The sequence below is a fragment of the Neovison vison genome, chromosome 11 (genome assembly GCF_020171115.1).
Source record: "Neovison vison isolate M4711 chromosome 11, ASM_NN_V1, whole genome shotgun sequence".
Taxonomy (NCBI): domain Eukaryota; kingdom Metazoa; phylum Chordata; class Mammalia; order Carnivora; family Mustelidae; genus Neogale; species Neogale vison.
In genome coordinates, this window is record NC_058101.1 from 68,307,414 (window position 1) to 68,368,361 (window position 60,948).

The following is a 60,948-nucleotide window of genomic DNA, read 5'->3' on the forward strand; positions in this document are numbered from 1 at the left end:
TTGACAACAGTACCAAGACCATTCAGTGGATGAAAGACAGTCTTTTGAACAAACAATGCCAATGCTGGGAAAACTGGATATCCACATGCAAAAGAATGAAGCTTAAGCCTCACTCCATACCACATACAAAAATTAACTCAAAATCAATCAAACACCATGTAAAAACTGAAACTATAAAACTCTTAGGAAGAAAATGTAAAGGTAAATTATCATGGCCTCAGGTTAGGCAGTGGTTTCTTAGTATGATACCCAAACAGCAACAAATAAAAAGAGACATATTGGACTTAATCAAAGTTAACAACATTTGTGCTTCAATGGACACTATTAAATAAGTGAAAAGACAACCCAGAGAATGGAAGAAAATATTTTCAAATCCTATACTGATAAGGACTTTGAATCTCAAATATATGAAGAACCCCTAAAATTCAATAGCAAAAGACTTTAACCTTATTTAAAAATGGGCAAATAGGGGTGCCTGGATGGCTCATTGGGTTAAGCCTCTGCTTTCAGCCCAGGTCATGGTCTCAGGGTCCTGGGATCAAGCCCCACATCAGGATCTCTGCTCAGCTGGGAGCCTGCTCCAACCCGCCCCCCTACCTGCCTCTCTGACTACTTGTGATCTCTCTCTGTGTCAAATAAATAAATAAAATCTTTTTAAAAAATGGGCAAATGATCCAAACAGATTTTCTCTAAGGAGGATATACCAATGGCCAGTAAACACAGGAAAAGATGCTCAACCTCGTTAGTCATCAGGGAAATAAAATCAAAGCCATAATGAAATACTGCACATCCACTAGGATGGCTAGATCAGAAAGCCAGATAACAGATCCCTACAAGGATCTGTGGAGCAGTTGAAACTCCTTTACAGTGGTGTGGGAATGTAAAATGATGTTGATAGGGACGCCTGGGTGGCTCAGTTGATTAAGGGGCTGCCTTCAGCTCAGGTCATGATCCCAGCATCCTGGGATCGAGTCCCAAATCGGGCTCCCTGCTCGGCGGGGAGCCTGCTTCTCCCTCTGCCTCTGCCTGCCACTCTGTCTGCCTGTGCTCACACTCTCTGACAAATAGATAAAATCTTTGAAAAAAAATGATGCTGATATTTTCATAAACAATTTGGCAGTTCCTCAAATGATTAAACATAGTTACTGCTTGGCCTAGTACTACTTCACTTCTTTTTTTTTTTTTTAAGATTTTATTTATTTATTTGACAGACAGAGATCACAAGTAGGCAGAGAAGCAGGCAGAGAGAGGAGGAAGCAGGCTCCCTGCTGAGCAGAGAATCCAATGCAGGGCTCGATCCCAGGACCCTGGGATCATGACCTGAGCAGAAGGCAGAGGCTTTAACCCACTGAGCCACCCAGGCACCCCATGTACTACTTCACTTCTAAATATATATCCAAGAGAAATGAAAGCATCTGTCTGCATAAAGCTTGCACACAGGTGGTCATCATGGCATTATTTATAATAGCAAAAGGTGGAAACAACTTAAATGTCTGCCAACTGATGAATGGATAAGCAGAGTGTGGTGTAACCACATAGTGGAATATTACTGGGCAATGAAAAGGAATGAAGTCTTGAGATATGCCACTACATGGAGTCCCAGAAAGAAAAGAAAAAGTTCAGAAAAAAATACTTGAAGAAATCATGGCCCCAAACTTCCAAAATCTGATAAAAGACAAATTTACAGACTTTAGAAGCTCTGTGAACTCTGAAGAAGATAAACTCTAAAAAACCCATGCACAGAAATATCATAATCGAACTATTGAAAACCAAAGACAATGAAAAAAACTTTTAAAACAGCCATTAAAAAAATGATAAATTAGAGGGCACCTGGGTGGCTCAGTGGTTTAAGCCATTGCCTTCAGCTCAGGTCATGATCTCAGGGTCCTAGGATCGAGTCCCGCATCGGGCTTTCTGCTCAGCAGGGAGCCTGCTTCCCTCTCTCTCTCTCTCTCCCTGCCTCTCTGCCTACTTGTGATCTCTCTCTGTCAAATAAATAAATAAAATCTTTTAAAAAAATGATAAATTACATATAAGGGAAATAATGACTGGAAAGACCATGTATTTCTCATCAGAGACCAGGGAAACAAGAAGGCAGTGGAACAACATCTTTTTTAATGCACTGTTTTCATTTTTAAGTAAGATCCATGCTGATGTGGGGCCCAGTGAGGGGCTTAAACTTGTGACCCTGAGATCAAGACTTGAGCTGAGATCAAGAGTTGGATGCTCAGGACGCCTGGGTGGCTCAGTTGGTTAAGCAGCTCATGATCCCAGCGTCCTGGGATCGAGTCCCACATTGGGCTCCTTGCTTGGCAGGGAGCCTGCTTCTCCCTCTCCCTTTGCCTGCCATTTTGTCTGCCTGTGTTTGCTCTCTCTCCCTCTCTCTAATAAATAAATAAAATCTTTAAAAAAAAAAAAAAAGAGTTGGATGCTCAACTGACTGAGCCACCTAGGTGCCCCAGGAACATTTTCTAAGTACTGACAGAATCAAAATGCCAACCCAAAATTCTATATCCATTGAAAATCCTTCAGAAATTAAGGCAAAATAAAGACACTCTCCAATGAAGGGAAGTGAAGAGAATTTGTTGCCAGCAGACCTGCTCTAAAATAAATTCCAAAAAGCGTTCTCCAGGCAAAATGAAAATGGCACCAGAAGAGAACTTGAAACTTCAGGGGCAAAGCAAAAGAAATCATAACTCTCTACATGAAACTCTGATTTTACTTCTTACTTCTTTAACATATATATGAAGGCTGAAACAAAAGTTACAGCATGGTCTGGGGAAAAATCCAGATTTTTCATGCAGATGTAATGAGGCAACCCCAACTATAAAAAGGAGGATACAGGTGGTTTGAGGACTAAATTTTCTGCATTCCACTGGAAGTGGCAAAAAATTCACTTGAAACAGACTGTGAAAAGCTCAGTGTCTGTATGATAATTCCCAGAGCAATTGCTTAAAACATAATTATACAAGGTGACATAGTAAAACAAAACAAAACAAAGCTAAACCACCCACTGAGTAAAGTGGAATACAAGAAAGAAAGAAAGAATTATAAAGAAAAGAGAAGAGAGAGGCATGAAAGAGAAAAGAGAAGAGGAGGTATGAGATGAACAGATGAACTGAGATTACCCAAATCCAAATCCAATCCTATGAGATGAACCCAAACCCAAACACATAAATAATTATATTAAATGTCAATGGTTTAAACCACCAATTAAAAGACAGAGATCATTACATAGGACTGAGAGAAATCCAATGTGCTGTCTACACAAATTCACCTTAAATAAAACTATATAAGTAAATTAAAAGTTAAAGGGTGCAAAAGGATAGACTATGGAAACAGTAATCAAAAGAGAGCTATGCTCATATAGTATATGTGTACTATATGGTACTATATGGGTACCTAATACTAATATCAGATGAAGAAAAATTGCCAGGAGTAAATGGAGAATCACATAATCATAAAAGGATCAATTCTTCAAGTAGACATAAAATCCTAAGTGTGCATTTACCAGACAACAGATCTTCATGATACATAAAGCAAAAACTGATAGGACTACAAGTTGAAATAACAAATTCACAATGATGGCGTGACCTCAACTGTTCTCCCTGTGTCAGCAGAACAAGCACCTAATCAGCAAGGAGGCAGAACTAACTGAGCACCACAGCCACCTGGTCCTAAAGGCCATTACCAAACACTCCAACCAACTACAGCAGAATATGCATCATTTTTAAGTGCACATGGAACATTCTCCAGAAAGATCAGATCCTGGCTTATAAAACCGACATAACAGATTTAAAAGAATTCAACATACACAAAGTATGTGCTCGACCACAATGGAATTAAAGTAGAAATCAACATAGAAATGTGTTTGAAAAACCCCAGAGGCGCAGAAGTTAATGCACTTGTAAACAATTCACAGATCAAGAAAATGTCTCAGGGGAAACCGAAAAACATTTGAACTAAACGGAAAGAAAGTTTTCAGTATCAAAATTATTTGTGGGATGGAGTTAAAGCAGAACTTAGAGGGAAATTTATAGTATTAAATGTTTACATGGGAAAAGAAGAATCCAAGCTTCCTCCTTAGTAAACTAAAAAAAGAAGAGCAGAAGAAAACCAAAGCAACCAGAGAAAAGGAAATAAAAAAGATGAAGCCCAAATCAATAAAAATAAAAACAGAAAAATTGTAGGTAAGATCAATGAAGGAAGGACTGGTTCTTTGGAAAAAACTATTATACCAATAAATCTCCAGCCAGATGACAAAGAAGAAAGAGGTCATCACTATGGAACCCACAGGCATGAAATGCAGAGTGGGGTCTGCTCCATGTATACAGATTCCGACTCCGCAATCTGGATGGATGGACCAGGTTCCTGAAATCCACAAACCATCCAAAGTCACCCAAGAACTAACAACCCACATACTTTCTATCTACTGAAGCAACTGAGTTCATAGTTCATAAGCTTAAGTTCATAAGCTTAAAGAACAAAACTCTGAACCCAGATGGTTTCACTGGCATATACTACAAAATAGTCAAAAAATAATAAAAGCTCTTCATAATCTCTTCAAGAGAATAGAGAAGATAATATATTCCCATTTTAAAAGGGCAGCATCCCCAAATTCCAACAGGAGACAAGGACAGGACAAGATAAGAAGCTACAGAATCATGAACATGTGTGCAAAATCTTCAGTAAAATATTAGTAAGTCGAATCCAGCAGCGTAGAGCAAGAATAAAAACATCCGGACCAATCTGGACCAATGGGGTTCATCCCCAGAATGTAGAGTGGTTCAGTACCCATCATCTGTCACCATAGTAACAGACAAAACCACAGGGCACCGCAGAGAAAACATTTGATAAAACAATGTGTTCATGATAAAAACTCACAGAAAACTAGGATCAGGAAGGACTTCCTTAAGTTGGAGATATTGTAAAAAAAAAAATTAATTTCAGTTTCGAGTTTTTGATTGCTTATATGTAGGAATTTGACCTTTTATAGGTGGTATCCTCTAACCTCCCTGACTGGTCCTGGGAATGTCAGTCAGCTGAGGGTCCATGGACCAGGGGTTTTCCAGGTGGATTCTCATGTTGTTTGCCCAAAGTGGGGACAGTTGGAGTTTTTCCTTTCCACTCTGTATGTCTTTTGCCTCCTTTTCTCCACTGAGACGTTTGGAGGTGGAGGGACACAGTGTGTGGAGATGTGCTTCCAACCATCGCAGCAAGATAAGCATGGCAGTAAGGACATGGGGTCGTGGGACGTGCTGTTACCCTGCTGAGCCCGAGCAGCAGGGCTCCTCTCTGCATTTCTGTGTACGTTCGACATATTTTATGATAAAGGTTTTTAAAAAATCTATTACAACAACCCAGCAGTTGAACAAATGGGAGAGGGACAAAGGCAGTTTCCCCCAAATTAAAAACCTGATCAATATTCACTGAGGAAAGATTGCATCCTTCTTAGCAAATTCCCGTGGAGAGGATCTGTCCACCCTGTGTGCGGAACGGCGGGCACCAAGGGATGTGTGGCTGCCTTCCCGTGAACCCAGGCGGGCACCAAGGGATGCGATGCACCTTCCCGTGAACCCAGGGACTCGCATCTGCTTCTTCCTAAAGGGGGGACGGAAATCTAAAATAGAACCCACATGGCAACATGTTTAGAGTAACCTGCAGCTAATGGAGTGATAATTTGCTCAGGTCTCTGGACGAGGTACGGATGACTATGGTGGGGCGGAGAAGCGGAGACCGAAGGCCATGGATCGTGCCAATGTGCAAATCTTTAAAAAGCAACAAACACAGTAAACGAGAAACAGGCAAGACAGTGCCCTGAGGTGTTGCCGTGAGGCGGGATTGCAGAGGTTTCCCCCACCTGGCATGTCTCCGCAAGGGCACGTTACCTTCATCATCAGAAAAGATACAGATTTTCTAAGAACATGGAGATAGCAGGATCCTTCCCACGGCCCCACAGCAGGCTGGACCAGGGAAGCACGGAGTCCCCACACCAGGCTCCTGCCCATTTCAGCCCCAGCTGCCCCCCTCCCTGCCCCAGGGCTGCCTAGGCTTCTCTGCTAACCGTGCCCTGGGCTGGCTGTCTCCAGGGAAGCGGGATCTTTGAATTTTCTGCAGACAGTGTGACCTTGGTCCCAAGCCTAGTACGGTAGGCAGCCCGGCAATGAGGAATTGGGGACAGGAACAGGGTCATCTGGGCAGAGCCCTGGGAGCCAACGGACAGGGAAGGGGGAGGCACCAACTTGCCAAGGGCGACAGCCTTGCAGAGGTGAGGAAGGTCACAGAGGGTCAAGGTCCGCAGGCTCCTTTGAAGTCTAAGCTCACTGGGCAGAGCAGACTTAGCTCTAAGGCACCGCCTGACCCTGCTTCCAGGACACTTCTGGGCACAAAACCCAATGCTTCCCAGCCACCCTCTCAGGGCCTGCCTCCTGAGAACCAGCTCATTCTGTGGTTTCTGTGGTTTCTGTGGCATATCCCAGTGAGGGAACGGGCTGCTCTGCCCAGGGCTGGCGGCCAAGAGCAAGGCTTTGTGCAGCCCATGAAGGACGAGGGGAAGCAGCAGATGGCCACACCTGCCGCAGCTCACTCCAGACCACGGTGCCTGTCCTGGTCTTACACACAGCATGTCCGGCCGTGCTCACCAAAGGTCACCTTAGGAGCAGCCAAGCGGCTCTGTCAGTCTTCGGTTCCATCAGCAAATGAATAAAGCAGGGCTTTTGGGGGAAGAGCTGGGCCAGGGCCTTTAGGGGGTGCTGCTGGAGCAGAGAAAGGCATATCAGTGAGAAGCTGGTGACAGAGGCAGGGCAGTGCAGAGGCCCTGGGGCTGGAGTGAGCTAGGCGGAGGGCACAGCAGCGCAGGTGTCCTGGCAGGGCTGTGCTAAGCCCAGTGAGAAGGGGGGAGGCAGGTGAGGGCCTCTCCGGCCATGGCCACAGGCCTGGGTTTTGTTGTCAGGTATCATCTAGAAAGCTTTGGAGAGGTCACGAGCTGAGTCCGGCACCCGTGCTCTGAGCATCTTGAACAAGGGACCCCTCTGCTCCAGGCACCCACTGTAGAGAAAGATGGGAAAGCAGCTGAGGGTCCACGGACCAGGGTACCCACCTCAAAGCAGGACAGGCAAAGCCCCCCTTGGTTGCTCAAAGCCAGGGTCTGAGACCCAATCTTCAGGAGCCCCACTGCCTGGGACCCCAAACACCCCTGGTTCAGAGCGAGCCAGCGGTGGGGGCAAGACCAGCAGGATAGGCAGCAACGGCCAGAGCCTGCAGCAGGGCCCTCCCAGCACCTGTCCCCAGATTAGATTTCTCCTTTCTCATTACCACCGTAATAGGTCCTTCAGACCTCATTCCAGCCCTAGATATTATCTGACCCGTATAATTAATTAATTATAGCCCAAATATTATAGATTATTAAAAATAGCATAACTAATAGTGTAATATCTCAAGCTGTCGACTTTAATAGTCAACATTGTCTTGGCCGCGCTTATCAGCCCGGGACACCCGGTGAGAATATTGATTCCGGGGTAATTTTAGCCGTCATCTGCCATCCTGACGGGGACTGTCAGGTCCTCACCCAAGCCGGGGCTCATTTGAAATCGTTAAACCGCCGCTCGGCTCACAGTGGATCTTAATGTTCCCTTTTTCTCCCCTTCAATATGTTTCAGCAACAGAGAGGAAAATAAATAGAGAAGAGGAAGGGGAAAGCCAGAGAGAAAGCGACGGAGGGAGGGAGGGAGTCCGCTCTCCAGGGGAGGGGAGGTGCGACTGATTTGTCTCTCTCCCCAGGGACCCTGGACTCGCGCCCCCGCTGCCCCCAGCCGGTCTTCCCCGGAGACTCCGCTCGCAGAGCTGTGCAGGGGGGAGATGTGGAGGGACGGGACACACGTGCGCGGCCCCGCCGGGAGCCTCAGCCCTGTCCGCTGCGCCCCAACGACCCCGGGGACCCCTCGCAGGCTGACCCACTGGGTCAGACCCGGCCGGCATCTGGCGCAGGCGGCCACGCGCACGGACACGCGCACCGCGTCACGTGGACACACACGCACCGGCAGGCACCTGCGGAGCCACACGTGTGCGTGAACACACCACCACATGCGCGCGAGGGACACGGACACACGCGTCCCAGCCAGCGTGCATTCATTCACCGAGGGCCCGGGCTGGGTGCACGCGAGCCCCAGCGGCTCAGAGTAGCGAGGGGTCCCGGGTACGCGACCTCCCGGGGGGGCCTGGGGAGAGGAGGGAAAGTGCGGCCGGGAGCCCCTCTTGCCGCCCTCCCCCTGCCACCGCAGCGCTGTAGCGGCAGCCGGCAGGCCGCGGGAACCCTCCACACTCACAGACCGCCCCCAACGGGAGGGGTCTCGGCGGGGTGGGAGGGGCGTCGGGGGGCGGGGCGAGTCTCCCCAGATCCTACAGATCCTGGTCCTGCCTGCGGGCCCTGCCTGGCAGGCGCTCACCCCGCACTCCTACCCGCCGCACAAGCCCAGTCCCGCGCGCACTCACACCCCACCCTCACCCCACCAGCCCCCCTCCCATGCCTCCTGTCCCCTCAGGCACGCGCTCAACCCCACCTCCACCCCCACATGCCCCTCTCCCACTCTCCTGGGCGGCTGGGACCCCAGCGGAGTTCCAGAATCGCTCCTCCAAGCCTTCCCTTGGAGTGTTACTCAAAATTCTAATTAGGATTCACGCGTGTGATAATAATTTAATAATCAGGGAGCCGTGCAAGAGGCATTAACCTCAATTAAGCTCATTACGAGGCCTGACACCCCCACAACTTGCCCTCCTGACCCTGAGTGAGTCCTGCCGATGTGACTGTGGCACGTGAATGCTGGGCAGGAACAGTTTCACTGAATGCATTTACTGAACACCTTCTCTGTACCTGGCCTGGACCCCCCTCGCACCCTGAGCGGGCTCCCCAGGCCCCCTCCCCTCTTCCTCCTTGTGTGCTGTCCATTCCCCCTCACAAGGGAAGTGCCATGTCCTCCATGCCTAACCTCCCCACCAGCCCTCATGATGGCCCTCCCTCCCTCAGGGCGCCTCAGGTGGAAACTGTCGGAGGTATGCCTTGGAGAGTAGCCAAATGCGTGGTGGATGAAGGAGTGAGCCCCCCATGGGACGAGGTGTGGGGGAAGAAACACGGTATCTGACACTGTGTGACTGTGGACATGTCCAGGAAAGAGCCCTGTGACTGTGGGATGGATGAACAGTGAATAGGTTGCTGTGGGACACAGAAGAGAGCCAGGTGACATGGGTTGTGAACGGACAATGGGTGGGGACTGCAGAGGCCACACCTTCTCACCTCTAGGATGCCACAGGCAGTAAGGTGCCCCACTTGTATCAGTCAGGTTTCTGCTACAGCGTGGCTGAGTAACAAACAATCCTGTAGCTCTCAGTCCACAGCTATGACCAGCCATTTCCTGCTTGTGAACTTTGATCAGCTGCCATTGGCTGCCCCTGACTGGGCTTATCCGGGATGGGGGCGGTTCAGGTGGGCTCTAGACCTTTATTCCTAGACCCAGCTGAATGTCTGGAGCATGTTCTGTTCACAGAGGAGAGCACAAGCTGCAAGAGGCCAAAACACAGATGGTCCTAAGGTGTGAGCTCAGAGTTGGCTCCTGGAAACTTCTGCCCAGTGCAGGTCATGTGTCCAAAGTATAGTTTCAGTGGGTGGGAGGTATACTTTCCCCATTGCAAGGCCTTGACCGAGTAAGAGGATGAAGGGAAAGAAAAAAACTGTGGTTAAATTATCCAATCTATGACATTTCTGATTTAATTAGAGTTTTTCCAGTTGGATGGGGTTGGGAGGGGCAGGGGAGTGAGGAACAAGAAGCATTACTGTAAATGTCCACATGTCCGCAGACACATCGTCACTTCCGAATCAAGCTGTGCACAGAGACACACAGCATGCAGGGGTAATTAAGTCCTCCCTTGGGCAGGAACCTCCCGGGTCCGTCTCCACCCCATCCCATTCTGTCACCCCTGCTGAGACCCAAGCAGAGTGAGAGGCACAGATTTGGGCCCCTGGGACTTACTGAGGGAGGAGAAATCCAGGAGGCAGTGCAGGAGAGGCAGGGGGAGGACAGAGCCAGGTTGCCTCCCTGATCTGCAAGGAGTTCTAGAGTAAAAATCCTGACAGCTGTCCATCCGTGAAGGAGAGCTGGGGTCCCCCCAGGTGTCTCTGGGAATGGGTCTCCTATCAACTAAAGACAGTTCTCCAGAGTAGTTCCTGGGTGTGAGCTTGAGCCCCTCCACTCTTAGCAGCAGCAGCTGGGGTATAGACAAGGATCTGGGAGGGGGTCTTGGAAAGGATCCAAGCAGGGATCTGAGTGGGGATCTGGGAAGGGTTCTGGGTGGGACACCATCTGACTCCACTACACCAAGGAGAAAATTGATCAGTACCAGACCCCCTGTTGGTGGGAGACAGAGCCAAGGTGGCCAAAGTCCCTATTTAGAGGGGCCAGAGATCTAGAGCAGGAAGTCAGACCATTACTGGGGTGACTGAGAGTGGGTGGGCAAAATGCTTGCCCTACCCCTCAGCACTTGGTCTTCCAATTTTCCCTGTCAGTGTAAACATGTTTTTTTTTTGCATTTTGCATTCTGCCCTTACTCTGATGAGCTAAGTGAGACACACACAACACCCAGGAGCCCACATTCTGAAGACGGAGCCACAAGTGAACAGATAAATGTCCCATGATGTGCTAAAACAGGGCAGAGTGAAGCTCAGGGTTTGGAGGGACACTGGCACCTCCCTTTTCACTGGGAAAATCAGATGTCTTCCAGGTGGCGCTGCCTCTAAAGTAAGAAGAAATGATGCATGTGGACGAGTGGCCAAGGGCACGGTTGAATGAGGAAACAGATGCAGGCACATGGCAGGTTGACCAATGGGCTCAGAAGCCCTGCGTACAGGGTGCAGGTTTAGGGACTATGTAGGACAGCCTACAGGATCCAGTCAGGAAGTCCTTGATGCCGGGCTGCAGAGCCCAGATTCAGCCCTGGACCATGGCAGCCTTCAGATGTTTCTGGAAGAGGAGTGTGATCTGATTTGTGCTTTCAAATGATGGAGGATGGACCAGAGGGCTAGGCTGTGGCAAGGGCAGCGAGAAGAGGAGGAGACTATCAGCAGAAACCTGACACCCTATGCCCCAGGCATTCCCAGATGCCCCACTCACAAGGAGTCTTTGAGCCATTCACTTCCAAACAGACGGCATTCCACTGGGTAAAAAAATCCATAGAAAGCCCAGACTACTATGGTGATTACTGATGGTGAGAATGACTGCCCTTGAAACCCTGGGAACTTTGGGGGGACAGGGACAGAAGGTGGCTATCCTGGACATGACTGAACCTCGACATCCTTGCTGTCCCATAAGATGGACCAGTGGCAGGCAAAGCAGCTGGAAAGACCAAGGGCAACAAGGGGCATCCTGAAGGAGAGAGCCTGCAGCAGCCAGGACCCCTCTGGACACCCCACCTGGACTGCCTTCCCTTTGGCACCTGGTTGTTGATAATCTGTCACTTTGCACATTAAGAATGTTGGCATCAGGGGTGCCTGAGTGGCTCAGTGGGTTAAGCCTCTGTCTTCGGCTCAGATCATGATCTTAGGGTCCTGAGTTCAAGCCCCGCATCGGGCTCTCTGCTCAGCAGGGAGCCTGCTTCCCCCTCTCCCTCTGCCTGCCTCTCTGCCTACTTGTGATTTCTGTCAAATAAATAAATAAATAGATCTTAAAAAAAAAAAAAAGAATGCTGGTCAGTAGGATCCAGCATTCACATACTGTTCTACCACATACTGGCTGGATGACCTTGAGCATGTGATCAATCCTCTTCACCCTCAGTTCACCCATCTGTGAGATGGTCATCCTCACCCCTGCCCTACGTTCTGGTCAGAAAACCTTTTGGAACTAGGATGTCCTCTGAGGCCAAGAGAGGAAGCTGGCCACCACCTCACAGTGCTGATGTGGGAGTTGGGTGTCCTACCCTCCACACACAGCCTGAGAGCCACTCCCAGTTTTGATGATCTGCAATTTTGTTTTTGCCTTAAGTTTAAAGGGTTTAAACCTCACCTTTGCACTCGACTGCCCCCTTGCCATGAACTGGCCCAGGGCTATGTGCTCTTCATCTTTGAACTCACACAGCTTACAAAGAGAACCATTCAAACCCAGGCAGTGAAAACCTTGTAAAAATCCCTGGCGCTTTGGTTAATTCTGGCTTAGCCATGGTGACTGAGCTGGGCGCAGCATATACGGTGCCAGGACGCCACACCATACACACCCTGCCGCCCTTTTCCTCCTCTGCGGTATCCCGGAGGTAGGGGAGAGAGCCAAGGGCAGGGCGCAGAAGTTAGCGGGTTGATGACCTGGGAGAGCAAAGACGCCTGGAAGTTGTTTGCGCTGTCCGCGGTGCTGACCGCGGGAGCAGGCTCAGTCTTGGGCGGAACAGGGCGGGGGCGCTGTCGGTGGTACTGACGAGCAACGGCGCTGTCCATGGATCCGAAGGTGCCTGTGAGGTTGCTGAGGTTGTGCAGTCGGCAAACGCAGCCCGCTGCCCATATTTCCTCTCTTCTCTGGTGTTCTGAGGGTGGGATACCCTTGCTTGAGAAGTCAGGAGACCTCAGGAGAGGCATATTTTAAAAGATGAGTAAAAAAGCCAAAAATCGGAAAGTTCCCCTCCTGTTTTCCAAACTCTGGATGAGCAAAAGGGTTCACAATGGAGTGGAGCCGGTGGAGAGGCAGAAGGAAGGAGAGTAGAAGCCTTCTGTTCTCCATCTCTGCCTCTACCTCCTGCATCCTTCCCAAAGGTGTGCAGGAGGATGGCCCAGGCAGAGAAAGCACCATGTCATCAGCAGGATCCAGTATGAACTCAAGGAGTCAGAACACTAACTTGTAGATGGGGGTAATAATCTCTTCCCTGCATATTTCATGGCGATGTTGGGGGGTGCTGGACTGTCTGGGATGGGGTGTACTTTGCATGAAGCCAACACTATACAAAGTGGGGGATATCCATCCATGTGCCCTGTAGACCCCAGAACATTGCTGCCCCTCCATTCTGTCCAATAAAGCTCTCCAGGTGCAAGAGAAGGGAGGCCCCTACCCCTATGTACAATGAAGGCTGTGATAGTGTTGTCATTCAACTCACAAGGGGAAGGTATAGGGACCTTAAAGATCACATAGAATCCGACCTCCATAATTGACAGAAGAAGACATGGAGGAGGGAGTTCATAAACACAAGATAAGTTAGTGGCAGTAGAGGAATGCCTCTCCTGCTCTTGTACACCCCAAACTTGCAAAAACTCTGATGTGGGGAGAGGAAATGGCCATGGATTGAAAGGGCTGGATGCTCCACTCTCCCCAACACCTCTCCCTCAAAAACCTCTCCTTCCTCTTCCTTCCCTTCCTCTTCTGCATACTCTCAGCCCTCACCCACTACTTTTCCCTGGGTCACTTCACCACCAGTCCCTCTCCCAGATTTCTTCACTTGTTCCATGTTGTTTCCTGCTTTGGTGCAGCCCCTCCCCCAGCCTCCCATCTGGTCCTCCTGATGTGCAGGGGGTGGAGGCTTAGTAATGAAGTGGTGTCTCCTGTCCACCATGTAGGCAGAGGCATCCCTATCTCAGGCACTGATTTCACCTGTCAGTGCCCACCTGGGGCCCCGCAAGTGAAGCTGGTGGCTTGGAGATAACCCGATATGGCAGATGGGCAAAGATTGCACAAATGAGGGTCTAATTGACAATCAATTGTGATTAGGAGCGAAAGGACGTCTTTATAGCCCTGGAAGCTCTGAGTTAAAGTTGGGGGTAGGGGAGGGTTGTTCCCGGGTATCTGAGAGAGTAGGATGGGGGCTGTGCAACGCCATGACTTACTTGGGTTGTTTTTTAGACATGGGGGAGGCATGGGGCAGGAGCATATGTCATGATCTCCCTGACCCTTGTCCTCATATAGTACCCCCTCTTTTCATGGGAACATGACCCAAGGTCCTCTATATAGCACTGGAGGCCTCCCCTCACACCCCATTGCCCTGCCCCTATTCCCCTGGGTCAAACTCTGCAGCTCATTACTCTGATGGCTGCAGATCCCATTAGACAGTTCATAGGGAAGAGAGGGGAGAGGAGAGCCAAGGAGGAGAATATTGGTGACTCCAAACTCCAGGACAATCACAGCACTTTTTGTCCAAGCAGCACTAAGCCCTGAACCAATCCCCACCTCTTAGCAGGGAGCACAGCCTGCTGTGCTGAGTGTGTGTATATATGGTTGTGTATTACAACATGTTATTTCATTATGCTTAGCATGTATCATATTTAATATACTGTATTCTGTTTACTATGCTTTAGTACTATTTACCATACATTACATTATATTGACATTATATAAAACGTCATTTTATGTGGGTTTGTGTTGAATGAAAGTTATACCAAGAGTCATCCCATTTCTCTTTCTCACCTGCAGGTGTCTGGTGTGTAAAACGGGGGCGAAAGCAGACCCACACCCTGCCCCTGCCCACCCAGCCAGTGTGGGGGTAGTGACTGCCATGTTTGTGCCTCCCCTGGTGACCAATGGTAGATAGGGAGAGACTGTGTGTGGCATGGAGTGTGAGCACGCACAGGAGGAGGTCGTGATGCTCTAGGTCACACTGAAACTCAACCACCCAGAGCCAAGTCAAAGGTCTGCACTGAAGATCTGCCCTAGCGCACCTCACCCTGTGCCTCAGAGGGCAGAGTGGCAGCTCAGGGACTCTGCAGGTAGGGGCCCTGTGTGCCATCCTCCTGGAAAGACTTAAAGAGAGGAATGAGACCAGCGAGAAGCTGGCAGGTGCAGGTGAGGCTGGCTGCAGGGCACTGCGAGCCTCTGTGGCTCCTGCGCCTCAGACCAGGTGGCTAGGTGCTCGTGAATGAATCTGGGATTGGATGTGGCGCATCCTCCTGAATGAGTGTATGTGTGTGTGTGTGTGTGTGTGTGTGTGAATGGGGTGTGCACATCTATATTCAAACTTAGCTGGGGGAGGGGTAGAGAGAGCCTAAGAGTACCGCCAGGAAGGTGGGGGAGGGAAGGAGATAATTACCTCCCTGTGATGAGAGATTATCCACCCTCCTTCCCCCAGAGGTGATTTATAATTTAAAGATAAAGAATAATCAAGTCCTGGCAAGGAAGGACACAGTGTTGTGGGTCTGATTAGAATCTCAGGATGGACCAGCATGCGGGGGAGGGGATGGGCTGGGAGAGGGGAGGCCTTGCCTCCCCGCCCCCCCCCCAGTCCCAGCCTCCCTGAGGCTCAGCATGTCCGAGCTTGGCCCAAATTACAGCCGATTGGTCCCCCATTATTTCTCCCAACTTTTAATTTCTGCTTCCAAAGGATCATTGCCCGCGGTAATTGCAAAGGACCCGTCCTTGTGTGCGGAGCAGGCTCCGGGGACCGCAGTGAGAGGTGGCGCGCACACCGCTCGTGCACACGCCCGCGCACACACTCGCTCCCATCGCAAACAGCCTCACACCCTGAAGACCCTCGCACGCGCGCTCCCACCGCCGGTTCCCACCTGGGTCCCACCAGCGGCCCAAGCGCTCACCGGCTCTGCTGTGGGAAGGGGGAAGGGCGCTGCCCAGGAGCAGCGGTGGTCTTACCCTCGGACGCCGGACGCTGGCCGGTCCTTCCGAGGGCCGCAGGGCCCTGTGGTGCGAACATCGCTTCTGTGGAGAAATATGTGCAAATAAAGACCCGGACCGAGGGCCTTCTTCTTTCTCCGGGCGTGGGGCTGGAAGAGTTTGCCGTAATGTGTCCCCTTACTTGCATATCGATTTTTATGTAGGCCGCCTGCTGTATGTAGGATTCTTCGGTCCCCATTTTGGGGGGCGGGGGTGGGAGGGCCGTCCAGCCTCCCTCATTTTCGATCCCACTTCTAATGAGCGACCCAGGGGCCGCCGGCCCCGCCCCTCGCGGGGACACTAGGCCGGGCCCTAGTTTGACGACGCGAAAGGGGCGGGAGCGGGAGGGGCTGGCGGGACAGCGACCCGGAGCCGCGAGAAGAGACCCCGGCAAGAGCGACCGGGAGAGGCGGGACCGACGTCCACTGAACCCGTGGGAGGGGGCTGAAGAAGCGAGGAAGACACCCCGAGTCTGTCCCCAGGACCCACCCCGCCCCAGCCGCTGAGGGACGCCGGAGCCTTGGGGACCGCCGGAGTGGCGGGACCGCGCGCCCTGAGCCCGCAGAGAGGCCGCCTGGGCGCCGCGTCCCGCGCCGGGATGTCCCAGCCAAGTCTTAGCGCTCGCCCGCCCGTGCGCCCCGGGGCCTCCGCAGCCCCTCCACCGATTGATCCCGCAATTATTTAAAAGCCACGGCTGTCTCCTCCCCTTCGCCCAGGAGGCAGGCGCACGGTTTCCGGACGAGCAGAGGCTCAGCGACGCGCCGCTGACCGCGACAGCCGCTCGCGGCCCGCACCCGGGCTCCGGGCGGCGCGTCTGTCGGTCGGGTCCGGGGCTCCGTCCGTGCGTCCCGCGCGGGGCCCGCCTCCTCCGCCCGGGACCGTTCGCAGCCAATTAGGCGCGCGCGCTAACGAGGGCGGCGGAACCCCGCGGCCGCCTGCGGGCGCACGTGTGTGCGGCGTGTGGGCGCGTGGGCGCCGCCGGCGGGGCCGCCATAAATGCGCGGGCCGGGCGCGGCGGGCGCCTGAGGCGGCGGCGGAGGCAGCGCCGGGCAGCAGTGGCGGAGTGCGGCGCACGGTGCCGAGAGCCAGGCGAGCCGCGGCCGCCGGCGCGAGACCGTGCGGCGGCGCCAGGGCCGCCGGGGATGGGAGCCCAGTAGCCGGCGGGGCCCGAGCGGCCGGAGCGGCAGGAGGCCGGCATGAGCGCGAGCGGCCCGGCGGCTCCCGGGGACGGCCCGGCGCTGCCGCCGCCGCCGCCCGGGCCGGGCCCGGGGCCCGCACCGCCCACACCTGCCGCTGCCACCGCCCGGGACGCCATGGACGGGCGCGCCGAGCTGCCCGCCTTCCCCCGGGCCGGACCCCCGCCGCTCGCCGCCAGCGACACAGTGCCCGCGGCGCCCGAAGGGCCCGGGGCGGTTCGCCCTGGCCCGCCGCCGCGCCCCACCTCCTTCTCGGTGCTGGACATTCTGGACCCCCACAAGTTTAACAGCAGAAGACGCCGCTGTGTGCTTCTGGGCCCGGTGGCGCCCTCCGCATGCACCCCGTGCGCCTCGGCCCCGTGCGCTCCGGCCCCATGCGCTCCGGTCCCCGCCGCCCCGGGACGCCCGCCGCGCGCGGAGGAGCTGGAGCGCCGCGCCCTCGCCGCCGCCGGAGGAGCTGGAGCCGCCACCGGAGCTGAGCCGCCGCGTGAGTAGGACGCGGCCCGCTCCGGTAGCGGGAGCCGGGGGACGGGCCGCATCTCTACGTTTACGCTCCGGGGCCCCTCGGTCAGCGGGCCCAGCCGGGCCAAACGTGTGCCAAGGCTCAGTGCAAAGTTCGCAGCGCGCGGGGCTCCGTCCGACCCGGACTCCGGGGCCGGGGCCGCCCCGCGCCTCCCGGGATGGCTCCGCCGGGCCGGTCCCAGGGTTGCGGGGCTGCAGGGCCGGCCTTGGAAGGTAGTTGGTGCCAGAGGAGGAGGGGACCTGCGAGGCGGAGGGCTCGTGACCTCCCCGCCCCCACCGCGGCCGCCCGAGGCCTCCCTCCCCATTTCCTCTTTCTCCTTCTCTCTCTCTCTTTTTTTTTTTTTTGGTCAAATCAGACTAATTGTGACAAAACGCTGGTTATCTCTGGAAAAACAATTAAATCCCTTCGATTACAGTTAAGGGGAAATGTGCTTAGCGGCGGAAAGCGGCCGGTAATGGGGCGGCCCGCGCCCCCGGCCCGGTCGATATCCCATTACGGCAGCATGCATATCTCTTTCAAGCACCTTGCAAACTCCCCCCGAACATCTAAATTATAGGGTCAAAATTCGGATAATTACTCGATTAAAACCTATTACACTTATTAGGGGCCGCTATTGATCGAGAATTGCATTCGACCCGCTCCTGATTGCTTTTGGTGCCCCCTCCTCCGGCCCTTCCTCCCTCCAACTTCCCAGCCCCTCCGCTGAGCAGGGACGGGAGTGCGGGTGGACAGGGCTGGGGTCGCTGTCTTGGGGCATAGGGCCCTCCGGGTACATGGGCTGGTGGGTTCCATGTGGGGTGGAGATGAAGGAGGAGCAAACCCAGCCTGGCTGGAGGGGAACCTATCAGGCTATTGGCCTAGCCAGGGTTCTGGGAGCCTCCACCCAGAGCCTCCACCCGCATGGGGAGCCCATCCCAGCGGAAGACTGTCTCTTGGTTCCAGGGGTAGCCTGGTCAGGCCGTCTTCCTCCTCCGACTACCTCCAACAAGGCAAAGCTAGATGGCCAGGTGCTCTCAGGATCCCCTAAGGGACAGCCTGCTCCTGCTAGGGGGTGTGGGTGCCCCCCACCCCCACACACCTGCCCTGCTGATTCCCATGCGAGCTCTGCGGTTGCCCTGGGGTTGCCCTGGGGAAGGCTGCTGGCCCACGATTCAACATTTATTGACTGGGTTCTTGATGCCAACCTGACACAACAGCGGTGTCTTGGTGCCTGACTGGGTTGCTGCGTGACCACCACGTGCCCAGGAACCACCACCACCTGTGGGGTGCAGTCTGCAAAGATGGCCTTCCCAGGCCCTCCCTAGGACAGACTCTGTCTTCCAAATTTTCCACACTGGAAATGCAGCCCTTCAGGGAACTCTGCTTGGAGGATCCGGGCTGCCCCTCAGACTGGGCCTAGTGAGGAGGCGAACCCCCCCCCCCCCCCCCCCCGCAAGTTAGCTCTGTTCAGGACCCACCGCGGGGCCAGGACCTTCTGGTCAGGACCCAGGCCTGCGGGCTTTCAGCGGAGGGGCCGCGGCTTGAGGTGGAAGTGGGGCCAGGGAGGCTGGGTTTGGTTGGTCCCCAAAAGTCCCCTCCCGGCAGGCAGCTCCAGTCCCACCCCTGGCTTCTGGCCCGCTGGCTCTACAATGCCCGGTAATTGGCTGGCCCACGCCTTTCTGTAATTGGAGGGTAATATACGCCGAAATAAATTAAATGGCCGTTAACTAGTTTGTACATTACACAAAATGAGTTTAATTAAGTTTGTATCTGCCCCGCGGATCGATCGGAGCTTTCACTCCGCCGTGAACCCCGCGCGCGGCACCGGCTGGCCCGGCTCGGGCAGACGCCGCGAAGGGAAGCATCGAGAGGAGGGAACGAGCGAGGGATGGAGAGCAGACGCGGGCGGGCGAGCGGGCGCGGAGGGAAAAGGGAAGGAGAACGAAAGCGCAGGGCAGAAAAAGAGGAGGAGGGCAATAAGACAGAGAAGCGACGACCCTGGAGGAGGGAACCTTTCCCGGGTCGGGACAGCCCGAGGGGACGAGCGCGCGGAAGGGAGGGTGCCGCGTCCTAACTGTCCTGTCCTCCCCGCCCGCCCGCCCGCAGACGCCGGCGACCCCTGCAAGGCGGACGAGGCCGAGGCCAGCGGCTACAGCAGCGGCGGCGGCGGCCGCAGCCCGAGCGCGGACAGCGGGGACGAGGCGCCCGACGACGACGACGACGACGACGAGGCGCCCGACGCGGGGACTGCGCGCCGCGCGGAGGAGGCGCGGGGAGGCAGCGGCGGCCTCGCGGCCCGCGGGTCGGGCTGCCCGGGCGCGGCCGAGACGGAGGCGCCCCCCGGCGCGGTGGACGAGGCTGCAGCGCCCGGCCCCCGCGGGAACTCGCCCGGAGCCCCTGTCCCGCCTGGGGCCTCCGCGGCAGCGCCGGGGAGCGCGGGCACGACCCCGCAGGGCGCGGCCGCGGCCGCGGCGACGAAGCCAAAGCGGAAGCGCACGGGCTCGGACTCCAAGTCCGGGAAGCCGCGGCGCGCGCGCACCGCCTTCACCTACGAGCAGCTCGTGGCTCTGGAGAACAAGTTCAAGGCGACGCGCTACCTGTCTGTGTGCGAGCGCCTCAACCTGGCGTTGTCGCTAAGCCTCACCGAGACGCAGGTGAAGATCTGGTTCCAGAACCGCCGCACCAAGTGGAAGAAGCAGAACCCTGGCGCCGACACGAGCGCGCCAACCGGCGGCGGCGGGGCCGCAGGGCCGGGTGCGGGGCCCGGAGCGGGTCTTCCCGGCGGCCTCAGCCCGCTCAGCCCGTCGCCGCCCATGGGCGCGCCGCTCGCCATGCATGGCCCCGCCGGGTACCCGGCGCACGGCCCCGGCGGCCTGGTGTGCGCCGCGCAGCTACCCTTCCTGTCGAGCCCGGCGGTGCTGTCGCCCTTCGTGCTGGGCTCGCAGACCTACGGCGCGCCCGCCTTCTACGCGCCGCACCTCTGAGCGCGGCCGCGGACGGGGACCCGCGGGCGCCCGTCACCGGGCTTGTACGGCCGCAGTCGTGGACTCGGTACACAGCCGGCTGCTACAAAAGAGTTCTACGTTTATTATGGACTGTACGCGTCGGGGCCGGGCTCGGCCCGCTCGGAAGCACTTTGCTGAACTTCGCTCAATCAATAAACCGCAGGAGGCTGCACCGCGTTCTTCAGGCTCCCACCTGCCCGCGCGCGTCCGTGGGGACTTCGTCGCGTCGGAGGTGCCTCGGGCCGTTGGACCAGGCACTGCGTTCAGGCCCCGGTGTTCCCTGGCCAAACTCTGCCCTCCCGTGGCGCCGCCCCCCCCCCCACAGACATACACACAGGGACACACAGGGACGCACAAACACGGGGACACAGACACACACACACACACACACAGGAACACACACATAGACACAGACTTCGGGTTGGGTGACTAAGTCTGTCCTCTGAGAGGCCCTGGTCCCCGCGTCTTCCTTCCCCCCACCCTGGGGCCCATGGCTTCAGGGACATCCCCTTCCTCCTCTGTGTAGCCTTAGGGGGCTCTTCGGGGTGGTGGACGCCTCGCGGGACGGAGCCGGGCGCAGGGTCTGGTCTGGGAGCAACACTGTCTTCTGGGCACCTACCGCAGGCCCGGCCGGGACGGGCACTTGCACCCCCAGGCCCAGCAGGGACCAACCAGCTCCTGTGGCTTCCCAGGGGAGGGAAGCTGGGGCTCCCCAAGCTCGAGCGACTTGCCCAAGGTCTCCCGAGCTGGACCACAAGCCCGGCAGCAGGTAGCGCTCCAGGCCGGCGCATCGACCTGCGGGTCCCATTCTGGGCGCGGGCTGCCCACGGTTCCTGGAGCCCTGGGGACGCGGGGAAGGGAGATGTGGCGGCGCCTGAGCTGGCGGCTGCCCGCCGCGAGAGCCGAAGCTGCGGGGATGCAGGCACTGGGGCGCGGTGAGGAGGGATCCCTTGGGCAGCACCGCCCGGACTTGGGAAGAACTCGGGAGGGGCAGCAGGGTCCCGGGCGCGGTGACTGCTCCGCGCCGAGGCCTGCGCAGCAGAGGGAGCCGGCTGCGCTCGGGGATGCGTCTTCTCTAGGCGGCGTCCCCTCCGCCGGAGGAGCCGGTGGAGCTCTCAGAACTTGCTCCCGCGCCTGGTAGCCGCCCCACTTCGCACCCAGCCGCATCCACTTCGGGGAGAGCGGAGGCTGAGTTGGGGAGCGAGAGGGCGCTGCAAGGGTGGGTGGCAGCGACTCCCACACCTGCCGGAGCAGCAGCAGAGAGCGCGACCCCCTTGACTTCACCATCAGTAGTGGGTAAAGGACCACCGAGGGGCAGTCCCCAGCCGGTGGGGCTGGGGGTAGAGGGGGCTGGGACCACCTTGCCCACCGCTGGGGCTGGCCTCCTGAAGGCCGTTGCTCTGCTTCAGACCCCCCCCCCCCCACCAAACACACCTGCCACCCTTTCTCTGTGCTCCACCTGCTCAGCACTGGCAGCAGGAAATTTTCTAAGTAACCGTGCTGCCTTTCTGCCCAAGAGCAGGGCTCTCCAGCTGGCAGAGCTCAGCAGACCCGATGTGTCTGTGCAATCCAAAAGCAGAGGTTGGAGGGGGTGGGGACACCCCCTGTCTCACCACTGAGGCCTGTGCACCCAGGGTACAGGCAGCTGACAGAGGAGACCCAGAGCTCCAGAAAGTTCCAGATGGCTCTTGGCCTAAACTCAAATCAACATTATTGTGCACTTAGCCTGGCTGGGCTTGAGGGCTGCCAAGCAAGAAGCCATAGCCTCCACCTCCTGGGCGCAGGGAGGACAACAGCAAAGGTGCAGGGGTTTTCCCAAAGTCCCCCTTGCTTGAGCTCATTGGGGCCTGCTCCATCATAGCCCTGGAGGGAGAAGAGGTGGTAGGACAGGTACAGTCACCCTGCGAGTCCGCCCCGCGGCCCACGGTGCTCAGACCTCCGTGAGCCGGCATCCCCAACTTGAGCTAGAGGCGGAGGTGAATGGTGTTTTTCCTAGCCCCTCGTTGCTGTCCCCCCACCATAGGGGTCCCACTTTGTTGTTAGTGCTATGAAGGGCTGTCTCAGCTTCGAGATCTGGGTGCACTCTGGGATGGTCCCTCCTCAAGCTCTTAGGACCAGTCCTGGCTGTGTCAGCATCCACCCGCATCCCAGATTACTCCCCTTTCATCTCTGCCTCCTGTCAAGCAAGGCACAGGCCCTGCAAGTGTGCACCTGGACAAATCCAGGCATGTCCGAAGGCCGCACTGTCTCCTGCCCGGGCACTGCTGAGCCCAGACAGAGGCAGAGTCCCCTCCCCATGAGGCCAGTGCCCACACCATTCAGCCAGCCCATGGCTGGCACTCTGGTGCATTGCTATTAGGATTGGTTTTAGCTGCATGAAAGAGAATATCCAAATGAACATAAGTTGAGAGATTATTCATTTTTTTTCTTACGTGATGGAAATCTGGCCACTGGCAGCCCAGGCAGCGATGGCACCTACACAGAGTTCTTGGAAATCCTCTTCCATCCCACTGTGTGCTACAGCATTCCTGGGCTGGGAGCTCATCCTCAGGGACCCAGATGAAGGGCAACGCTCTGACCATCACATCCCCATTCCAGGCAGCAGATAGGAAGGAGAGGAGATAAGGGGGTACACCCCTTTTCCTTTTAAGGTGCTTTCCCAGAAGCCCATGTAAAACAGCTGCTCATAACATTGGTCTGAGCTTGGTCACATGACCACTCCTCACCCAGGGAGGCTGGGAAATGTAGTTTTTAAAGCTGGTGGTGACTTCCCCCTTTTAAGGAGGGGAGAATAGGTATGGGGGCTGCTAGCTGACCTGCCACCCTCAAAGTTTTGCCCGCTCTCCTGCCTAGCTGCCCTGCTCAAGTCTCACCAGCTCTGCCTCTCCTCCCCAGCAGCTGGGCCTCACCCTGGAGAGGGCACTCACCTAGCCAGCAGCCCGCTGCCCCACCATGTCCACGTTCTTCTCTCCATGGCCCCCCACCGCCCCTCCTACGGCCTGCTCAGGCCACCTGCCTATTCCCAGTGTGCCCTCCCTCCTCACCCACTCTTCCCCATTGGGCCTCATGTCCACACCCTCCTTCTGCTCCACCCTGGGTAGCCCAGCTGCCCCCTTCCAAACCAGAGTTACCTCAAGAGCTGTCTACACTCGCTGTCTACATTGGCCTCTTCACCAGCTTCTCCACTTGAGCCCCCATGACCCCCACCCTGCTGCCTGGCCAGAACTGGCTGCTATTCCTCTGATCCGCCCCCGCTGGACCCTGGGCTCAGCAGACCCCTCAGGCCCCACCTGCAGTCCCGTAGAGATGAGCTCAGCTCGGCCACTGTCGGGGAGTGTGGCCCCCAGACTCTCACTCCCCATCTCCAGGACTTGCTTCTGTCCTCGCTCTCCTGCCAGCACTTGCCCAGCTCTTGCCCTCATCCACGTGGTCCCCTCCCCAACGTGGCAACAGAGGGTGCTTCTGTGGCCGCCTCTTCAGCCCCATAGTCCTCTGCTGGGCCAGTCACTGCCTCTGCCCTCCCGCTCCTCCTCCCTTACCTGCGGAGTCACTTCTGACTGCTCGCTCCCTGCTCCCAGCAAGCCAGCCTTATCGGTGACATCCACTAACCCCCAAAGTGGTACCCAGGACCCAATGTGGGGTCCCCAGGTCTCTGCCCTGGGCCACTTGAGATTCATATCACTCTGGAGTGTCGCTCAGCTCAGAGGGACCTTCCTAGGCTAATCAGGGGAAGGGGTGAAGCTTCCTGAAGGGGGTGACATTTCTTTGGGGAGGGTAAGTCTGGACATAGAGCCAGGGGCACCCAGGACAGCAGGTGGTAACAGCTGGGGAGGAAGAAGAGGTCAAATAGGTCATTCACAGAGCTCTGTAGTCTGTAGGGACTGTCACATGTAGACACTGTTGCATACAGGTCCATGGGGAAAGGAGGTTCTCTTCCACCCCAGGGCTCCATCCCCCACAGGCAGGTGACAACTCCAGGATGCCACGTCCCACTCCATCCTGTATGATGGCCCTTTCGGAGCAGCCAGCTGATGGCTGATCTCTTCACCCTCTTGCCTGGACACAGGAGTTGCTGGTAGCTGGATGCCTATCCCCTGCATAAAGGACTGCGTTTTCTGCTTGCTGGGCAGCTGGACACTGCCAGGTGACTAAGACTGGCAGAAGCAGCAGGGCACCTGAAAAGGTTCTCCACAGGAAACAGAGGTACACCCCCTCTGCTCCTTCTGTCCCCATACCCTGGGAAGGCTGGAGCCCCAGCAGCCAACTTGGGCCAAGAGGTAGCCTTAGGGATGGAGGCCCTATCCACTGATGCCAGCAAGCAAAATGCCCCAGTGGCACCGTGGTGTCTTCTCACCAGGTTGGGGCACCCCACCTTAGGGCTTTTCATGACAGAAGCACACATAAATCCTGTGTTGGAATCCACTAATTCTGTGACACCCTGTTTCTGTAATGGTCCATCCAACCCCAGTGCTGAGGCCACGACTCTGCAGTGATGCTCCCTGTGCCCTGTCCTTCCTCCCTCCTGTAGCCTACTCTGGATGGGGACAGCAGGGCCCCTCCCGCATGCTCCACCTGTGTCCCGTGCTGTTAAGTTTCACAAAACGTCCTCTTCCACCACACCTCTTGTTGCCTCAAAGTGAACAGAAAGAAGTCTCTGACATGAAAACATAGCACAAAGCTACAGTAACCTCAACAGTGTGGTAACACACACAGAGGCAAGTTGATGGGGGGAGAGAAAGCTCCTGCGCAGAACCGCTGTCTGCGGGTATCACACGAGACAGCAAGGCTCCACATCAGCTCGAGAAACATGGATTCATCATGAAGTGGATGACACAGCGGAGCAGCTGTCTGAAATAGAAAACTGGATTTCCTGGTCACGTTTTAAATAAGAGTAAGTGATAAACAAATCAGTGATTTAAATGTGGAAATGAAACATGTAGAAGTACCAGAGGAAACACAGAAAAAAATTTTATTTTTACTTGATTTTTAAAAAATAAATTTTAAAGATTTTATTTATTTGTTTATTTATTTGACACAGAGAGAGAGAGATCACAAGTAGGCAGAGATGGAGGCAGGGGGAGAGGGAGAAGCAGACCTCCTGCTGAGCAGAGAGCCTGATGCAGGGCTTGATACCAGGACCCTAAGATCATGACCTGAGCCAAAGGCAGAGGCTTAACCCACTGAGTCACCCAGGTGCCCCCCAAAAAGTTTTTAATAGAATCTTTGAGGGGGTAAAGGACACAGATACATGAACTTCCACATGGCAAAATATTAGCTAAGTCAGCAGATGGGAAATATTTGCAACTTGTCAAACAGAGCTCATTTTAAAAAAAGATTTCATTTATTTATTTGACACAGAGAGCGAGATATCACAAGTAGGCAGAGAGGCAGGCAGAGGGGGAGCGGGAAGCAGGCTCCCTGCCGAGCAGAGAGCCCGATGAGGGGCTCAATCCCAGGAACCTGGGATCATAACCTGAGCTGAAGGCAGAGACTTAACCCACTGAGCCACTCAGGTGCCTCCAGAGCTCATTTTCTTACTGAACAAAGAGCTCCTACAACTTATGTAAGCTAATAAGCCAACAGGAAAATGACCAAAGGATATGGACATACAATTCACAGAAAAGGAGCCAGGAAGAGTGCTTTACCATACGATAAAATGCTCAACAGTTGCCTCGTAAAAGACAAGTGAATAATAGCTCTGAGATGCCAGTGTTCCATAGGGCTTGGTAAAGATCAGGATGCTTGCCACCACGCCGAGGGAGGGAGGATTCCAAAGTCAGTGCTCTTGCAAGGTCGCTTCTGGGAAAGCAAGCTGAAGTCCCAGGGCCTCAGCCCACAGATACATGTGGCTGTGCATGAAGACGGGTGGTCCAAGCTCACCTGCGGCAGGATGGCACAGTACAGTATAGGGCAGGGAAGGGCCCAGCACTCGGGACAGCTCGAAATGCCACAGAACCCGGGGAAAAACTGAACTTTTTCAAAACTCTGGAAATTAACCAAAGACCCATAACAATCCAAGGAGGGTTCATCCTAGAAAAATGGCTCAATCTTGGTGGGAAGGCAAACCCTGTGGCATTTTCAACTGGTTATGGCCACACCCTCTCTCCAGCTATGCAGTGGCCTCCACACCCAGCAGCCTCAGAGCCGTAGCAGCCCCTGGGAGGGGAAGACGGGGTCTAGGGCACCCAAAACCCCGCCCTCACTCCTCTCAACTCCACCTGTCACTCCTGGACTTGTCTGGCTACTACCTGGAAAAAATCCACTCATCAGGCTCGTCTTTTTCCTGGCCTGACTCAACTGGCTCAGTGTGGGTCTGCAGAGAATAATCAGGGCTACTGTTGAACAATGTAGTGGCCTGTAATGGCGACATCCAATTGGCCAGGGACGCTGGTGAAAAATCTCAGAAGACTTGAAGAGTACTTAGTTAGCTCTTACCACTGGCTGAGCTTGAAGCCCTGAACAAGCAGGAAGTGTGAGCTAAAACGGAGTCGGCAACTGCCTGGCTGAGTGTTCAAGGTGTGCGCGACACACACACGTGGCTTTCTGCCAAGACCACAACACTTCTTGGATCGAAGCATTTAAGGAAGTCTCTGATCATTAGTGATCACTAAGCTGACCAGATACTTCAGTGGCCAAGCATGACAAAGAATACAAATTTTTACATAATTAGTCCAGAAAAGATGCTAAAAAAACAACAAGAAGTTGTGGGGTGAGGGATCTGATTTCCAGAGTTGCCACATTATGTTATCTAAAATGTCTAATTTCAACAAAAAAATTAAGACACACAAGGTAACAGGTAACTATGGCCCATACATAAGGAGCAGAGCAGTCAATGGAAACAGTTCCTGAACAAGGCCAGATGTTGAACTTATTAGACCAAAACTGTAAACCAATTCTTATAAATATTTTCAAAGAAGAAAAGGAAGCCATGTCTAAAGGATTAAAATATGAGATAATGTTTCACCAAACAGAGAACATTGGTAAAAAGAAATTATAGAAGAGAACCAAACAGAAAATTCTGGACTTGGAAAGTACAACTGGAATGAAAAAATCATGGGGCTCCTGGGTGGCTCAGTTGGTTAAGCCTCTTTCTTCAGCTCAGGTCATGATCCCAGGGTCCTGGGATCGAGTCCCACAACAGGCTCTCTGCTCAGCAGGGAGCCTGCTTCTCCACACCCTCCCCACGCCTGCCTCTCTGTCTATTTGTGATCTCTGTCAAATAAATAAATAAAATCTTTCAAAAAAATGAAAAAAAAATCATTAGAGCAAGTAAATATTAGATTTTACTTGGTAAAAGAAAGAATCTGTGACCCAGAAGATAGACCAATAGGTTCATTCTGAGGAACAGAAAAAAGGAAGAAAAATGAACAAGGCTTCAGGGACCAGAGAGACACCACCAGCCCTCTGATACACATAAAGGGAGTCCAATGACACGAGGGACACACACACACACACACACACACACACACACAGAGGCAGAAAGAACCTTTGAAGAAATGTCCCCAAACCTCCCAAATTTGATGACTGACAACCTCTACACCCAAGAAGCTCAATGAATTCTAAGGAAGACACACACAAAGAGATCCACATAACTAGACACATTTTAAAATTGTCAAAAGTCAAAGACAGGGGTGCCTGGGTGGCTCAGTGGGTTAAAGCCTCTGCCTTCCGCTCAAGTCATGATCCCGGAGTCCTGGGATAAAGCCCCACATCAGGCTATCTGCTTAGCAGGGAGCCTGCTTCCCCTTTTCTCTCTCTCTGCCTGCCTCTCTGCCTACTTGTGATCTCTGTCAAATAAATAAATAAAATCTTAAAAAAAAAAAGTCAAAGACAAAGAGCATCTTGAAAGTAGCAAGGAAAAAAAATCCAACTTACTGTGTACAAGGCACCTTCCAAAAACCCAGCTTATTAACACTGGCTTCTCGTCAGTGGACACCAGAAGGCAGTGGGATTACACATTCAAAGTGTTAGAACAGAAAAACTATTAACATATCAAAATCCAGTGAAGCTATTCTTCAAAAGTGAACAAGTTAAGGCATTCCAGATAAATGAGCATCAGGACAATTCACTGCCAGCAGACCTACCCCTCAAGAAACACTGAAGGGCACCCTGCAGACCAAAGTGAAAGACAAAAGCCAAATCCACAAGAAATGGAGAGTGCTGGTCAAGGCGGCCACACAGCCCAAGAGCAGACAGTATAATGTAAGTCTTTTCTTTTTCTATCTGACTTTAAAGAGCTGCAAAAAGCAATAATCACAAAACCATGTTGACAGGCTCACAATCTATCAAGATTTAATTAGTATGGCAAAAGTGGCACAAAGGTGCTAGTGGAGAACATACCTATATTTGAACAGAGCTTTTGTATGCCTCCCAAAATTAAGCTGATACGAAGCCATACTGGATTGTATTTACTTGTTCACTGGAATCTTCAGAGCAACCACTGAAAAATTCCCCCAAAACTCCAAAACTCAGTGAAAGATACAGGGGAATCCAGTGAACATCCATGCAACACACACACACACACACACACACACAGGGGAATCCAGTGAACATCCATGCAACATACACACACACACACACAGCAATGGGAAAAAGAAGAAAAAAGATGTGTAGAAAAACTGGGAAATGGTAGACATAAATCTTCCCTTCTCAGTAATTACATTAAAGGTAAATGAACTAAATATCACACTTGGAGGCAGAGATCAGCTGCATGGAAGTACAAGGATGGAAGAAGATATAGTGTGCAGACACCACAACAAAAGAGAGTTTAAGACAAAAGCTGTTATAGAGACAGAAAAGACCCCATGACTAAAGGGTCAATCCATCAGGAAGAGTACGGACTCAGTAGAGCCCGAAAGCACATGAAGTAAACTGACAGAAAAGGAGAAACAGACAATCAAGAATAACAGAGGCAGCAACACCCCACTTTCAAGAATGGACAGAACAACTGGATTAAAGATCAATAGGTCTCAAGTGTACACAGAACATTCTTCCAGGAGAGCACATATATGAAATAAGTCTTAAATTTCAAAGGACTGAAATTATACACAATGTATTCTTTGGCCACATGGAATGAAATTAGAATCAAATGACAAAAGAAAATTTAGGAAATTAACAAGTATGTGGAAATTAAGCCAACTCTTGAATAATCAGTATGTAAAAGAAATTCAAGAGAAATTAGAAAATACTTGGGAGATAGAGATGAAACACAACATACCAAAACTCATGCAATGAAGCTAAAAACAGTGCTTAAATGAAAACTTAGTTATAAACACCTATATGGAAAAGTAACTACACCTCAAATCAATAAGCTAATCTTCTATCTTAAGAAACTAGAAAGAGGGGTGTCTGGGTAGCTCAGATGATTAAGCGTCTGCCTTTGGCTCAGGTCATGATCCCAGGGTCATGGGATCGAGCCCTGCATCGGGCTCCCTGCCTGCTTCTCCTTCTACTGCTCCCCCTGCTGTGTTCTCTCGCTCTGTCAAATAAATAAATAAAATATTAAGAAAAGAAAGAAAGAAAGAAACTAGAGAGTAAACCCAAAGCAACCCAAAATTTTTAAATTATTTTTTATTACTTTTTTGAATTTATAAACTTGTACTATTATAAAGATCAGTGGAAATTAACAAACAATGAAAAAAATGAGAGAAAAATCAACAAAACCAAAAGTTGGGTTTCAAATAGATCAATAAAATTGATAAGCCATTAGCTAGACTGGCCAAGAAAATTTTAAAAAGTGAGAAAACACTCACATTTCTAAAATCAGGAATGAAAGAAGAGACACTGCCAGCAAGCTTTCAGAAGTAAAAAGAATTACAAAGGAATACTGTAAACAACACTATGTCAACAAATTACAACCAAAAACCCATATGAAATAGATATTTTAGATTCCTAAAAATATAGAAACTATGGAGACTGACTCAAGGAAGAACAGGAAATCTAAACAGATCTACAATAAATAAAGACAATAAATTAATTTTTTAAAAGATTTTATTTATTTGTCAAGGAGAAAAAGAGTACAAGCAGGGGGAATAGGAGCAGAGGGAGAAGCAGACTCTCCACCGAGCAGGGAGCCCGAGGTGGGACTCAATCCCAGGATCCTGGGATCATGACCTGAGCCGAAGGCAGACGCTTCACCAACTGAGCCGCCCAGGCACCCAAGAAAATAAATTAATTTTTTAAAAAAGTCTCACAAGGAAAAGCCCAGGACAAAACTTCACTGGTAAATTCCACCAAATGTTTAAAGAATTAAAAAAAAAAAAAAAAAAGAATTAATACAAATCCTTCACAAACTCTTCCAAAAAACAGAAGAGGAAGGAACACACTTCCCAGCTCAATCTGTGAGGCCCATACTACTCTGATACCAAAGCCAGACAGACGTCATAAGAAGAAAAGTCTGTGGTAATCTCTTTTATGAACACAGACACAAAAATCCTTAACAAAATACTAGCAAACTAGGTCAGTGGAATTGTAGAATATTAGCAAACCAGGTGCAATAACATATACAAAGAATTATATACCATGACCAACTGGGATTTATCCCGTGAATGCAAGGGTGGTTCAGCATGTGAAAAACAATTCATGTGATTTACCATATCAAAAGAATAAAGGATAAAAAATACATGATCATTTTAATAGATACAGAAAGACATATGATAGAATTCAACATCCTTTCAAGACAAAAACATTCAACAAACTAGAATTAGAAGGGAACTTTCTCATCCTGGCAAAAAGCACCTACAAAAACGCATGGCCTACACCATTCTCAATCGTGAAAGACTGAAAGCTTTCTCCCCAAGACCAGGAACAAGATGAAGATGTCTGCTCTCACCACTGCTATTTGACACTGGACTGGAGGTTCTTAATTTACCAAGGCAATTAGGCAAAAGAAAGACAGGCATCCAAATCAGAAAGAAAGCATTCTATTTGCAGATGACATGATTATGCGTAGAGAAAATCCCAAGGGATCTACACACACACACACACACACACACACACACACACACACACACAGAGTTAGTACTGAGCTCAGCACAGTTTCAGGCTACAAGACCAATATACAAAAATCAATTATATTTACAATAACATCAAAAAGAATAAAATACATAGGGATAAGTTTAATGAAATAAGTGTAAAACTTGTACACTGAAAACTACACAAAACTATTGAAATAAGCTAAAGAAGAGTCAAATAATAAGAATATCCCAAGTTGATGAATCATAAAACTTAATATGAAGATGACAGTGCTTTCCAAAGTAATCCCTAGATTCAACAAAATCTCTATCAAAATCTAAGCTGCCCTTTTTTGGTAGAAATCAACAAGCCGATCCTAAAATTCATTTGGAATTGCAAGGGACCCAGAATATCCAAAATAATCTTGAAAAAGCCCAAGTGGGAGGACTTACTTTCAGGGATCAAAACCACAAAGCTATAATGACCAAGACACGGCAGCACTGGCACAAGGATATGTAGGTCAGTGGAAGAGAATGCAGACTCCTGAAATAAACTCTTACGTTTATGGCCAGCAGATGATCAGCAAGGTGTGATGGTATTTCAGTGGGGGGAAAGAATAATTTTACAACAGATGATGCTGGGACAACTGGAATCCACACACAAAAGAATGAAGGTGGACCCCTATCTCACACCATATATAAAAATTAACTCAAAATGGATCAAATACCTAAATAGCTAAAACTATAAAACTTTCAGAAGAAAACATAGGAGTAAATCATGATCTTGGACCAGGCAATCTTGGACCAGAAACACACAAAAGAAAAAACAGATACCGGGTGTCATCAAAATGAACAACTCAGTGCTTCAAAGGGCACTATCAAGAAAGTGAGCAGAGAATGGGAGAAAATATTTGCAAACAATGTAAGGGTCTAGAATATATAAAGAATTCTTTTTTAAAAAGGTTTTTTATTTCAGAGAGAGTGAGCGAGCGAGCGTGTGAGCACAGGAAGGGGGAAAGGCAGAGGCAGAGGGAGAAGCAAACCTCACACTGAGCAGGGAGCCTGATGTGAGACTGGCTCCCAGCACCCTGAGATCATGACCTGAGCCTCAGAGAGAAGTTTAACTGACTGAGCCACTCAGGTGCCCCCTAGAATATATAAAGAATTCTAACAACTCAAACAATGCAATTAAAAATGGACATAGAATCTGAATAGATATTTCTCCAAAAAAATACACAAATGGCCAATAAGTACATGAAAAGATAATTACCATCACTAGTCATTAGGAAAATACAAATTAAAATGCAAATCAAGATATCACTTCAGGGACGCCTGGGTGTCTCAGTTGGTTAAGCATCTGTTTTGGGCTCAGGTCATGTTCCCAGAGTTCTGGGATTGAGCCCCACATGGAGCTCCATGCTCAGCGAGGAACTTGTTTCTCCCCCTACTTCTGCCCCTCCCCCTTCTCATGCTCTCTTTCTCTCAAATAAAATCTTAAAAAAAAACCCACTTCACACCCAGGTGGCTAAGATTAAGGAGAGATCATGTGTTGGCAAGAACACAGAGAAACTGGACCCCTCGTGCTGTGGCAGGAATGTAAGTAAAACAGGGTAGCTGCTTTTGAACAGTCTGGCAGTTCATCAACAAGTAAACACAGAGTGGCCAAATGAACCAGCAGTTCCACTTCTAGGCATAAACCTAAGAGAAATGAAAATATATGTCCACACAAAACTTGGACACACATGTTCACAGAAGCATTACTCATCACAGCCAAATGGTGTGAGAACTCCCCAAATGTCCGTGATATGGAGGGGTCATCGTGGGGCCATATTCCACAACACGCAAGACCCCTGGAGACGCTGTGCTAAGTGAATGGAGGAAGCAGACATAAAAAGCCACATGTTGCTAAGACGCCGTCCACCCAGAAAGGACAGCGCCACGAACAAATCAGGAGGGGCCAGGGGCTAGAAGAAGGACAAGGGGAGTGACCGCAAATGGGGATAGGCTTTCTTCTGGGGTGACAGAAAGTTCTGGAACCTGGTGTAGAGGTTCTGGTCTAGGTTATACAGTGCACTTCATGCCACTAAGTGGTACACTTTCAAAGGGTGAATTCTAGGGTGTGAGAGTATGAGGCTGTTTTTTAAAAACATGAAAACCGTGAGGTAGTTGCTGGCATTCTGATGCATAACCATCAACAAAGTGCTCCGTGAGCTGGAAACGTGAGCGGTGACGCCAAGTGGCTCATGATCCTGCTTGTTTTAAAAACAGTGTTTATGTGAAAGTGTGAGGTTTCCTAGAGTCCCTCCAAGTGACCACTGCTCAGGGAGAAGGCTGGGAAGTGGAGTTGGGGCTCTGCAAGGACACGCTGCCTGTGTCACCTCCAGGCTCTCAGGCAGGCCAGACCCATATCACCCAGATGGCAGTGGCTCCTCAGGGCAGGGCTGGGGCTCCCCAGGGCAGGGGAGCATCAGTACCTCTGGGGCACTGTGATTAGAACGCACATTATTTCCGCTCAAGAAATCCATGCAACAAATGGTGGCTGTGGTTCTAGCCCAGTCCCATGTCTGCATTCCCATCCTGGCACCCTGGCTGAGGGAGGCCAGAAGAGGGGCCGACAGCCAAGGGGACTGTACACACCATGTCTGGCCCTCTAATTCAGTGCATAGTTAAACTGGTTTGCAAACTTCTCGTGCTTCTTCCGGTCCATCTGATTCATGACTGTGACCACTCTTTGCACAGCAGCCCTGTGGGGAAAGCAGAGCAAGAGGAGATCAGGGAAGCCTGGCCAGGGCTCTGGGCTCCGAGCGTGGTCTGGCTGGGATTAGGCCCTAGTCCTCAGTGGTTGCCTCATGCAGACTGCTCAGACTGTGCAGATGGGCAACACAGCCCAGAAGTGGCTGCAGCTTACCTGTCCGGAGCCTAAAGCAACCCCATGGGAGCTCCAAGCCCCGAGCCCCCAGGATCCCAACCTCACCAGCGCCAGGCTGCACCACAGACTGACAGCAGAGCCTGCCCAGCAGGCCGGAAGGGGAGCAGACCGAGGGCGCAGGCCCCATGCACAGCGCCCCAGGACAGAGCCACAGGGCAACACCGCAGGCCTGCCAGTAAAGACTCGAATGGGCCATCAAGTGTGTCTCGCTGCCCAGCCTGTCTGCTGCCTGTTCAGCAGGGCCCTGGGCCCAGGAGGAAGCCTCTGAGGTCGCCAAGCAGTGATGCCCTGCTGCCCCCAAGTGTCAGGTGACCACTAGGTGCAACTCCGGGGCTCAGGCACCTGTGGCCCTCCAACAGGATGAGCTCATGGGGCTCCCTCCTGTCCGACCCTGCGTAGGCCAAGTACGTGGTGATGCTGGCCAGGATGGACCTGCCTCCTACGGCCACCGCATGGAGCAGAATGCCTTCCAGGTGTCATCTGCTTGAGAAGGCTGCCCCACGAGGATGGCCTGATGGCACCCATGACGTGTGCATAGATCCAACCAAGGAGCCCACGGCCTCACAGGGTTTCCTACAGGAGCACCCTGAGTGTGCTCGTCTGGCTAGCCCCAGTGGTGGGCAGGCAGTGAGAGCACTGGCTGGCAGCCTTCCTGCCTGAGCCCTGCCAAGTCCCCAGCCGCCAGGCATGTCCAGCTGGGCTCTGGAGATGCCCCATCCCAGAGCCCCCTCCCTGGCAGCACAGGCCAAGGTCTGCTAAAGCAGAGACCCACGTGGTGTTTCCCATCTCCCCAGTCTCGGCCAGCCTCCCCTGCCCACTGTCCCCACGCGGACACCTCCGGGCACGATCACAAGACAGCCCCCCCAGGGCCAGCTGGCCCTGCACCAGCAGCCCCCATGGAGGCCTCCCCCCACCACCAGAAAAGGAGGGAGTGCTGGCTGGGCAGTGAAGCTCATCCACCACCTACGGGGTGACCAGCTTCAGGCCCCTCTAGTGTCCCCAAATCCAGGGGCGGGGGGCAGACATGGGGCGAGTAGCTCTTACTTGGCGAACACCTTCTTGGCAATACGTGCGCGGGCAGTGTTGGCCCGCCGCTTCAGGTCGGTGAGGCCAGGATGCTTCCTCCTCTTGCCCTTGCTGCTCCTGCTTGACCCAGACGAGCCAAGGTCCACTCCAGTGGCAGCCTCCACATCTCTCATAAACTCGGGGTCCTGCCAATCTGCAAAGGGACCCCAAGATTTCAAGATACTCCTGACCCTGACCAGAGAGCCTCTCTCCCGAGCCCTGACCCGTCTCGGCCCACTGCTGGCCAGCAACAAAGGGGGCAGACGGCAAGGCAGAGCTGCCCACCCATCCTGGGCCCACAGGTCCCTGTGCCACCAGATGCCAGAAAAGAGTTGGGAGGGGACCCAGAAGCTTCATCTGGTGTACCCACTAGCCCCCCAGGCAGGAAGGTAGCTGAGATGGGCGCCAGTGGCAGGCTACTTCCCAGCCTCCAGCAGGACTGGTCCACCTGGCCCCCAATGACAGCGGCCAGACCCATCTGACGACTGGTGTTTGCGTGCAGCAGGGGAGCAAGGGCCCAGCGCTCAGGACAGGCTGAGCTTTCTTTTTTACTTGTCCAAAGAGGACTTGGCAATGGGCTTCAATGAGGGAGTCAGTTTACCAGGGCAGTTCTGTTCTTCCTGCTACGACCCAGGTCAGGCAATGCAGCAGGGGACGCTGTTCCACGTCCCACAGAGCCTGGCCTCGCCAGCCTGGGGCTGCACCACAGCCAGGCCAGCATGCTCATTTGCCAGGACCAAGGAATGCTTTCACTGTCTCATGCCGGGGTCCCCATGGCCCCACTCATGCCCTGGCTTCTCCTTCCCATCCTGGCTTCAGCTTTCTGGTCCCAGTAGGAGAGGGCCTACGTCTGGAAGGTGGGGTTGGGCTCTGTGATATCAGGCGCATCCTGGTCAGGAGGGTGACAGCACAGCCCCCCTCATGTGCCCAGACCTTGGGCCACTGAGCCCAGCTCACAGGAGGGTGCCAAGCACCCTACATGCCATTGGTGCCCAACATGCCCACTGGAACCCCATGGAACATGCGCCCCAGACAGATGGCTGAGCCTCCCCAAGTTGATTTTTTGAAGTGAAGGAGTACAGGGCCGCACAATTCAGATCCAGGAACGATTAATCCGAGATTAAGGAAAACTGTCTAAACAGTTTATCTCCCATAATAAGAAGGCGCCACAGTTTAGGGGCCCAGTGAATGGAGCAATTGTTTAAACACCACGGAAAAATACCGGCGGCCGGGAGAGATGGAATGAGCATCTCAGTAAAATGAAGGAGCAATTTAAAAGCCTTTGAGGAAAATCAATAGCTGCCGGGGCCGCACGGCCTTCCTGTGCGCTGGCGGGCCTGGAGCTTGGTGCATTGTCACCAAGGTTAGCGCCGGGGAAAGAAAATTGCTGCGCGTGCGAGGGAGGCGGGGATCAATACTGTAGTTAGTAAAGAGATGCTATTTCACATCTGACTGGCCAGCGCCGGCCCGCGGCCGCAGCCCGATACCTGTTGTTAACAAGTCACCGAGGCCTGGAGAACCAGATACTCTTCAGAGTTGACACAAAAAATACGCACTTAATTTGCTACTGAGTGTGAGCCACCAGGGAAGGCCTCACCCCATGGATTAGTAGGTCAGGGGCCCCTCCCTGCTGCTGTCTCCAGCCTGGGGGCTCAGACACAGCATCAGCCTGAAATCTCAAATCTGTCAAAGGGAAAGACCCCACTAATGACGATAAACTCCACCTGGCTGGGACCCTCACGTGCAGGCCAGCATTGCCCCCACGCACATGGGGGCTCCGGGTCCACAACGTGGCTTTCTTGGGACAGGGAAAGCCCCAGGTGGCCAGGACCTCCAGACCCTAGCCCAGGCTTGACAAACCACAGAGACTCCGAGACGGGTCAGAGGTGTGATGGGTAACCCCCACATTCTGAACATACCCACATGCTTCCCAGACAGTGACAGCCACTTCTAGGGGACACCATGTGACCCTGCTATTCAGGGGCCCTCAGGAGTCACAGGGTGGCCAGCCTGTGGCATGTGCCCAGCACAGGGCACCGACACACATACTGTGTTGAGACAAGTTCCCCAAGTTGTCCTGAGAACACTTCTGCGGTTCAGGGCCTGAAGCTAGTCTATCAGCCAGAACCTGAAATGGCCTCTGTGCGGAACTGGCTGCCGAGTCCTGGGGCTCAGGGCCTACCTGGGACCTTCTTATGTCTGCCTGGGCATGCACACATGCATGCACATCCCACTTGGACACCCGTGTGCACACACCCATGCACACCCCATTTGCACACCTATCCCACTCACACACCTGTGCACACGAGCACATGCACTCACAGCTGTGTGCACACACACATGCCCCAAACCTCCCATGCTACAGAGAACCTGCCACTCTCCTCTCTGGAGCATGGGCTTCAGCCAATAGCCTTCTTACCTTCATTCTCCAATTTCCTTAAAAACGTGATTCAGAACCCAGACCCGAGCCACCAAACAACATGATGGTTTCTGGCCATGAGTCCGTTTCTCCCGGGGGGCAGCAATATGAAAACCTGGCCCAACCAGAAGCCCATGTTCCCCGGGGTGCTGCCATGAGTTACGAACACACTGGAGGCAGCAGGTAGCCGCTGGGTCCCAGGCTATCCCCCCACACAGCACCCAGCCGTCTGCTCTGGCCCCAGACCTACCTGCATGCCCCGCCCCCTTCTGCAGCCGCCTCTGCTCCCAGGCCCTGTCCTCTGGCTGGAGGGGCCGGCCCATGTCATCTCTGGGGATGATCTTCCCGTGGAATGGACACTGGGACAAAGAGGAGAGCAGTTCTGGCCACAGCCACCTCCCTCACTCCGGCCACCTGGTGCTCAGCGCAGCACAGGCACAGGAGGGGTTGTGTGGGGCAGGCATACAGGAACCAGCGTAGAGCACTGAGGTCCTGGACATCAGACCCCCAACCCCAGGCACGAGGTGGTGGCAGAGCAACGCGGGCCAGCCATGGACAAGCCCTCTCTGAGGAGGGGCCCCATCAAGGGCCACAGCTGACTTCACAGGGGCCGGCGAGAGCCCAGCACTCCATACAGCCACCCCATTCCAGCGGCAACCATGCCCATGTGTGCCTGTGGTCCTTGCCAGCCTTGGCTGTCACCTCACCTTTAGCCGGTCCTGGCGCTCACAGAGCCGGCCATCGGGCCTCGGGGCACGGCACCGGTGCTGGACGGGCTCAAACCTCCCTGCAAAGGTAATGGAGCGGCTCTGCAGCATCTCTGAGACAGCGGCACTGTCCACTTCTGTGTCCACTTCGCTGGGCTTCCAAAAGCGGTGCTCAGAGTCACACCTGCAACACCAGATTCTCAGAGCCACCATGGGGAGGCTGCCTGGCACGGTGGCGGCAAGGCCAGGCCAAGCAGGGCAGTCTGAGGATAGCGGACCCAGACTTCTGGACCCTGTCACAGGTGCCACAAGCCCAAACTCAGAAAGGGTCCTCCCCTAACCAGCCTCCATGGCTGCCCCCAGCCTGCCAGGACTGCAAGCTCCCCAGCAGGTTAACCAGTGGATCCACCTGTGCCCCCTTCTTATCTGCGGCCCCCAGAGGACAGCGCCGGCTGGCACAGCACAGGGACAGCTCCGGGAAGTCCTCGCAGAGCCCCAGGCCTGGCCCACGTGCAGGGTTGAGTCAGAGCACTGGAGGGGCGAGGATGGGTCAGGAAGGGCCCTGGGCCCAGGCAGCCTAATCCTTCACACCCCATGATGCCAGACTGTAGGAGGATGGTGCAGGACGTCTCCCTAGGGAGTCACAGGAAGGCTCAGAAGAGGTCTAAAAGGTGCCCCCTAGCACAGTTCTGTGGTCCTACTAAAGCCTGCATGTGGTGATCGCCCCCACAGGGAGGGTGAGGCAGAGCTAGGCCCTGGGCCCGATGGTGTTTGTGGGCCGGGGAAAGGTGGGACCAGACACACCCACACTCACTTGAGGATCTTCCCCGGCTGCTCCTGGCCCCAGTAGCACAGGTCCACCCCAAAGGGTACAACAGGTGCCCGGGCCCGCTCTGCTGCCAGCTTCCCGGCCTCCTCGTGTCCCATAGGCGTCCTAGCGAGGTCACAAGAACAGGACATGCTGACTGTGCATGCAGGAGCTGCCACAGGCCCCGTCTCTCCCTCTTGTCCTCTGCTCTCCTCAAGACACAGACCCCGGGGGCGCTGGGTGGCTCAGTGGGTTAAGCCGCTGCCTTCGGCTCAGGTCATGATCTCAGGATCCTGGGATCGAGTCCCGCATCGGGCTCTCTGCTCAGCAGGGAGCCTGCTTCCTCCTCTCTCTCTCTGCCTGCCTCTCTGCCTACTTGTGATCTCTCTCTGTCAAATAAATAAATAATTAAAAAAAAAAAAGACACAGACCCCGAGGTCAACACGTCCAAACAGTGACCTCTGCCACCTTGGGCTCGGGGTCCAGGGCAGCCGCTGGGTCCTGGCACCAAGCCCAGAGGTCTTCAGGGAGCTCTGCAGGGAGCTGGTCTCAGATCTTTGGACTTCTTCCTGGGTCTGACACCTGTCCCCACCAGCTCTCCGAGGACCCCTCTCTCCCATGCAAGCCAGAGGCACAGACAGTGGCAGGTGCTCATCCAGCCCGGGGCACACCCACAGTCACCCCCACACAGCCAGAGGGGTCTGGGCAGCCTGCACCAGGCAGAGGTAGGCATCTGGAGGTCACCTGGGGCTCGGGGCAGGGAGCGAGCGTCCACGTAGGTGGTGATGCTGGGCAGCAGCAGAGGTGGGGTCATGCGCCTCCTCGTCCTGCCTTGTTGTCCTCCTGGCCTGCAAGCCCCGGGCAGTAGGGTCCTTCTCCAGCCCTGGAACACAGAGGAGCTCTTCCTAGCCACTGCTCCCATGACCCCAGACCGACCCCCAGGGGCACTATGCTCTATCTCTACCCTCTGCTGATGGCCCAGCAGTGATGACCCATGTCAGCCTGCAGCCAGGCTCCAGCCAGAAGAGGCCACCACGCTGGCGCCTCTGTACACCTCCACCGGAGATGGCCAGAGACGAGGCTACCAGGCTGCAGAGATTTTAGGCCAGCGTCCATCCCAAATACTCAGAGTAGGGTGAAGGGAAGATTCCTAGCACCATAGGGGCCCTCCCTGGCCCCCTCCGGCCCCTCTCTGCAGGGCCTATGGCCACACTGCCCCCGTGCAGGCCAGGGTCCCAGGGCAGCACACAGTGTGGGTGGCTTCAGCAGAGGCGTACCACCCCAAACTCGCCGTGGGAGCTGAGGTCCTGTGGGCTGAGCACAGTCACATGTGAGGACTGTGACATGCCAGGAAGGAAGCTGAGCAGCATGTTCCAAACAGAGGGCGAGATGTCCGGCAGGTCAGGTGTGTTGCATTCTCCCCAAGGGCTGTGGGGCCCGGAGCACACTGGAGCTTCGGAAGAGGAGGGGAGAGCAGAGACTTCCCCACAATGGACAGCGGTAATGACTCAGGGACTGCAGCGGGCGCCCCAGGCGGTGGGCACCCCAGGCAGCGGGCATGGGATGAAGCCAGATGGCAGCTTTCACAGCTCAGGTGCGGACACTGGATGTGCTGCATACCAATGTCAGCATCTTCGCTACTGGCCTCCAAAGCACAGAAAAAATACCTGGAGTTGGGAAGCAGTTGAAGAAATAAGACACCCAATTTTGCTGGAATTTGGGAACTACCCAAATGGCCCACTGAGTGTCAAGAAAGAGACAGAGAAAACATGGCTGGCAGACTTACAAGGAAACTTAAGGACGATAAGATGAAGAGAAAGATCCAAAAAGCTTCTAGAGAGGAACAGCAGAAAGGGCAAAGGACATGCATCCCACCGACACCAGTGTTTTTAACAGTGACCGTGAACGTGAAGTCTCTGGAGCTCCTCCTGAGAAGCTTGAAAGAGAAGACGAGCTAGAACTTTTTATCTAGCTCACTAGCACCCTGTGGTGCCTGTGAGGGACAGCCTCACACACATGAGACCCTTTCAAGAGCCACAGGAAGGCCTGCTTTGAAAACACTCTCCGAGCGAGTCATCAATCCATCTGTCAGGGAGGAAAGGGAGTTTGGGGCAAGGCTTGCAAGCAGGAGCACAAAGTGATACCTCTGCCTCTCACTGCACACCTGGCACCAGATCTGAGCTGGAGTGAGCAGGGTGCTGGGCTGGGGGGGTCGCAGAGGGGAGGGCGGTGCAGACAGTGTTACGGGACCGGGACCGTGCACAGGAAACATGAAGATGAACCTTTCAAAAATAAGGGATAAATCTCAGAAAAATCAACGCTCTTACAATTTTATCAATATTGATGGAATGTTTTAAAAACTAGCAGAGGGGCACCTGGGTGGCTCAGTGGGTTAAGCCGCTGCCTTCGGCTCAGGTCATGATCTCAGGGTCCTGGGATCGAGTCCCACAACGGGCTCTCTGCTCAGCAGGGAGCCTGCTTCCTCCTCTCTCTCTCTCTCTGCCTGCCTCTCTGCCTACTTGTGATCTCTCTCTCTGTCAAATAAAAAAAAATTAAAAAAAAATCTTTAAAAACTAGCAGAAAAAATATTAACCTACCAAACAAAAGGTGGGGAAAGAAAACCCAGTGGGTAATAAAGTGTCTGGAACATCGAACAACCAGAAACAATTCATTAAACAGATTAAAATCAGCTAAAAGGCAGATTAGTTCTAAAACTTTTAGCAACTTGTGGTCCACACAAGACCCACTTAAACAGTCAACAAGACGATGAAGCTAAAGACAGCCATGCAGACTCACCCCGTAGAGTGGAACAGAGAAAGCAAGGACAACCGTGTCTCCAGAAAGACCGGGTTTCAGGCTCCAGACACACAAGACACAGTACACGTGGTAAGTGGCTCAGGGGCTCGCCATGGCCGGCTCTGTGGACCCTCACACAATAGACCAAAAAGGCCAAATCCACAGCCACATGGGACTCAGCATCCAGGAAGCCCTTCAGAACACACGCGTGCCTGACAGGACCACAGGCAGGAGGACCAAGGGGACCTCAGCGCCCCCAGACCACATTCCTGGGTCAGGGAGCAGCCAAGAGCCGATCAAAGGGCAGTGAAGACCCAGATGTCAGAAACCTACACACACACTCTGACACTCCCTTCCTGAGCACACAGACTTGCGGTGTAGATGGCCCTGCTGAACACAGATCCACCTAGCACCCTCCAACACCAACTCACGAACACTGGATTTAGAGAGAACAGGAAGGGACGTGGCAGCACCAAGGACTAAAGCGTGTGCTTTAGGCGTGGGCTCTCTGCAGCAGGGGCAGCTTGACCCGACTCGGGGACGTCCAGCCCAGTCCCCCGCAGCATCACGGGCAGCAGCGGACGGGCCCCTTTCTGTGCATGGTCTCCCTGGCATGTGGCCCACACAGCTTCGCAGGGGCTCCAGAAGCCCTTAGGCCCTGTGCAGGAAACATGTGCCCGCACCTACTACAGATGCCCGGCAAGCCCGCCCGCTGCCCTTTCCCAGGTTCCAACAGCTGAGAGCAGAGGACAGAGCTGCTCGGGCATGACAAGTCCGCCAGGGTTGGGACCCCAGCCCAGATTCCATCATCACCATGCCGCCTTGGCCCCAGCTCCCCGAAAGCCCCCAACACCCCCACTCGGGATGTTGACAAGACGTATCACTGACTATGCAGAGCCTGTCGCAGACAGCCAACCCCACGAGTGTGCACAAGCCACACACATGCGCCCGGGGTGCTGGGGGAGGCTGATAAGTGGGCATTGTGGCATTTAGATGGATACAATCACAGCCAAAGGATCAATATGTGAATTCCTAGGAGTTACAAGAATGAAATATATTTTTCATTGATTTGTTGTTTTAAACCATTAAAAAGATGGGTAAGCGTGTTAAAGCAGAGTAAATACTCAGGGCGCTAAAAAAAACACGACCATTTTCACATTGTTGTAGAAAATCAATCTCGTTGACACACACTTTCAAAGTAAAACCCCAAAAAGCAGCTGGTATGCCTCAGCCAGGGAGAGAGCATTTCTGGCAGAGCCGGCCACTCTGCCATCAGACGGGTACGGGCCCCAGTACAGGAGCTGGGATCAGATTTACTCCCACCGTTGCTTTTAGAAAGAATCCTACAAATGCCCAAATCCCCTTTTTTGTTTAAATTGACCAAGTGGCACCCATTTGCCTGGAGCGCTAAGGCAGACAGGGCGGGAGCGATGAATCGATAGCGGGAAATGGAGAGGCTGCGGCTTCCGCACGGAGTTAGGCCGCCGAGCTTGACATTATTGATTTTACCTAGTTCAGCTGGCCTTGTAATTAAAATGTAAATTTGAGAAAGAGATTATGTCCTGACAGAAATGGTAGGATTAAGGGGAAGATAAAAGCCCCTCGCTGAAAATTCACAGAAAGAAACGAGAAAGAAAAAGCACCAGCTTCCGCAGCCGTGTGGATTTAGACCAATCTACTGCGGGTTCACCTGCATTTAATTGAAAAAACAGAGGCAGAATATAAACCAGCATTATGAACTGCTTCGGCTGCCACACTTCTGTGTCTGGAAGCCTCCAGAGCCCTGGGGCCTGCGGGGGCTCCCAGTGGGATTTAGGGTGGTGGCAAGGGTGGGCCCACCGGTGGCACAGCTGTCTCTGGGGTCCTCCCGACCCTCGAGACCCTGTGGCCCTAGTCCAGCTGGGTCCATCACCGCCAGGCCCCCGCAGCCCACCTGTCTGCAAACACAGACCCATGTCAGCCATGGGCATGACCTTCTGGCTTACACACAGGATGTCGTGAGCAAAGAGAGGGGGGCTGGCAGCAGTCTTGCCTCTTTTCCTGGGCTCCTGAGGTACCCTCCATGGGCCAGGCGTGGCTATGGGCACCAGGGACTTGGGCCCTCCTGGCCTCACAAGGAGGTGGCGTTCAGGTGCCCTGGGAGCCCAGAGCAGGAGGCAGCCTGCACACTGTCAGGCTTGCAGACTATAGGGATTGGCAATGTCTCCGTGGGGACAGCTCATCTTTGCTCCCTCGTGGCTGGGGCCACGACTGGCAGGTCCCCTTGCCACGGTGCCAGGGCTGTGCGGAGTCCAGGTGCATGTCCTGTGAGCATGGTTGGCCTACCCAGCCTGTCGCCCAGTCCCCTCGGCCACTCCTGCTCAGCACCTCGCCAGTGGGAGTGGCGGCAGCCCCACCGCGCCTGCTGGAGGCCATGGCCTCTGTGGCACAGTGGATGTGGAACAGATGAAGCACTCTATGGACTGTAGCCATGCTCCCTGCTACAACCAGAGCTGGCTACCAACACAGCCCTAGGCCGAGCTCTCTCTTCTGCAGAAAAGGCTCCATGCCCTCCAAGCAGGATGTGCCAAGGACCAGGCCAAGTGCCTGTGGCTGGAGAAGGCTGAGAGGACCAGCTGAGGGTCAATGCAGGGGTCCCAGGCCCAAGGGGCAGGGCCCGGGGTCTCTGAGCCCAACCTTTGCTGGATGCGCTGCTAGCCACAGGAGGTGCTCAGACTGGGCCTGCCCATCACCAGACTCCTCCGCTGCAGAAACCTGGAGAAGCGACCACAGTGCACCGTGTGCGAGCTGCTCTCTGGCAGTCCTGGCCCCCCTGCCCACTGCCCACTGTCCCAGCCTGGGCACAGGCAGCCTCGGGTGTGGCTGGGCTTCTGCTGGACTCTGGCCTAGGCACAGGAGGGCACTCACTGCTCCTAACAGATGCCTTGGGCAGCCCTCAGGTCCCTCGTGGGGGCAGGTGAGGCCTCTGGCCACAGGGAGCCCCTGATCCAGGGCGGTGGATGGGGGGACGGCAGCATAACCGAAGCCATTTCAGGCACAGAACACAGAGGAACGAAGGGCAGGAGGGGTGCCTAGTGGTTAGAGGAAGACCTGAAAATTAAAACGTGAAGGCCTGCATGGCTGGGGCAGAGGGCAGGATGGGTGGCCGCTGCTTCCACATCCAAGCTGGTGCTTAGGGAGAGAACACCAGGCTGGCAGCCAGCCGGCAGGAGAGGAACCAGGGCTCTGCCAGCGGCAACTGTGAGGTCTGGATGTGCTGCTTTGCGTGCTGCCCCTAACAGGCCCAGCTGAGCTTCCTACCATCTACACCCTGTGGAAAAGTTCACATTTCATCTTATAGATTCAGAGACAAATCGACTAGTCTGTTTCTCCACAAAAGCCACGGATCTTGTTTTTACCGGCCTCCTGTGTGTGTGCTGGGTGGATTCCACGGGTCCACACCCCCTCTCACCAGACGGCCACCATGTTGGGGTGCAGACGTGCGAAAGAAGGAAACCCCAGACAGGAAAGAGAAGTCACAGCTGCTCAGTCTACACTGAGTAGTCTGAGCAGTCACAGCTACACAGTCTGCACTTCCCAAAGCACAACCCTTCGCTGCCAAGAGCTACACAGGAGCCCTGGGCCAGCGGCACAGTCTGTGACTCCACAGGTGGTTAAGTGGGGACACCAGGGCCAATGAAGCCTGAGGACTAAGGAGCTGGTGAACGGCCAGCAGTCTCCTGGCACCTCGAGAGTCAAACCCCATACCCACAGCACTCTCCCCAGGGCACAGGAGCCATCCGGGCTCTCTATCCGCTCTGGGGTACCCGCACCTCTCCTTGACTCGCTCCCCTGTGCTGAGACCTGTGTATCCCCAGCAGGGCTGCCCTTCATGGAGCATCAGCCTGGCTGTGCCCAGTGAATGAGTGCTGGGGCCTGCCCACCATGAACAGGGGGAGCCCACGGTGGGGCAGGCCTCAGGGAGGAGCCTGGCCCAAAAGGACCTGGAGCACAAATGGGGAGAATCCCATGATTTTCAGTGACCGCTCTGCAATGTTAGCAGGCGGGGTGGCCACCATGGCTGGCTCCCCTGCTCAGTGGGCCCCAGACCCCAGATATAAGGTCACGCCCTGAGGGTCAGCATCCTTAGCAGGAACCCCCACCCGCTCCCATTGCACTCACCGTACTCAGGCTGCAGGTGGTCAGGGATGCAGGCCTCATACCCCTCCTTCTCTGGGACCTCGACAAAGTCCCCATCATCCTCATCCTCTTCCTCGTCCCCTGGGGCTGCCACCTGTGGAAACCACCCCCCAGACCTGCCTATGAACAGAGCACAGAGGCCTGGACATTCCCAGTCCTGCCTCTGCGGGTCAGGCATGGGCTGCACCACAGCCCAGAGACCAAGGATTGTCTCCAGGCCTGGTCCCACTCCTGAGCTCATGCCAGATCCACAGCTCCGAGTCTAAACCATGCTCAACCTGCTCCACCGCCTGGTGCCCTTTGAAATGCTGGGAGAGGAACGGAGTGAGTGTGTTTCCAGAGCCCCAGGACAGGCAAGGCCGCCCCTGCCTGCAGGTCGAAACACAGCATCTGGCCGTTCTTGGGGCAGCTCTGGGGATGCTGGTGTGACTACAGCATTTCTGAAATATTCTGTCCTTAAGAGTAACTTGTTAAAAAGCCAAAAAGAAACAGTTTCCTTTCAATGATGCCTCTTTCCCCACCCAGGTCAGTGTGGTGAGGGGTCCAGAGCTACCAGAGGAGCTGGGGGCAACCTCCACCCTAGCCTGCCCAGAGGGCCTGAAGAACTAACTACAGGGAGCTGGCTTCCTTCCACGAGACCCGGACCCCTGCCCCAAACCCACTGGCTAAGTAGCACCTGGCCTCTCCATGGAGGTCCCCACGGAGGAGTTTGGGCCACCACACACTGGGGGAGTCAGGCTGCTGCAACTGGCCCCACATTCTCAGTGACCCCCCAGGGGTCAAGCCCCAGGATGGGACTTGGGGGACAGCAAACCGCAGGGATTGCTCCTTCCTGAGAGGGTCACGGCAGGGAGGAAGCAGGAGTGCCTGCCCCACTGCCAATCCACCCCGGAGCACTCGGGGGCCAGCTCAGCCTGACCAGGACATAAACCCCGCACCACAGTTTCAATCCCCCATAAGGAAACACTCAGGATGGGGAGCCCTGTTGGATAAACGCCAATCACGGAGGCAAACTCTGGAGAACCTTGTGACATGCCTTCACTTCTGAAGTCTTTCTCTGCAGCACAGCTCACAGGCACCGGTGAGGCCCAAACGGAGAATGGACAGCCAGGGCGACACCGGGGGTGGGAGGCCACCCCAGGCTTGGCTGAGTCACAGACGCCGGCAGCTCCCCCCCCACAGCTGCCCATCGCCACAGAGCCAGGCCTGGTGGCAGCCACCAGCAACCACGTCTGTCTGCCGTACCTGCAGCCCAGGACGCCTGCCCCCCGGAGGCATAATCAGATGCAAATGCACTATGTTTGGGCACAACCCACGGCAGTGCATCTGGGAAGCTTGGCAGACATTAATCATCGGAAACTGTAATTTTTTGTTATCAGTCTAACACTGATCAAAAGGGAAGCCTGTCTCCACCACTGACCTGTGAAACGTCCCAATTATACTCTTTGGAAATGACAGGGGCACTTAACTCCCGAGCTGGGCAAATGACGGCGATCAATCACGTTTGAATAACAATGAGCCACGGACCTGAAAATTATTTTTGTATAGAATCTACCCAGGAATTTATGAAAGGTGGAAAGCAGCCCAAGGTTTTAGGGCATTACGGTTCTCGGCTAGTGCAGTGCGTATCAAACACTAAACAGAATTTATGTGTTTTAATTTTCTAAAAGGTAGATGTGGACGGGGTGCTACAATGCATAACAGAGCGCAGCGGGTTTTAAATATGGGGGTCATTTTCATAAAATATTACGTTCACCACTCACACCCTTCAATTTCACCAGGGACTTTTACTAAATTTTCATTTCCTAAAAAATATTCAGCTGCTTAGCTAACTATTAGGAATTACACCCTTTTTCTCCCCAACGAAAACTGTTTATTCCCGTGATGAAATACGGAGCCCAGGCGGCTCTTTGTTCTTAAATTAGCACCGACAACGTCTGCCAGGTCGTACCCACCTCCAGGAGGACCCATGGGGTAAGAGCTGCCCCCTCAGGGTCCCCGAAGCCGGGCCGCTGGCCTCTGCAACAACCCACCTGTGCACATGAGCAGGGAGCTATCCGGCCACGGGTAGCCCCTGGACCCGTAGTGACCCCGGGCCAGAGACAGACTTTGCTGCTAACACCAGATCTGCAAATCCGCACTCCAGAGCCTCCGAGTTCAACATGGAGTTCCTGGGGCTGCGACAGTGCTCTGAAACCCCCAGGCCATGGGGGAAGAGCAGTGACATCTGTTGTCCAGATGCAGAGGAAGCCCCTCGACTAGGCACAGTGGTCGTTGCTCTGACACCTGTGTGTGCCCTGCTCCAGGGCCTCACACCAAATGCTAGCTCAGAGAACAGAACACTGCCACCAGCCAGGCCAGAAAGCCCTCTCTAGGACCCCAGCCAAACAGCATGGCCTGGGGAAACTGAGGCCAGCAGGTAGGAGCCCACCGGAGCCAGTCCCGGGGTGGGACAGGGAGGTGGCCAGAATCCAGACCTGAGGGAGGCAAGGCCCTGGGCAGGGCGTGGGGCAGGGGTGTGTGGACACCCTGAGAACCCTGGGAAGGAAGAAGATCACGCCACAAGGAGGCAACTGGTTCTCAAAATGGGGTCCACTTACGAACTGTTCTCATTCTGCAGTTCCCCACCCCGTCCCTGCGGCGTCTGGGCTGTGCACCCACCTCCAACAAGTGGAGTCCCTGGGAAGGCGGTCAGAACCCTGTGGCCCACCAGACGCCTCCCACACCAGGAGACGCCAGCTGGCTGCAGCAGGGAGGCGCCAAGGAGGCCTGTGGGCCTTCCACCGGTATCCTAAAAATGGATTTGCATCCACAGTTAAAAGGATTTAGAAAAATGAGCTTCTAGGATCATAATTAAACAAGCAATAAAACGTCTAAAATATACAACACAATCAGCTTACAGCAGTGGGGGTATCAGGGTTCCTGATTATTGGAGGAGGAACAGGAAGAGCGACCTGGTCTGGGAGCGGGTCTGCCCGCCAAACGCACGAGATGCAGCTGGGACTGTTGAATAAATTTTGTACGATCTAATTAACTCGGTGCGCAATCTCAATTACTTTTCACCCAAGAAATCACTTTTGTTCAGTTTTATGTGTGTCTGTTTCCCTTTTTAAAAAAAAAAAAAATGATGTAAGGCCTCGTCAGACAAGTGAGCTCCAAACTGCATTTGTCTTTCAGCGGCTTGATGGCCATGCATTTAAAACCCCATTCTATCTTATAAACTAAAAATTAAACGTGCTCAGCTGTGATGGTCGTCATTGCATCTGCTATTTATATGCTAATGCCCTCCCTGGAAGGCCGTGCAAATTGCCCAGCCCAGCCAATATCTCATGTGCATCTCCAGTGGCTGGGGACGCGCCTTCAGAGGGCAGAGGACAGTGGGGCTGCGGGGCTGACTGGGGCAAACACAAGGGAACAGGGACCCCAGGCCACCACCACCCAGGCCACACAGAGGCCTCTCAGACGCAGACCAGGCTACATGCACATGGCCTCCTGCTCAGGAACGAGCTGATGCACAAGCGCCACCGTGTCCAGAGTGACTGGCACCCCCTTTCTTGTCTGATCCAAATGGGCTCGGGATGCAGTTCCCCAGGGCTTCGCCTTGGTGACAGGCTGCCAGCGGCGCATGTTGTGGGGCCATGGGATGCCTGGAGGTCCGTGTCCAAGGCGAGGTGGGGTCTGGGCACATCCGTCCCCCAGCACAGGTAGCGACCCGGGAGCCGCAGGCGGGTAGCCTCTCCCCTGCAGCCACCTGCCCTGGGGAGGCCCGTGGGAGCGGATGAGCCGTGGGACAGGATGCCAATAGCATGACCACGGAGTACACAGTGCTTCCTGGTTAGAGCCAGCCACTTCCCCGGTTCTCACCACCCATGGAAGCGGCACCCATACAAGAACAGGGAAACCTGCTCCCTCAGCCGAACCTGCACAGGCAAAATGCAGGTGACCAGTGGCCTCGGAGACTGAGACTCACGTGACTTCCCCTGGACTCAGTTTTCCCACCTGTGTAATGGGGAGGTGACATTACCCACCTCCCAGGGCTGCTTGTGGGAAGGTGTTTAGGGGCAAGAGGTGCACAGCAGCATAGGGCGAGCCTGGGCACAGTAGGGCTGTGCTCCAGGGCCCTAGGGCACAGGGGAGAGGGCTGGCCCTGAGCAGTGGGGAGCCTATGTGTGCTCTCCCAGCACCGGTGAGAAGGGCGAGGCGTGCGGACCCCTCCCCCAGCTCCAAGCCCTCAGCCACAGAGTGGCCTTCAGTGTGATGGAGGGAGCCTTGTCTCCAGGAAGGTTGTTTACTGGCCCTGCCGAGCACAAGGTCCCCACTGCCGGCTGATTTAGTTTCCCTGCCTCCCTGGGGTGCCTGACTCGTTCAACATTTCATTCCCTAGCTTCCCGCTCTGTCCTTTTCACCTACAGGGAGCTGGCGCTCACGTGGTTCCCACGGTACAGAAAACTTGTGGGACACGATGACAGCAAGAGCGTCCAGGGCCCCTTCCCGAGGCGGGAGGAAGTTCTTCCGCCAGAAGGCCCGTCCGCTGGGGAGACCGCTTAGGCAGGCAGGGGTGGCTGGCATGGGAAAAAGCCTCCCAGAGCCCTGCAGGGTGATGTCTGCTTTTGGAATGAGGATGTGCTGGCTGTCTAAACCTTGTGGCCACTGTGTCAGATGGCTGGTCGGTGAGAACAGAGACACCCACACAAGCATCTCACCCACTTAAACCTACAACCCAGCCATTAAAGAAAACCCATCTTCCTGAGAGTTTACATAAACTGATGCTTGAAGTTAATTTTTTCAGACATATTAGTTGGCAGGAAATTAATATTTTGTTAATTACACAATACAAAATAATTGGTGATCTTGACTACATAATTAAACTGCAGGCAATTTCAAAGTTTACAAAGGATTTTTATCAGTGTAATGAATGTAGCAGGCGCGGATTATTACACTCCCCACAGCAGCAGGCTGGAGACTAAATCTACCCAATGATGCTCCACATCGATCTATCTGAGATTTATCCCCAGCTGCTCCCAAACACAACAGAGACACACTCTATAAAACAAACAGTTAAACGTATTTAAACTGGCTTAAATACTTCTCAAAGTCGGAACCTCTGTGTCAAAGGGAAAGCAGTATGTACAAACCAACAGCAACCCCAAACCAGAAAGGGCCACCTCCCAACACCCCCACCCCAAGGGCTTGTTCCCCATGGGCTGACTGCAGCGGCATACCAGCCAGAAGCCCTGTGTCTCATCTCCGGCCCATCCGTCTGAAGTTCTCCAATACTGAATCCCTCGTTCCCAAGTCAGCACCCCCAGCTCAGCCTACTGTGCACAGTTAGGACACTGAGCCCCTGTGGGAGGGGAAACGCTAAGGCAAACCATGTAGGGCAGCTCGCTCATGATTTCTAGAGACTGCAGTGGTTCCCGCAGCCACAGGCCCTTTGTGGAGCAGGAGCTGATGGGCAGATACACTATTCTGGGAAGCGACGCTCACCTGAGCAGGGCGCTGCCACTCAGCTACTCGTGCCCCAATCGCTTCATCTCCAGGTGCCGCAGCCCGCCAGTGCGGCGAGCACAATCTCCAAGGATTTCAGAGCAGTTCCTTTTTTCAATCAGCTTGTGGAGAAGCGTCTGGAAACCGTCAGCGCACTGACAGAGGCAGGAACGCTCCCTTCCCACTGCGCCACCTTCCCCCAGGCAACCCAGCGACTGGCTCAGTTGGCCCTGCTGTCCCTGTGCAGGAGGGGCTGGGCCCCTTCTCCCACAGCGCTCCTCTGGGTTGGCCTCCCACCCTTGCCAGCGCCCCCAGGATCCCCGACGCCCCTAGTACCCCTGATGCTCCGTGGAGCAGCATGGAGCTGCCCCCACCGGCTTGGTTGTCTGAGGGCAGTGCAGGAGCTGCCCAACAGTCCCAGCACAGTCAAGGCCCTGTGGGGGCCCCAGGGGTCCATGTGGGGATAACAGCAGCCACAGCAGAGCTAGCAGCCCAACCCTGGCAGTCCCAGGGCACCCAGGGCAGGGCTACTTCCACACGGGGAGCCTGAGCCCACTCTGTCTCCTCCAGACCTTGGGGCATCTGGAGAGAGGCCTCCCAGCTGCTGCTCACTGGCTGCCGCAGGCTGGAACCCACCACATGGAGCACCTTGTGCCTCCCGCTGGGAGGCTGCGGCTTCCAGGGACACGCGGACCCCTGCCTCACTGGGTCCATTAGGAGATGGGCCCTTCCCCTGGAGGCTCTATAGCCACAAGGCAAGATGGTTCTTCTGCCAGCTCTAGGCTCGGGGCCCTATGGGCCCCAGTGGTGCTGTGGCCCCAGGCCCAACGGGACAAGGTCATGCTGCCCAACCAGCCCTCATGGCTGCCAGGGCTCTCTCTAAAGCCCCTGCTGCTCTGAGGGTGCCTCCCAAGCTCCTTCCCAGTGCAAGCCCCTGCTGGGGGGGGGGGCTGGTCATCAGGGCATCATAAAGGGGGCACCCAGAGGAGCCAGCCCGATTCCCCACCCCTCCCTGCTCTCAGGCCAGCCTCTGCTCTGACGCCATGATCCTGGCTTGTCTAACATTCAGAGCTAAATCCTGACATGCTGGGAAGAGCTGACCAGATTACCTCCCTCTTGAGACCAGAAAATAACCTTCCTTTGCTGTAAAAAAAAAAAAAAAAAACAAAAAACAAAAAACAAAACCACCTTGGTCAAAATTCACAAAACTAACTTCTTAATGAGGTCACATCCCCAAAACAAGGCTCTGCAAGTAATCTTGTGCCCACAGAAACCCCTCTAGGACATCGGCCAGCAAATACCAGGCAGCATGCAGGCTGGGCTCCCTGCCCAGAACGTTCCTCTGATGCTACAGCTTTGTGGAAGAAAGGCAAGACCGCCCTCTGCCGGTCTCCGGGGACCCCCCACACATGCACCTGGAGGACAGCGGGGCAGATGCTCAGAAACACGAGGGCAACAGCCCTGCAACAGGTGTCCAGTGGTCCTGGAGAGATCAAGGTCACTAAGGTCCAAGACCCAGCCTGTCACCTACTGTCCATCCTAGATCTAAGTGGCTCCAAATCTGCTCTCTTCCCCACTGGGGAATGCTGTTCCTCCCACCACAGAGCTCCTGCTGGAAACAGTTACATCCACCGAGAGCCAGGGCCCTGCTCAGTGGGCCAGGTCCGGGGTCCCAGCACCCTGGCAGAGAGGGGCACTCTGGGATCTGCCTTCTCACTTCTGAGAGGCCAGCAGCTGTGCTGACACCCCGCCACCCCCGCAGTCCAGCTCTGGCTGTCCCACCCTACTGGCAGGCCCTGAGAACACCTACAAAGGACACAGCTCTCAGGTTCATCCCATACATCAAGGTCTAGGTCCTGGCACAGGCCACGAGAGGTATCTCAGGAACTGATAGACTTCACCTGTGCCCCATCAACAAGTGTGGGCCTGTCCCAGCTCTACAACCTTGCCCCGTGACCCAGCACTCAAGGTGACCAGCCACTCCCGACCAAACCACATGGGGCCCATGAGGTGCCACCCGACCAGCAGACACCTGGCCTGGACTGGCTTCCCCAAATGGGGCACCAGGCCACATGTTCACCCCACCTCGCCGCCCAGGAACTCCTCTGTGGGGCCCTGCTTGGGAGGGCCTCCCAACTCCCCAAGCCAGGGACATGGCCCTCTGCATAAAGCTAAGGCCAAGTCCTGATTCTCGGTCTGTCACAAGCAGTCTGACACCAAGCGCCCTCGGCTGCAATGTAGGTGGAAGGGATGAGGCCCTGAAGCCTGGAAGGCCCTTACCAGCTCACAGGAGGCTCTGCTGGAGTGCTCGGGGGGCTCAGGGTGCAGCTGTGCAGTGGGGCTAGACTAGGTCTCAACTCAGCCCATGGCCAGCTACCAGATCTCCTCCAGGGCCCTGGGATCTCCCTCCAGACTAGATCACTACCCCCCACACCCCAGCTCTGCCACTCCCTCCTGCCGTAGACCCTGTTCCAACCCTTCATCCGCAGGGAACCTGTTGCTCTCTGGCCCCCAGGGCCAAAGCTTCCATTTCAGGAGAGGAGCTCCCACTGAAGTAGGAACCAGAATATTCCCAAAGTCCAGTGATGCTTGCTGACTCAGAAAAGAGCTCAAAGAGATCTTTTTGCTGTCACCCCTCCCCAACCCAGTGGTGGCACTCACCTCCCTCCGACGTCCCTCCTCAGGCTTAATGTCCAGCTCTTCCGACCGCCGCAGGGTGGTTTCCAATTCTGCCTTCAGGTCGATGGCAGCTTCTAAGTGCCCACCATGGATCCCCGCGCGGGTGAACAGCTGCCAATGAGGGGGCGCATCACTTGGGCGGACCAGGGCACCCTCCCCAACCCCCCAACTCACCCCTGCACACCACGTGGAGCACATAGTCCTTCCCCACCAACCTCCCCACCCTGCGTCATCCCTGCACACCCCAGCACATGCGACCTCACCTGGACCCAGGATGGCACAGCCCTCCCCACCCCCCTGCAGCGTCACCCCTGCACACCCCGTGGGCCCCTGACTCTGCCCCAGGACCCCGGCACACACAGACCTCACCTGGACCCAGGAGCGCACAGCTGGCAGGAACTTGTTCTGGATAAGCTTGAGCGCGTCCCGGGCTGACTGGATGACGGCATGGTTGTCCTCGTCCTCATGCACCCTCAGACTGTCTGGAACAAAGCATGAAGGTCACTGAAGGAGCCAGGGTGGGTCACCCAGTACCGCAGAGGGACCACCCACACTGCTGCCCACCCTGCCCCAGCCACTTTCTGCCTGGGACCCTGCACCTCATGCCTGAGAAACAGACGCGCTACTTAAAGATCTGGCTTTGGTGGGGACCATCTCCCCCCGCACACACTAATGCCTCCCCCCACACCACACCCCAAGGCCCCACACGGCTTTCACACAGATACACAAGCCCCAGGCCAACCAGCAAGCCCGGGGAGCTGTCAAGCCCCCTCCCCCATACATCCCATACCGGGGCTCAGTCACACGGGCCCCCCTCTGCATCCTGTCACCTGATCTGTCTCTAGCTAGGCACCCCACCTCCTGCACACGGCCTGCTCCCTGGCCCCCAACAGCTGTTAGCTCCCTGGGGCTGCTGACACCCAAGAGGTCCATGGGCAGCAGGTCTTCACACAACTAGGCTGACCAGCCTTCCTCTGTGAACACCCCTAACGGGCCCCCAACCACCCACACCCCACATGCTGCCGGGCCATACGGGGCCCTGCCTCTCACATGGCATCCTTGCAAACGTGATGGAAAGCCACAATCCAACTACGTTTCCTTCAAAGCCAGAGTTGGGGGCACCTGATCCCTGACATTCACCCTCTGATCCCGATGGGCCGGGGACCAGGCACTGCAGCCTCCCCAAGGGCTCTCCAGTCCCCCAGAAAATGAGGCCAGCCCATCACAAGGAGGATCTCAGGGTGGAGCCACGGACACTGAGCCTTAAGTCACCCCTCACCCCAACCTTGGAGTCTCTTCCCTGCTCACCGTCTGGGGAAGTCTGGGCTCTCAGCAGCATCCCTAAGGCCCATGGCTGAGGGGAGAGAGCCCTGGCTGGCCAGCAGGAGCTATCAGTTACCTGAGGAGAGCTCCACATTCAGCATGTACTTGTGGGAACCCAGCCCATGGCACCGCACGAATTCTTCCTCGTCGCTGTCTCTGTCGCTGTCCTCCTCCTCGTCCTCCTCCTCCTCTTCATCCTTGGCCCCTGAGGTGGTCTGAGGGGGCCCCGCCCCACTGCTAGCTCCTGGACAGCTGGCAGAGGCAAGCAAGGTCTTGCTACAGCAGGGCTGCTCCTCGTCTCCGTGATTTCCGGCACTGGCCCAGCTAGAGGCACTCTCCACAGACACATCGAAGGCCACTGTGGGCAATGAGGCGCCCACGCCTGTGGCAAAGTCCAGTGGCACCAGTAGCCGAAAGCAACTCTCCACCTCTGTGAGGCAGCGCCGGATCTCCTCGGCCATTTCTGCAAACACACGTATGGCCTGTTGGGGCCACCAGCACAGGGCACTGCCTCCCCTGGTGCAGGGCCCAGGATCAAGGGTAGGGCGATGTTCCGGGAGCAGGTGGGCCCAAGGGCAGGTGGGCTGGGGGGTGACATGTCACATGGAAGTATAGGTCTCCTCCTGCCCCCCAGCAGAGGCCAGTGCCCTGGGCGTGCAGAAGCTTGGTGACTACTGGGAAACCACCAGCTCAGCAGCACGAGGCTGCCCTCTGGGACGTCCTCAGAGACACGCTCAGGTCTGGACTTTGGCCATGAGGGTCACGGTGCCCCGGACACTGAGTGGGATGTGCCACCATGGACAGAGCTTTCGGACAAGGGAGGCCCGTGGGGAGCCATCAGGACACACACCATTTCCCAATCCTCCCTTTGGAGCACATCTTGACCATTCCATTCCTGCCAGCCACTTGCCGATGGGATCTGCCTAGGGCCAGCCAGCACCCTCCTCAGGTGACAGAGGCCTGCTTCCAGGCTCCCCCTAGGCCAGGCGAGCCAGAAATGCCTTAAGCTGGCGCCTGCCCGTCATGGAAAGGGCCGAGTGCTCAGAGGGATCAGGTTTTGGAAGTGGTGGGTGCTGGCAAGAGGAAACAAGGGCCATGAGATGAACAGACACATATTCCCTGCTTCCTCCAGCAAAGAGACTTTTCAGGAGTCATGAAGGAGAACTTCCATTCTTCACCACCAGGGGGCGCAGGAGAGACGCGGCCACCCAGAGATTCCTGAGACCAGGGCTCAGGTCTGCCCTAACCTGGGCACAGAGGGTGGGCTGCACAAAGCCCTGGTGCAGCACAGCAGGCCCAGCGCCCTCAGGCCTGGTAAGTCACTCACCCTCCATCTCCCTGATGGCCCGCTCAGACTTCTCCCGGTAGATTCTATCCAAGCGCTTCTGCTTCTCCTCCTCCCGCTTTCTCTCTGCCACAGTCCGCCCACTCACATCCTGAAAATCCACCTGGGAAATTGAAGGGGATGTGAGATCTGACTGCACAGAACACAAAGAAAGTAAGTCAAACAGACCTAGGAGACGTGCCAGCACAGAGCCAGATCCTCCGGGTCCCTGGGGTCCAGCGCTTCCAAACACAAGGAAACACATTTGACAGCAATGATCGATCCCCAGCTGAGCACAGCCAGCCCACAGTCCAGAAAGCAGCATGCCTCCGAGAAGAGTGTGTGTGCCAGGGAGTGGAAGGAGCCACTCGCCCCACCCCGGGACCCAGAAATACCCCAGGAGGGGACCTGGACATGCAGTGTCAGGCAGCATGCTCAGGCTGTAGAGGGGACCAGCCAGCTGCCCAGACAGGAGGGCAGGGGTGATGGCAGCCAATCCTGGTGGGTCTCATGCACCCAGGACCACCAGAGCCCACAGCAGACCCAGGAGGGACTCAACTCCAGGACACAGAACAGGGCTGCATCTGAGAAGCTAACCCCTTTCTCTCATTTGGCTTTCTGTGAAGTCGGGACCAGAGTCCCAGCTCTCTCCACCCGGACCTGCCGCCCTGCTCCCAGGAGCCCTGCCCCCAACACTGGCTGGCCCTGAGAGGCAAGTCTGTCCACTAACGCAGCACAAAGCGTGTGGCCTGCCCACCTGTTTGCTGTGTCTTAGAAAGTGGTAGCCAAGAGCCAGCTTCTTGTAGGCCGCGCCGTACTTCTCATTCCACCCTTGGATAGCCCGGGTGGCAGCCTGTCGCAGCCTCTGGGCCACCTCCCTGGGGGGCGGCAGGGGCTGCTCATGGTCAGTGCCCAGTGTGAGCTCCAGAAACTCCTGGAAGTTGGAAACAACCAGCATCCTGAACTGGTGGGACCGAGCGAAGAGCTCATCTATGGCCTGGAATGCGGAGAGGCGGATCTCGGCATGGTCCTGGCTCAGCTGGGCCATGAGCAGGTGGTAGGCATGGCTGAGTTGCTCCTCCGAAGACCTAGGGACACCAGTCATCCTTGCCAAGGCCTGATCCTGTGTGTGTACACAGTGTGCAAAGCAGCAGGGACGCACCCTCTCCTACTCCCCTCCCCTCGGTCCAGAGCAGGCTGGACCAACGACTGCCCTCAGGTTCCCGCATGTTTCTGTATGACCCACAAGCAAGAATGGCTTTTACGTTTTTTAATGAAAGAATAATACTTCATGACATGTGAAAACCACGAGAGCCAGCGTCAGTGCCCATCAAGTTTTATTGGGACACAAGCACAACCGCCCCGTCACATCGTGCCTGTTACTGTCCATGGCTGAAAGGCCATCGCAGAGATTTTATGGTCTGCAAAGCCTCAAGGAGTTACAGTCCGACCCGAGCAGAGACCCCTGGTCTCCAGCCTCCCCAGCAGGCCAGGGAGGGCACTGAAGCAAGGAGGAAGGGACCTGCCGCCCCTCCCCCCGCAGAAGCCGGCATATACCCTGCCCCCTCCTGCCGCCCCTCCCAGCTACCTTCCCTGCAAAAGAAGCCACTGCTGTTCTGGGTCTCCAGGGAAACCTGATCTGGGCTGCAATTTTTTTGTCAAAAGCTAAAAACTTCATTACTTAAAATAAGGACAATCAGTGAATTTCAACTTTGTTCCAGCTGAAGCCACCTTTGAAGTGTTCAAGCCCAACACGCCCTCCCCCTCAACCTTGGGACCACTGCCCCACAAGGTGACTGCCCACCAGAGCTGGGACCTGCAGGGTCCTGGGGGAAACATCCTGGGCCTTTCCTTCCCTGTACAGAGGCCATGGTGGGGGCAGACGGGCAGGGCTGACAGACAAAGGTGGTGGGAGTCCTGCCCCCAGGAGTGTCTGGACCTGCACAGCCAGCCAGTGTTGAAATGCTGAACCTTAAGACATACTTGCAAATTTTCTTCAGTTCCTTCATTTTCTCAGGACTCAGCTGGGGTTCTCCCGAAGTCGTGAGCTCTTCAACCAGGTTGGACAGTTTCTGATCCATATCTAGAAATACGCGTGGCAGAGACACGGAAGGACCACCTAGCCTTCGCGGTCTGTTACACGTTTCCTGAGCTCACTGTGTTGGGCATTCCGGGGGGCTGCAAGGCTTGCCCCTCCAGCCCTAGCCTCTGATGTGACCTGGCTGCGGAAATACAACGCAGATGGTATTCTGGGCACAGCATTTTGGGTGGTAAATCAGGAAAAGCACAACAGAAGAGTTAACTCTAGAGTCCACATGTGGGAGGTACCTCAGCAACCCAAGAATTCAACTGCCTAGATAAAATTTAAATAAGTTTTTCCCAAAGGTGCCTGTGGCCCTTTCTCCCTTCAGCACACGGCTCATTCACAACCCACAGGAAGCCTCTGCAGACAGCAGAGTGAGTGGCTATGGGCCAGAATCACTTGCACCCAGAACTCCAGGGCTGAGCAATGCATCAGGTTTGCAGAAAGGGAAACGAAGAGCGAGGCTGATGGCCCAGGAAGTCAGTCATTCAGCAGGAACTGAAACTGGGGGCAGCACGGGGGTCAGGCTGGCTGGGGGGCTGCTTTATTTGGTAGGAGGGGGACTGCTTTATTTGGTAGGAGGGGCTGGGCCCAGCACTGTACAGGCGCCCCTCCAGGAGCCACTCTCAAGCAGTAACCTTTGTCACTGACACTAACTCAGTACCCGCTTGGCAGGTGTAGGGAGCTGCTCATCTCATCTGAGCACCCTCCCGGTATCCCCCACTGACCATGGGTCCCTCCCATGGACTCTGCCAGAGTTCCTAAGCCCAGGGCACCATGGCCACACAAGACAGAAGAGGGGGTGTCCCAGAGAGGAGGAGAAAGCAGTGACCAGGGAGGAGAAAGTGTCCAGAAAGCGGAAGGGGTGAAGGTTAATGTCCTAGCGAGAAGAAGAAGGGGACAGTGGGGTGAGGGGAAGGAGGGGACCGTGTAAGGGGAAGAGGAGGAGGGGGAGGGGGCGGCGGATGAGGATGGATAGGTGTCCCAGGGAGGGGGAGGAGGGATGGCATCCTGGGTGGGGAGAAGAAGGGACAATGTCCTGAGGGGCAGGGGGAAGAGAGACAGTGTGGTGGGGAGAGGAGGAGGAGGTGGTGGTGGAGGTGTGGGAGGGGGAGGAGGAGAAGGAGGAGGGATAGTGTCCCAGGGAGAAGGAGGTGGTGGTGGTGGTGGTGGTCGAGGGATGGTGTCCCAGGGAGGAGGAGGAGAGATGGTGTGGTGGGAGAAGGTGGGGGGGGGGAGGGGGAGGGGGAACAGTTTCCCAGGGGAGGACAGAGAGGAGTGGGAGGTGGGGGGGGAGTGTCGGGGGTGGGGGGGAGGAGGCGGAGGAGGATGAAGACGAAGGGGAGTGGAGGAGGAGGGGTGGTGTCCCAGAGAGGAGAAGGATGGAGAGTTGGAAGGGGAGGAGGACGAAGAGTGTGACGGAGAGGAGGACGGCGAGGAGGGAGGAGGAGGGAGAGGACGAGCGGTTGGTGTTCCAGGAAGAAAGCGGGGCTGAGGGGCGCGTCCTGGGGAGAAGGACAGAAACAGTCCAGGCACCAGGCCGGCCCTCAGGTCCCCAGCCCGGCCGCAGCCCCTGCCCGGTATCGCGACGACCGCGACACCTACCGCGTACCAGGCCGCTCGCCTCGCCCCTCCCCTTCCGGCAGGAACTCCTCCCCTATCACGTGCCCCAATTCGCCACAGTCATTGGTTCGCCCTGGCACGAAGGGCGCGGTGACGAAGGTCAGTGCAGCTACGACGGCGCCTAGGCGCGACACGACCGCTGTCACCTTAGCCCGCCCTTTCCGGCGAGGACCCGGCCCACCTCCTGTCACGTGACCCCAAGCTCGGCAGCCAGTGGCTGGCCCTGAGGCGCGAGCGCCGGGGCGGGGCCGAGA

General features: G+C 54.9%; 2 protein-coding genes across 5 annotated transcripts; one reads left to right on the forward strand and one right to left on the reverse strand.

Moving 5' to 3' along the window:
• The first annotated feature begins 16,813 nt into the window (after positions 1 to 16,813).
• On the forward strand, positions 16,814 to 20,299 carry NKX1-1 (NK1 homeobox 1). The gene is made up of 2 exons (XM_044225696.1): positions 16,814 to 17,300; positions 19,422 to 20,299. The coding sequence occupies exons 1-2, from the start codon at positions 16,814 to 16,816 to the stop codon at positions 20,297 to 20,299; spliced, it is 1,365 nt and encodes a 454-aa protein (XP_044081631.1).
• Positions 20,300 to 32,721: 12,422 nt separating this feature from the next.
• On the reverse strand, positions 32,722 to 60,706 carry UVSSA (UV stimulated scaffold protein A). Of its 4 annotated transcripts, none has more exons than XM_044267963.1 (14): positions 60,677 to 60,706; positions 58,972 to 59,210; positions 57,746 to 58,076; positions 56,992 to 57,112; positions 55,741 to 56,127; positions 54,711 to 54,823; positions 54,324 to 54,452; positions 46,158 to 46,269; positions 39,945 to 40,083; positions 39,207 to 39,326; positions 38,393 to 38,576; positions 37,936 to 38,044; positions 35,246 to 35,420; positions 32,722 to 34,016 (listed from the first exon to the last, which is right to left on the reverse strand). In XM_044267963.1, exons 2-14 carry the CDS (start codon positions 59,067 to 59,069, stop codon positions 33,923 to 33,925), a joined length of 2,112 nt encoding a protein of 703 aa, XP_044123898.1. In that variant the 5' UTR covers positions 59,070 to 59,210; positions 60,677 to 60,706; the 3' UTR covers positions 32,722 to 33,922. The 4 variants fall into 4 exon arrangements, with proteins under 4 accessions (XP_044123898.1, XP_044123900.1, XP_044123899.1 ...); XM_044267965.1 differs by having other exon boundaries at positions 58,972 to 59,071; positions 60,684 to 60,691; XM_044267964.1 differs by having other exon boundaries at positions 58,972 to 59,071; positions 60,677 to 60,691.
• Between the last annotated feature and the right edge of the window lie 242 nt (positions 60,707 to 60,948).

What these genes read in the sequence shown, in the direction of transcription:
- NKX1-1 (XM_044225696.1), top strand. Translation starts at nt 16,814, where the DNA reads ATGAGCGCGAGCGGCCCGGCGGCTCCCGGGGACGGCCCGGCGCTGCCG. An exon ending in CACCGGAGCTGAGCCGCCGC is followed by an intron (nt 17,301 to 19,421) that starts GTGAGTAGGACG and finishes GCCCGCCCGCAG; the next exon opens with ACGCCGGCGACCCCTGCAAG.
- UVSSA (XM_044267963.1), bottom strand. Translation starts at nt 59,069, where the DNA reads ATGGATCAGAAACTGTCCAACCTGGTTGAAGAGCTCACGACTTCGGGA. An exon ending in AGGAGGGACGTCGGAGGGAG is followed by an intron (nt 46,270 to 54,323) that starts GTGAGTGCCACC and finishes TGGTTTCCACAG; the next exon opens with GTGGCAGCCCCAGGGGACGA. An exon ending in CTCCCTGCCCCGAGCCCCAG is followed by an intron (nt 39,327 to 39,944) that starts GTGACCTCCAGA and finishes TGACCTCGCTAG; the next exon opens with GACGCCTATGGGACACGAGG.